Source organism: Capra hircus, chromosome 7 (assembly GCF_001704415.2).
Source record: "Capra hircus breed San Clemente chromosome 7, ASM170441v1, whole genome shotgun sequence".
NCBI classification, from domain to species: Eukaryota; Metazoa; Chordata; class Mammalia; order Artiodactyla; family Bovidae; genus Capra; species Capra hircus.
Genome location: NC_030814.1, coordinates 48667122 through 48736399, shown reverse-complemented (window position 1 = coordinate 48736399; position 69278 = coordinate 48667122). Strand labels below are relative to the sequence as shown.

Below are 69278 nucleotides of genomic sequence, written 5' to 3'. Positions count from 1 at the left end.
GCTGAGTCCCTGCCCTTATGGAGCTTACAGTCTAGGGAAGAAAGCCACCCAAATGGCCAGGCGTTTCAGTACAAGGCAGTGGGCCCCATCATCGGGGACACATAGAATTGGTGAGTGACCAAAGCAGACCTTTAGTGGGGACTTCAAGGAGCAGGAAGGTGAGGCAGGGAAGGATGAAGGCAAAGAAACCTCCACGATGGGGAACAGCATAGGTAAGAGCTGGTCCATGTGCCTCCCATGAGGAGGGTGAGGAAGGGGGTGTGCTAAGGAATGGGGCCACGCACAGGCTGTGAAAGTTTGACCACTCTAAGGAGCCTGTCACTCTCCTGGGGGCAACAGGGAGTCAGCGGATGGTTCTGCAGTATGATCCAGCAGTACAGCTACCAGCCCCCTTTACAAATGGGGAAACCTAGCCCGTGAAGGTTGGTAGGTCACTGGCCGGAGGTCACACTACTAGAAAGTGAGGGGCCAGGGTGCAACCCCAGCAGTCCAAGGCCTGAGCCTACACTTTCAAGCTCATTGCTAAGCACGTCCGCAGATAGAAATGCACATATGTTAAAATTAACTAAAAAAAATTTTTTTTAAACAACTGCACCCAGAGGTAGGGCTCAGCCAGAGGCCGTACAGGCAAACCCTATTTAAACCCATTTAACAAGGAGCCTCTTAATGATCTCATTAGCCCAGACAAGACCCTTAGGAAACTTGAGGCGAGGCCCTGCTTTTAAATGGGGCTTCTTTGAAGTGGCCACCACCTGAAGCAGCCACCTGAGAGAGTGGGAACAAAGCCAGCCTGTGAGGCCTGCGCCCGCTCGGGCTGGCGCCATGGGGCTGCTCGCACGGCAGGACTTGGCCTCTGTGTGGCCCAGGATGCCCTTCGGGTTTCCATTAGCTCGCTCCCAGCCGCCCTCTCCATAGGCTCATTCAGAGGGGCGACCTGGCTGGCCGCACATGAGGTCATGCATCACGATGGTGACAGCCGGAAGGGACCTGTGGCCTTCTCTGGGCCTCACCTTCTGAGGTCTGGACTTCCAGACTCCTCTGAACCCTGGCCCAGATCATGACAAGAGATGCCCTGAGTGTGGGCTCACTCTGACCCCTGGCTCAACCTCCACCTCCTGTATCCTCCAGTTCCTTTCATCAGTTCTCTCTTTCTCTCTCTCTCTTTTAATTCTTTTTCTTAAATTAAAAAAAAAAAAATGTATTTATTTGGCTGCACCGGTCCTAGCTGTGGCACGCCGGATCGTCGATCTTTGTTGCAGCCTGAGGAATCTTTGGTTGTGGCATGTGAATTGTACTTTGGGCATGTGGGATCTGGGTCCCTGACCAGGAATCAAATCTGGGCCCCCTATGTTGGGAGCATGGAGTCTTAGCCACTGGACCACCAGGGAAATCCCCTCATCAGTTCTCTTGTTTCTAGGCTGACACCCCCCTTCCCTTCCAGCTGCCCCAACTCTGATTTCTCCACAACCCCCTCCAGGACGGGTGCCTGATCTGCCACAAGAGCATCTGTGGAGACCCCAACCGGACATTCCCCCTTCCACATGGATGTCTGTTTCTGGGGTCAGCTCCAGGTTCTCGGGGCTCCCTCTCCCTCTAGTTGCATCCAACATGAAGCGAGGGGAGGGTCAGCATCCAAGCAGGGCCTGGCCACATGTGTTGGAGCTGCCCCAGCCAAATCTGAGGGTGACTGACCTTCCGAGAAGCGAGCACCCAGCCTATTGTTCCACCATGGGGTGCAAACTCCAGACAGGCAGAAAGAAGAGATTCACCTTTCCAGAACTGCACGCCAAGCCCTCCCAGCAGGCTGTGGCTGAGGCCCTGCCTATTAATAGTCAAGCAGCTGTTTGCCTCCCTGAATGAGACTCTTTATTGCAAGCTGCGTTGACAAAACAGATCCCGCTCCTTCCTGCCCAGAATATTTGGGGGTGGAGGGGCCACAGGGAGATGTTCCTTCCTTCCAGGGAAGTTGAGAAGGTCAGCAGTGGAAAAGACCTTAACGGTGACCCCCTCTCAGCACTCGGGAGGCCAAAACCAAGCTCATTACCACCATTTCCTTTGCCCTCAACCATGTTCCCAGCTCCAGCCAGCAGACCACTGTTCCCCCAGTATTTCCTCAAATTCTATCCCCTCCCTTGTCCCAGTCCCAATCTAGAAGCCTCAGAGTCAAGACCTCGAGTGACTGCCTCTGCTGACATCCAGGCTCTCACCTCCCAGGCCTAGGCCCCTTCAGTCCACTGTGTCTGTGGATCTCCATGCTCTACCTCCGCTCCTGGCCTTTGCACATGCCGTTTCTCCTGCCCTCTTCCCAGCTTAAGGGTCCCTTAAGTCTTGGCTTAAAAAGAGACCACTTCAGGAAGACTTGTTTCCCCATACCCAACTCAGTATGCTTCGTGCTCTGCTAAATCTTTCTCCTTGTCTGAAGTTCTAAGGGGTAGAGTGGGTGGTTTGTTGTTGTTGTTTTTCATTGTATTTCTCCACCACCCACCAGGACACTATATGACACTGAGCTGAATTTAAAAAAAGGGGCGGGGATGTGAATTGTTCCTTCCCCTTTCTCCCCCGACAATGTTACCCATCACCACACCCTGTTAATTCAACCTGATTGAAAACAAGAGATCTGGACATGGGCCGCCTGGGTTTGAATCATGACTCTGCCGCTTACCAGTTGAGAGACTTTGGGTAAATCTAACCTTGCCAAGCCTTCGTTTCCTCATCGGTAAAATGCAGCCAGCCATAGGGCCTCAGAGTAATTGTAACAGGTCAATGAGAAAATGCTTATAAAGTACTGAACCTAGTGCCTGGTACGTTCAGCAAATGTTGTTGGCTACAAAAATAACTGAACTCAATGCTCCATTCACCACAGAACCTTTCCTCCCCTCATTAACCACTGTCTATGATGGCGGGCTACAGCCCATGGGGTTGCAAACAGTCAGACATGACCGAGCGAGTAATTGCCTATGATGGCTGGTGTTGCATAGCACACACTTTGAGACCTGCCTGCCTTGGCTGACCCTCCTCCTGTTGAACAGGTGAGGGAGGCGAGGCCAGAAGGAGCAGAAGAAAGAGCTGTGACCCTCAGAGTGAGACGCAGGGGTGTGTCTGCGTCTGAGTCTCAGCCTGCGCAGCCAAGTCCGTGGCCACCTGATGGCCCACCAGCCTGTTCAGCAACCCTCCCAGGTTAGCCCCAGGCCCCAGAGGGCCCACAGTCTTCACATTGGAGCAGCCTGAGCATGAGTTTGGATTCCCAAAGCCCCTTGGGGTACCTAAGGCATGTTTGTGCCGGGAGTTGAAGGGATTTGTTTCTTCTCTGCTTGATGGGGGTAGAGAGGTGCCTGGGGTGGGGTAGAGGCAAGAAGAAGGAAGGAGGCATTCATTCAAGCCTTGGAGCTAGCACTCTCTGCTTCCAGGAGGCTGGCTGGTTGCTCCTGCTCTGCTGGGCCTCACAGCCTTCTTAAACCATCTTCAAAGAGGGAATGCATACATATCCCTGCCTGGTGCAGGATTTTTCAGTCCCCAAAGCACATTTACTTAGATGATCTCACTTGATCTCTTAGTTGCCCAAACTGTGAGCAGAATAAGGGTCTCCCCAACATGGCTGCAGAGAAGGCAATGGCACCCCACTCCGGTACTCTTGCCTGGAAAATCCCATGGATGGAGGAGCCTGGTAGGCTGCAGTCCATGGGGGTCGCTAAGAGTCAAACATGACTGAGCGACTTCACTGTCACTTTTCACTTTCATGCATTGGAGAAGGAAACGGCAACCCACTCCAGTGATTTTGCCTGGAGAATCTCATGGACGGAGGAGCCTGGTAGGCTACAGTCCACGGGGTCGCACAGAGTCGGACACAACTGAAGCGACTTAGCAGCAGCAGCAACATGGCTGATGGTAAAATTGAGGCTCAGAAAAGGCAACTACTTTGCCTAAGGTCACAGAGTGGGTGTGTGGCCATACTGAGGCTGGAGCCTAGGTCTCCTGGCTTGCCACCCAATACTCTTACTATTCCACCTGGCTGTTGATCAAGGCAGGAAGCAGAATGTTCTCTGTGGTGTCACAGACCCAGGTCCTTTAAGCAAATAACTCTAGGCCCATAAACATATGAAAAGATATTTATCCTTATTAGGATTCAGAAAAATACAAATTGAGACCTTTATGAGATATAATTTTACATCCATTAGATTGGCAAAAAGAAAAAAGGAACCCGACAATGCCAAATGTTGGCAAGAATGGGGATCAACCTGATGCTTTCTGCTAGAAGAAATGTCTGTGGGGATAAGTGATTTGGAAAATGATCTGTTATTATATTTCATAAAGTTGAACAGTCACTTTCTCTACAACCTAGCAAGTCTACTCTTAGAGATATATACTCCCAGGTATTTATTCACCAATGCTTACCATTCTGACCCCACTGATCATTAAAATTTTGAAATAATTCCATGTTGGTATTAATAACCAACCAATATTGACTGATAAACAGCTACTACTCTGAGTCTCTCCCCAATCCTTTGACCACATGATGCTCTGTGCACTGGCTACCCCAGCTCCTACCCTGGGGACCCCCCCGGCCCCCGCCAACCTCTCCAGGATCCAGCAACTACCAGGGTAACACCTGGCCTCTCAGAACACCTCCAAGACCAGGTTCCAGGTCCATGGCATTCATCCTGATTACTCAATGCCCTTATTTTTCCAGTTGTTTATTATTATTATTATGTACACCCTAGAGAAACTCTTTTCCGCATTCATCAAGAGAAACGCACAGTTTATTCATAGCTCGGTGTTCTTAGTAGAAATAACAACCACAACAACCACAATAACAGATCAACTATAAATAACCTGATGCACATGGACAGGAGATGCCCATCAGAGCTTCTTCCTCCAGCTGGGTCAGAGAAGCTGCTGGGGGCTCAGGCAGAAAGAGGAGCTGGGCCCACGCTTAGTCGGGTCCAGGCCCCATCAGATGGTCATGCTGGATAGCAGGTGCGAAGGCAATCTCTCTGGGCCAGGTGCTCTGTGCCTTTGGATTGTATCTTATTTACCAGTGGAGGAGGCAGTTACTAGTCTGCATCCCATTTTACAAGGAGGGAAACCAACATATAGAGAAGAGGTAAGGTGCTTGTCCAAGGTCACACAGTGTGGAGCTGTGGTTTGTGCTCTTGTCTGTTTGATTCCAAAGCCCAAACTCTTCTTAAAAACAAAAACAAAAACAAAACCCTTTTATTTATATTGGAGTATAGCCAATTAACAATGTTTTGATAGGGACTCAAAGAAGCTCAGCCATACATATACGGGTATCCATTCTCCCCCAAACTCCCCTCCCATCCAGGCTGCCATGAAACACTGACCAGAGTCCGCTGTGCTGGACAGTAGGACCTTGAGCCCAAACTCTTCTTCACTATTGCGTGCTCATCACCGCAGACTGGAGGTTCCTGGGATGTAAGATATTCTCCACTGGGGATCCCTCGCATCCAGCCCAGAGCCTGACATATGGAATATACTCAGCACAGAGACTCAATATAATCAATCAATTGATCAATCAATCATCCTGTTGTGTCTGACCTCAGCCTCTGGGCTGGGCTTCACTCTTTGCTTACCACTTGCCGGGTCCCTCAAATTCAAGCCATTTCTTCCCTGACTCCTTTGCTTCCTGACCTCCTAGTTTTGAACAGGGAGTTGTGAGACATGTCTTCACTGAGATGCCTCTCTGAATCTTTTTTTAAAAAATATATTTATTTATTTGGCTATGTTGAGTTTTAGTTGGGATGCGAGGGCTTAGTTGCTCCACAGCACGTGGGATCTTAGTTCCCTGTGAAGAAAAAAGTGAAAGTGTTAGTTGCTCAAGAATACTGACTGGAGTGGGTAGCCATTCCCTTCTCCAGGGAATCTTCCTGATCCAGAGATCGAACCCAGGTCTCCTGCATTGTAAACAGATTCTTCACCATCTGAGCCACCAGGGAAGCCCCTCAAACAGGTGTCCCCCTACATCGGAAGGTGAATTCTTAACCACTGGACCACCAGGGAAGTCCCATACTTCCAAATCTTTAAAAACAAAGAATGTGATGCTAGCCACACATGCCTTCATTCTCAAAACATTGATTGAGCACCTACTGCATGCAAAGCCCTGAGCTGAGCTTGGAGGAAACAATATTGACTAGACATGGTCCCTGATTTCTGAAGCTCAAAGCCTGCCCTGGATGACCCTGACCCTGAAACCACATCTCCCAGAGTAGCAGGTGCTGAAAATGAAACACACACCCAGCTCCGTGGCCCTTCACCGCAGCCAACTGGTAAATCAAAGTGTCAGGTACTACAGGGCTGGTTTGGGTGTTCTGTCTCCCGTCTGACCTTTTGCCTAAGGAAGAATTTGCTTTTGCTCCAGGAAGAGTAGTGTGGTTGTGGGGAGTTCAGTGTGCTCATTTATTTGTTTTGGTTTCCTTAATTCAATCTCTTTAACAAATAAAAATAAAGATAGTGTGTTTGCCCAAACAGTGACAGGCCCCCTCTGAGATGTTATTATTACACTTTCCAGAATTAGAATCACACCATCACTGCTAATGGCCTAGGTGCCTGGAGCAATGGAGGAGAACTAGGTGAAGTTACGAGCCTGGGTTCCTGGCCTAGCTCTGCCAATAATTGATGTTGAAAAAGTCATTTCACCTCCTCCCGCCTCATCTCCCTCCTTCATGAAATGAGAGGGCTGAACACGCTCATAAAGACTGAACTTTCACATTTACTCTCTCATTTTGCCTTTGTAATATCCTGTGAGGAAGGCATTTTGATCCCTGTTTTATTGATGGAGAAATTAAAACAGAAGAGACAGGAGAGTCCAGGTGACCCAATCAATCAGAGGCAGAGACAGGACTCACATCCAGGCTCCCAACCCTTGCCTGGCATCCTCTTTTCTTCACCAAGTTTCTGGTACTAGAGTAACGTCCAGATGCCTTTAAAGATCCTAAGAATATGTCAAGGGATCTTGACCGTGGGGCTCTGCAGACACAGAATATAAGAACCTGCTCAGTTTGATCTATATGAAATCTTTGTTTTATTCAGTGGGCTGTGGAATCCTTGATTCTCCCAGTGCCCATATGATCGTAAACACAAACACCAGCACGGGTATAGTCACATGGCCACGCAACATTACTGGACAGACAATCAGATGGTCCAAAAACATAATTTTTAGTTGTTTTAGATTATCACTGGGATGAACATTCAAAAAGTCGTACAGAACTGGTGGAATGACCCACCCCAATTCGGAGATTTTGTCAGGCTGCCTCCACGTCTCTGAAACACCCCTCCCGGTTCTAACATTCTTTGAGTCTCCCTGGTAACCATCTGCTGGTGGAAATGACAATTAAGCTGTTCAGCAGCCTTGTTCACTTAGTTCCCCCATTATGGCTCTGTGCCAGGGTCAAGAAGGCCTGGATTTATGCACCTGCAGCAACATGCCAAGGGAAGAGGAAACCTTCCAAGGTTAGGGATATATGTCTCAAAATACCGAGTACAAGAGGCCTAAACCTGGGTGGATATCATTCACTCATCCACCACCCCCGATTCACTAATCCATCATTCTTAGAACATTCACTCCCACCTGTTACATTCCAGGTCCTGAATTTTGAAGAGACAAGATAAGGTAGGAAAACAAAAAGAAGGTTTACCACTGTGTGTATAATGCGCCACTATCAATGTCATGTAAACACACATATGTATATACTCAGCAGTAATGTTGCTTCCTCCTAGGAATCTAAGGGAGGGGTGGGAAGCTGGGAGATTTACTTTTCCCTGCATCCTTTCTGCACCTTTACAGTTTTGCATCATGAGTATGTACTGCCTACTCCAGAAATCAGTTTCAAGGTAAAAAGTGTTCCTGACTGCCGTCCCAGTGCTCTGGTCATCTCAGGCTGAAACCTCCATCCGTGGTGGTAACGGTGTCAGAGGTAGTGCTTCGGGGTCAGTAAGTAGGATGAATAAATAGGCATCTTCTGGCCTTGTTGACTACAGCTCTGTGGCCTCATTCAAGAGGCTGCTGACCTGAGAGGGCTCTGCCCACCCACTCCCAGCTTGATCCCACCCCCGCAGGGTGCTGTACCCAGGATGGAGGTAACAGAGGTAACCCCTCTGCTGTGGCCTCAAGAGACCCATTTGTGTGGGCGTCATGTGGTCACGTGTGAGTGAAAGTCACCCAGCCCGTGTGCCCCTTTCTTTCCCCAACAAATATTTCCCTTGGAACCATCAGATGCCCTCCCAAGTCTGCTGGCACGCTGAGTGGGCTGCTTTCGGCCGCTGTGGTGTGCGTGCTCCCTCCTCTCCTGCCAGAACCAGGAATGCCACTCACTCGCGTCCCTGCCTCCAGAGCTGCTGAGCATGGCCCAGGGCCCAGGGGTGGTAGATCTGGATTCCCCATGGTCCAGTTCCTCCAAAGGTGCAGCCCCACTCTGAGATGTACCAGTACTTAGACTGGAGGAGACTGTGTTGATCCCTTTGGGCCAGACAAGGCAGGGGAAGACACACTGGACGGGTCTCAGGGGTCAACTTCTCCAGAGACTTTCCTCAGTGAGTCCTCCGTGGGGACCTCAGTACTGCGTGCCACTGCCCTCCCCCCCACCACCTCCAAAGAACTGGAGACTGTCCTCATCCCTAGTTTGTTATTTATTTATTTATTTTTTATCTTCGGCTGCCCTGTGAGTCTTGCAGGATCTCAGTTCCCCAACCAGGGATTGAACCCTGCCTACGGCAGTGAAAGTACCGAGTCCTAACCACTAGTTGTTGTTGTTCAGTCACTAAATTGTCCAACTCTTTGCAAGCCCGTGGACTGCAGCACGCCAGGCTTCCCTGTCCTTCGCTATCTCCCAGAGTTTGCTCAAACTCATGCCCATTGAGTCGGTGATGCCATCCAACCATGTCATCCTCTGTCACTCCCTTCTCCTCTTGCCTTCAATCTTTCCCAGCATCAGGATCTTTTCCAATGAGTAGGTTCTTCACTTCAGGTGGCCAGAGTATTGGAGCTTCAGCTTCAGCATCAGTCCTATGAATACTCAGGGTTGATTTTCTTTAGGATTGAATTCCCCTTCATCCCAGTTTTAAAAGTGAGGAAGCTGGAACCCAGAGGTAAAGTAACTTGCGCCCAAGTTCCCCTAGCCCATAAACCTCTCAGGCTGAATTCAGCCCAGGTCGGCCCAGCTGGAAAAGCCACCCACCTCTCACTCCACCACAAGGCCTCCCGAGGGAACACTACACTGGAGAAACAGGCTTGGCTTCTACAACCAACAGAAGCCCAGACCACAGAGGAAGAGATTGATGCTGCTGGTTATATTAAAATGTAAAACCCTCGTGCATCAGGACTCCATAAATAAAGCAAAAAACAAGCCACTGACTGGCATAAGATAGTAACAGCAGACCCAGGATTAGAGCCGTCACAGATCAATAAGAACGACACAAACAACCCAAGGAAACACAGCCCGGGGTACAAAGGCAATTCACAGGAGAGGAAATCCAGAAGACCCATAAAATGATGAAAATCTTTCAGTTCCAATGATCAGAGACATACAAATTAAAAAATATAAAGGAGAGGCATTTGGCCCCTCTCAGACTGACATAAATTCCAAAGTTGCAGCTTCAGCCTAGATGGGACATGGGAGAAACTAGCCAGACTCTCAGATTCTAGGATGTCCACAGCCGTGTGGTTTGTACGGCCCAAAACTGGAAACAAATGCCCATCAGCCAAAAAAAAGATTAATAAATTGTGGTACCTAGAGTGAAAAGGATTAGAACAGTGATAATGTACTCTGCAGAGCTCTGCACATTAACATGGATAAATTTCAAACAAAATGTTGAACAAAAACACATTGCAGAAGGCAAGTACAGTATTATATCATTTACAAAAACTTGAAAAATCTGCAAAGCAAAACTTTATGTGTTTTATGAATACATACATACATAGCATAAATATGAAAATGTGTACAGGAATGATTCACAGCAACCTCAGGGAATGCAGTGGCGACCCTCCGGGCTGAGGCGGTGGGCAGGGGTGGGGAAATGGGCTGGGAAGCCCCGGTTTATTTGTGATGTCATGCTTCACGATCTAGGTCCCTGGGAACATGGTATGTATTTGGCCCTGTATTTCTTCATGTTAAATGTTTTATAATAAAGAAAAACAGGGAGCTGGAAGTTGCTCCAGGGCCAACTGTCTCCCAGGTCACTAATTTCTGTTAGAAAATCCCATCTGAAATGTATCCTAGTCACTGCTCCTAATTCTGCTCCTTCAGGATCCCATGCAAAAACCCAACTATTGATGGCATCATCCAAATTGGCTCCTGCCCTCAGCAGGCTAATTGTGCAGGCTGGCAACTGCAGAGAGAAACCCGCATCTCCCAGCCACCCTTCCATTGCCACCCTCCTCCAGCCCTCATCAACCCTTCCAGCCCTCTCAGCAGATGGCTGCTCACACAGCATGTTCTTTTCTGTGGAAAATCCTTAAGAAGCCCAGAGGCAAAGGAGGCTCAAAAAAATTATGTTTGCCAGTGGCATTCTCTCTGCAGACTCTGGACCAGGCTCAGTAAGGGATACTCAGTGGGAGCAATGAGCTAGGAGTCATCAGGACATCTGTGGCTGAGTTGCTGTGTGACTCTGGGTAAGTGACACAACTTCTCTGAGCCTTGGTGTCTCCCCAGGTACACTGAGGGAGAAGCAAACCTAGGAGCTTCAGCAGGGACTGGGGAGCTTTGTAACACACGGACGCTGGGGCCCCAGAATCAGAAATGCCTAAGGTGGGGCCCTAGAATCGTCTTTCTGAAGAATTTTCCGGTGATGCTGATGCCTGGGCAAGTCTGGGAATCCTTAGATGGTCATTCCAGGTTGGACATCCACGTCTGTGAGCAAACGCTAACCACCTTGCTTTTTCTCCCATCCCCAGTGCCTTCCCGCATCCTTGTTAATCATCACCCTGAATAGTTTATGCCAAAACAGGGTGCTGGGTGAGAATGAGGGAGCAGATGAGCTCTCAGAACACAGCCCCTCGCAGCCTCCCACTCCTTAGTAACTGCAGGGAAGCTGAGAAAGCAGGCGGGGAGGAGGGCAAGAACCCTACCCTCCACGGGGAAAGGAAGGGCTGGTGGTGGGGCCCCGGCCCATCTGCCGAATTCCTGCCCCGCCACTCCAAGACCCCGCACCCCAGCTCCTAGAGCAGCTCCTTCTTCCCCGCCTCCACCCCCAGCAAGGACAGGAGTCACTGCAAATCACAGAATTCTAGAACATCAGAGGCAGACCAGTGTTTTCCCAATTGTAGCCATTCACCGTCATCTTACTACCTGTACTATTATTTAATTGATACCTTCTTTTGCATTGACTCACTGTTTTTTTTTTTTTACTTGAATGCCTACTTTAGCCCCACTTTAAGCAATAATATCTGTGAAATAACAGGTTTGATGTGCTAGTTATTTTTTTGGTCTAATACACTTTAAAATAAATACATAATGATTTCCATTTTTAAATGTCCATTTATTTCTCTCCACTTTTCAGAAACATCAAACCAGTCCATCCCTGTTGTTTTACAGAGATGCAGGGAGACGCAGGGAGAGGTGGCGTTTGCCACTGTTCGCACCACCGGATGGAACCTCATATTCCTACAGGCATACACACTGGAGAGACTAAGAGGTACACACCACAGTGGGGGGTGGCACGGGCTCCAGGCACCCTGGTGACCTTGACCTTTAGAGAGACCTTCCTTTGGTTGTGCACTGCCCCCTCCTGGCCGGTCCTTCTGTAATGTGGCTCCACCTGGACGGAGGCACCTGGAGGGCGGGCCTAGCTGCATTTAACGATGCTGAATGAGAAGCTGGGATAGTCAGGGAAGGCATCACGGAGGAGGTGGAATTTGCCTTTGGCTTTGAAGGATGAACGGACTGGGATGAGCTTGAATGTCTGTTAGGAAGCTGTGATAGGTCCCATGGTCAGTGGTTCATCTGGGGGAGGTTTGGTAAGCAGAGGAGTAGTGTCATGCCAAATGTGGTGTGAAGAACAGACAAGGAAGGGGAACTTCCCTGGTGGTCTGGTGGCTAAGACTCTGTGCTCCCAGTGCAAGGAGCCTGGGTTCAATCCCAGGTCAGGGAACTAGGTCCCCCATGCCATGTCTGAGATCCCTGCTGCAGCCAAATAAATAAATATTGTTTTAAAAGATAAATAAAAGGAAAGGCAAGAAGAGAGTTACAGGGGAGAAGAGCATGAGGGCAGAGACTGCCTGGAGGGAAGAACAGTGTAGCAGTGGTCCAAGCCAAGAGGGATGGGGCCTACCTCTGCCCCTATCCCACTGGGGACCCTTCCAAGTTGGTCTGGGCTTGTACTTTAATGGGCAAGAAGAGACAACTGGATTCCTTGCTCTCCAAGGACACTTTCAGCTCTGAGAAAGAAAATCACATAAAGAAGAAATTATGCCGATGAGACTGTGGTTTGTTACAAGCCTTTGGGCAGTTAATCTGGCTTTAGCTATTAAAATAAACCCATGCATCTCCTCTGGCCCACTTTTTATTCCATCCTACAAAAACTGAAGCTCCAGTCTGTACAAACGTATTTACTAGGCTGTTTTGAGTGGCACCGTTGTCTCAGCCAAACAACTAGAAGGCACTAAACTGTATCATGCTGTCTCCTGCCTCTGTCAATTGCCCCTCCGGGGGCTGGCTAGGGCACTCTGGCAGCCAGAACCTGTCCAAGGTGTGCCACTCCCTGGCTGTGTGGCTGAGGCCTTGACCTCACTGAACCTCAGTTTTCTTACCTGAGGGCTGTTAGGGACTTTATTGGTGGTCTAGTGGTTAGGGCTCCATATTTCCACTGCAGGGGGTATGGGTTCGTTCCTTGGTCAGGGAACTAAGATCCTTCATGCTGTGCAGTGAACAAAACGAGAACAAAAACGGGGCTGATAGCTAGCTCTATGCTTCCTACGGTGCATCCCATAGGCTTATGGTACCCACTCTACAAATGTGAGCTGCTACTATTACTCAAAAGCCCGTGGCCGAGCCAAACATCTGGAGAAACAGCTCCGATTTGTTATTAACTGAAAAAGCAAGTTGTGGACTTTTGTGTTTAGCATGACCCCTTGTGTAAAACAAAAAAGAGAGAGTGGACTAGGGAACTGAAGCCAAAGATGCCTGTGTCTGTCTGCAAGGAAGTACATGAGGCCAGGCCCCTGAACTGGTTGAAGTGGGCTGAGTATAGCGAAAATTACTGAAAGCTCAGCCTCTCTGTACACTGGTGCCGAATCAAATCTCAGAGACAGCTTTGGGTGAAGCAGAAAAGGACAGCTTTATTGCTTTGCCAAGCAAAAGGAGACACACAGGTTTCTGCTTTGAAAGACTATGTGTTCCAACCCTGGAGGAAATTTTTTTTTTTGGCCATGCAATCCAGCACGTGTGGTTCCGAGACCAGGGATCAAATTTACACCCCCTGCACTTGAAGCACAGAGTTTTAACCACTAGATGGCCAGGGAAGTCCCCAGCCTGGGAGGAAGTGATGAAGGTGATATACCAATGGTTCAAAGGTGAAGTCTCTGACATGTGAGCAGGGCCTAATCTGATCTCAGTTGGCCTCCAATCTTGATGAGATTCTCTGGTCCCTTTAACTTTGCTGCTCCTCTCTTAATTGGCAGCCATTCAAATCCGCCCTTTGGAACTCAGGGAAAGTCATGGAAGCTGGAGTCTGGTCTATAAGAAACAGGAGACAAAAGGGACTTTGTACCTGGGAGCCCCACAGGGCCTCACTTGGGTGTCAGGAAATGGGATGGGTCTATGGCCATACCATCCAAAAGGTGCCTGATTGTGTCTGATCTCAGAAGTTAAGCAGGGTCAGGCCTGGTTAGTACTTAGATGGGGGGAAGTGCGCTGGGAATGAATGAAAGAGAGAAGATTAACTCAGTCTTTATATATCTATGAACTGTTTGACTTGTTACTTCAGTAATAACTTTTCAATCTTTTGTAAGCTTTAAAAACTCCAATGAGACTGAAGGAAAAAAGAAACAGAGAAGCTGTCATCCTAGAAGAGAGAAGAAAGCTGTGGGAAACCAGCTGGCCCAAGTGACTTGGCCCAGGGAGAGCCCATGGTCACAGTGGATAAGGGGGCCAACTTTGGGTGCTGGAGGCAAAGGGAGCCTCTCTGGAGAGTGTTTGTGCTGGTTTTAGTCCAGTTTCTCCAAAGAAGAAAAGAAAATTTGAAGATCAGAGAGGGCAAGAGATTAGCCCAAGGTCACACAGCAGTGCCAGGTCAAAAAAAGCAGTTTCCTGACTCCTGGCCCAGGATCCTCTTCCTTATATTGAGCTACCTCCCACCTCTGTGCAGGAGCCACTTTTGCTGGGAAAATAAGGGAGTAGAGTCCTACCTGTTTAGCTTCCTTCCCTTCTATTAACATTCCTTCCTTCACTCATTTCCTGAGTGCCCTGCTCAAGAAGTCAAGATAACCCAGGCATACTGCCTACCCTACCCAAGAGTCACTCACAGTTGAGTGGCCTGGAAGCTTCTGGCTTCTAACACTAAGAAAGACATCTTTTCCTAAGTGGAAGAAAAATGCTCTGAGGCCAGTTTTGTGTGTGTGTGTGTGTGTGTTTCTTTTTAATGCACTGTTTTGTTTGTTGCTGCCTTAATTATTGCCATGTTATATTTTATCAGTTTAATGTTTTGATTTTATGCTTGGGCCCCCAAGGCAACTCAGTGAAGGGTATGATTTGGAAAATCAAGGAAATAAAGAAGTTGTCCACAGATGAGGCAGCCTCCCAGGAGCCAAGGACAAAGCATAAGTGCCTAAAATGAATTTTATTAGGAACAAAACAAAAACAAACAACCTGTTGCCAGACAAAAGGTATTAGACTGTCTTGGTTTGGTTTTTATTTAATTTAATAACAATTCTCCATTTCTCCCAAGGTCATACAAGGACAGAAGACTCAGTTTCTTCTCCACTGACTTGTAGAAGCCTCCCACATTTCCGCTTCTCGGTCTATACTCACATGTGCCCCGTCTGCTCTGCCCTCCTCTCTTCCTCAGGAGGCAGGCTGTAACCACCCTCTCACTGGCCAGTATTTATAGATTAAGGTTGGGAATAATGCAGCCAACAAGAGAACCACCAGTTTGCCTTCAAGGAGTTTACATTCTAGTAAGGCAGGCATTCTTAACTGGGGCCATAATGCCCCACGGGGCTGAAACTGGTTCTTGGAAGGGTTAAAAAAAAAAAAAAAACGTTGATCTTCCTAATGATTTTCATGTTTATCACCCTGTTTGCCCTCTCAGTGAGAAGCCCCACAGCCACCCAGTCAGTGGCCAGGGCATAGTCATCAATTTGAGCTGCCAATCCTCTCTGAGCTCAGGCTCCTGGTAATTGACCTTGTGGCTTCCCAGTCCATGAAGGCTTCCACTCTTTCCCTGAAAATGGACTGCATCTGTCTTCACTTTCCACATTGCCCAGCCTAGACACCAGGGCCCAAAGGTTAGGCATCTATTTTGCCAACATTTTAGACCCCTATGCCCTTTTCTCCACCCATCCGGCACAGCCCTGGGCCTGGATAAACCTCACCCAGGACTTTCCCCTGCTTGTACGTGGGTTGGTGAGCCACAGTGGGGAAATCCCCCAGCCAACAGGACAGGACACACTGGGGTTGTCAACACTGTCAGGCATTTGAAATTTTGTGGGCAAGTTTGCTCTTCTGAATGCACACTCTCCTCCTTCCTTCAAACGTCTCACCACTTCTCTCCCTCACTCTCAGCAGACCTTGCCTCCCACTTTGCAGAAAAAATAGAAGCTGAAGATGAAATCTCCCTTAACATCCCACTACAAACCTACATCTACATCTGCACCCATCCTCTCTTTGTTCCCTCTTTTGGTTTTAGAGAAGTCATCCCTCCTTCTTTCCAAGACCAGCCCTTCCACCTACGCGCCTGATCCCATCCCCTCGCGCACGCTTGTGAACATCGCTTACTGCTTGCCTCCCCTCTTTCCCACACCCTTAATTAATCTCTCCCCTCAATCTGCCATCAGCCTGAAAACAAACTCAGGTCTCTTCCACCTTCTAACATACCTCCCCTCACCCAACACATGAGACTTCCCTGGTGGCTCAGATGGTAAAGCGTCTGTCTACAACGAGGGAGACCCGGGTTCGATCCCTGGGTTGGGAAGATCCCCTGGAGAAGGAAATGGCAATCCACTCCAGGACTATTGCCTGGAAAATCCCATGGACAGAGGAGCCTGGTAGGCTACAGTCGATGGGGTCGCAAAGAGTCAGACACGACTTCACTTCACTTCCCCCAACACACACTCACACACACACACACACGTAGACACACAGGGAGCCGTCACAACATCTCTCTCCTCCCCTTCACACAAATACTTCTCAAAAGACCCACTGCCTCCCTCACCCCTCCTTCACTCATCAGATCGCTGCCATCTGACCCTCTCCATCACTTTCCACAAACAGTATTCCCTAAACCCACCACCAACAGTCCCCATGACTGTCAGTAACTGAAGCCACTGGTCCCATCCTCATCCTTCTGACCTCTCAGAGCATTGCCCCTTGACTCTCCCCACTTTCCCCAAACTCTCAGCTTCCTTCCCTTGGCTTCCTTCCCTAGGCCCACTCTCCTGGGTTTTCTCCCACCTCTTGGGCCCTCCTTCGCAGCCTCTGCAGGTACACCCTCATTTTCACAGCCACAACCTGTGGGTGTGCCTCACAGCTCCATCCTGGGGCACCTTCTCTTCTCTCTGGCCAGTCTGGGCCTCCCCCACAGCCACCTGATCATCTGTCTCCTGACAACTTCCCATCCTCGTGTGCTTCCAAACCCAGGCCCATTCAACATCTACCTCCAGGGTCCCAAAGGTCTTCCAAGCTCAACACGTCTAAAGTGGAACTTGCATTTTTCATGACCCCCTCCACAGCCTCCCATCATCACTCACCCAAGCAACTCCTCCCAGTTCACCTTCAGGTTTCCCCATCTCAGTGAAAAACCACTGCCTGTTTTCATGGAAACCTCAGAGGTCATCCTGACACTCACTCTCCATCCCCTCCTTTCCCACACATCTCTGTGATGATTTTACTTCCTGATACCTGGAACCTTCCACAGCCCTCCACCTGTACTGCCATCAGCACCACCCCTGTGATAGTCTCCCCGGATGCCTGCCTGCCCTCCTAACCCTAACCTGTCATCTTGCAGCTACTCACACACACACACACACCCCATTCCACTCTCTGCCTACAGGGGTCACATTAAAATGCAAATGTCATCCTATCCTTCTTAGACCTACACTGTCAGTGGCTTCCTAAACCTCTGAGGATGAAGAGAAAGATCCTCAATACAGAACCTGCCTCTGCCCTCCTTCTAAACTCCCCAATCCCCCTGCGCTCCCTCTGGGCCCTGTCATGAAGGCATTTTCTCACCTCTTCTCTCAGTGGTACCTTCCACCTCAGGCCCTTTGCACAGGTCCGTTATTCTGCCTAGGATTCTTCCCCCTACCCCACTCTCCCCTCACATAGTTCAGAGGTCCTCACAAAGATCACTTCCTCAGGGAATCCTTCCCTGACCCCCAAGCAGAGATAGATCCTGTCATCCTGTCAGATGATTTCATGGTGACGGCTAATGGACACACAAGTGCAGTACTATTCTTGGAAATTTTCCATGCGTTTCTGCTTAGAACTCATTTACTCCTCATGGCAACCCTATCAGGTAGAAACTATAATTACCTCTATCTTATGAGTGAAGAAACTGAGGCACCAAGAAGTTATGTAACTTAGCGAAGGTCACCTAGTTAATAAGAGACAAAGCAGGAGTTTGAACCTGGGCAGAATGACTCCAGCATAGCTGTTAAATACTCCTCTTCCATAAGAAAAAAACTCTATCCTTTTCTTTTCTACACTTACTCACCGCTTGTAACAATGTATTTGTATGTGTTTGTTTTTGTTAAATAACAAAAACATATAAATAACAAAATACATGACAAATTATATCTATTTGTTAGGTTATGTCTCCCTGTTAAACTATAAGCTCTGTTGGCGTGGAGACAGTTTTATTTCCAACAGTAGTTGTTCAATAAATATTTGCTAAATAGCTGAATGTAGATTAGTCTCCCCTCTCTTCCTCACTTACCATATTCCATCAGTTACCTGGTCCTGTCCCTATTTTTTCCTGGAGCAATCGTTCCTAAGCCTAGGGTGGTCAGGTATGTGCTTACCCCGTATCCTAAAATTGGACGGAAAACGTTATGTGTCTGTACACCTTTAGAATTTTCTACAGCAAACGTTAGGTGCTTCTTGCTCTCTTCATTTTCTCGATGGACACATGAAGTTAAGAACGGCTGGTTCAGGACTTCCTTGTTGGTCCAGCGGTTAAGAATCTGACTGCCAATGCAGGAGGCATGAATTCGATCCCTGTTTTGGGGGAGCAACTAAGCCCGTGTACCAACAGCTACGGAGCCCATGCTCTAGATCCCACATACCGTAGCCTCTGACGCCCTAGAGTGCCCTAGAGCCCCTGATCCGCAGGAAGAGAAGCCATCGCCACAGTGAGAGGCCCAAGCATTACAACTAAAGAAAGGCTGCGGGTAGCAATGATGGCCTAGCGCAGAAGACCAAATAAATAAGGAGACCCAAATAGAAAAATAAATGAACAGCCAAATAAAAATTTTAAATATATGTTAAAAGAAAAAAAAGAATAGCTGATTCAAATATTCCCCAGCCTAACTCACCCTCTCCCTGCCAATCTCCTCTCCACAACTACAGCACCCTCTCATCCAGTTTTGTTCTCCACAAATCCATCCTCTATGCGTTGGTCATAGCAATCTTTGTTTTTTCTTTTTTTGGCTGTGCTGGGTCTTTGTAGCATGAAGGATCGTCAATCTTCGTTGAGGCATGTGGACTATTTAGTTATGGCATGAGAAGTCTTAGTTGTGGCATGCAGTTTTTACTTCTCTGACCAGGAATCAAACCCAGGCCCCCTGCGTTGGGAGTACAGTCTTAGCCGCTGGACCACCAGGGAAGTCCCCATTGCAATCTTTAAAAAACACAAACCCAAGTCACCCTCCTGCATAGAATCAGACAGAGACTGGCTATTGCCCTTGGAGCAAAGTGCAAACTCTGACCAGGTGGAGCGGGTGTTGAAGGCCCTGTTAACTTGTCCATCCTTCTGCGTCCACACTGGTTCCCTCAACCCTCCAACTCAACAGTCCAGCAGCACAGACGGCGTTTTACGTTTGGGTTTCCTGGCCTGTACTGGAGTGGTTTCTCCTGTCTATATTCATGCAGTGCCCTCTGCCTGGGATGCCAGCCCTCTCCTCTGCACCTAGAAACTCCTATTCTGTCTTTAAGCCTCAGCTTAGATACCCTCTTGGGGTTAGGGGCCCCTCCTTTCTCCCATAGGCTGTGCTTGTCCCAGACAACGTGCAGAAGACATTGAACCATAGTTGCTCGATTACCAGCCTCTCTCTTCCCTGTGAGCTTTGAGGGCAGCTGCCACATCTTATATATCCCGCAGGCCTAGCCTAAGCGCTTGCCGAAGGTATGGCGCTCAATAACTATTCAATGAATGAATGAACGATGACAAATAGCACCGGTTCATGCGCTCTAAAAAGATTTGTGAAATGATTAAATGAGTGGGTAAGTGGAAGTTCGAGTCTAGAGAGAGCTGGAGAATAGGATATTCAGAGATGAGTAAAATCCGATCACAGCTGTCACACAGCTAAGAGGAAGACAAATGCCTTCAAGGAGCGAGGCTGAAGGATTTAAGAGGGAGGCATTCTAATCTTAGGCGGCCCAGGGGGCGAGTCCGGATCCGACACCCGCCCTCCCCGCCAATAGGCGGTCTCAATGCCTCCCATGCCTCCTCCCTTTTCATCCGCGGAGGCGGGGCCGGCCACCTTTGGAGATAAGACTACGCTTCCCGGCGTGCCGCGCGGCGGGCGGAGGAGGAGCCGGAAGTGGGGGTCGCGAGGTCTAAGGGCACAAGGGAAGTGGCGGGCGGGGACTGAGGGGGGCGTGCAGCTGAACGGACAGGCCGGGGGTCGCGGGCATGGCTGAGGCCAGGAAGCGGCGGGAGCTCCTTCCCCTGATCTACCAGCATCTGCTGCAGGCGGGCTATGTGCGTGCGGCGCGGGAAGTGAAGGAGCAGAGCGGCCAGGTAAGCATGCGCGGGCCGTGTCCAAGGGCCGCGTGCAAGATCTATGGAGAGGCGGCCCGCGCCTCTTGCTCTGGCGGCCTGCGGGCGCCGAGATCCCGCATCCCACTGTGCTTTGGGACGCGGCCCGGGGTGCTGAAGGGGCCGCAACCTCTGCCCCGCACCTCTGTGGCTCCCAGTTCCTCTGGGCCTCAGTTTCCTTATCTGTGGAGTGGGCGGGCCGGGAAATGAGACCGAACGCTCTGGGCTTTATAATTCCCGCGCCCCTTACCTCCACCCCCTTCCGGGAGCGACGATTTAAAATTTCGAAGTATCAGGCCACGTGGCTCGGCGCGGCCCCCTAGGGCGAAAAGGTTGCTGCGAGTCTGAGGAGAGAATCGCTACCAGCCCTGAAAGGAGCGAAAGAGCGCCCGAGAAGGGGCCTGAAGCTACTTGACTGAGCTGGAGCTCAAGCCCCTAGCAGCTTTTCTGTACTGATTGGGAGTTGAACTCGTGGTGTAGTCGCTCTTACTTCGTCCATCCCTCAAGCAGCTGTTAATCTGGCAGTGAGGGTGCTGGCGATAGAACTGCGAGGAGGGTCCCTTGGCTTACTAATTAGAGTTTACAGGCTAAATCTGCTAGGGGAGATTGACATAAATCAGAGGACCACAAAAGTAACTGTGCACTCAGCACTGCATTAACTGCCAAGAATGAGAAGCATAGGGTGCTAAGACAGGAATGGCAGATCGCCTTAGTCAGGGATATCCAGAACTGCTCTCCAGAGGAAGTGAATGCTACTTTGAGATCTGAGAGAAGGAAGTGGATGTTCCAAGTAGGAATGCAAAGTGTTGCATATGTACTGGCCGCCAGAAAGTTTATTATGACTGAAGTATGGAGTGCAAGGGTGATAGAGATCTCTGGGGAGACAGAGGCAGGAAGTGGGCTTCCTTTGGTTTTGGTAAAGTAGTGGTAAGCCACTGGAAGGTGTTAAGTTGGTGTGGTGTCTGTTGACTTGATTAGTCGGTGTCCCTCTGGCTATGGTGTAGGCTCTGGTCATGATACTTGCTCTCAGGACCTCTGGGAGAGACTAAAGGATGACAAACAAGACATCATCTGTGCTTTTCCCAATCTTTGGACCTCGGTAGCTTTTCTTACTTCAGTTATATCACTTACCAGCTACAGGGAACAAAAGGGAGTACCTATCTTCTTTGGGGCATTTGCCTAGATGAAAGAATCCTGCCCTCATGAAGCATATATTCCAGCAGGAACAGACAAATGACTGAATTTTTTTTTTTAAGTTAATGATACAGTGTATGGGGTGATGGTAGGTGCTAGGTGTAAAAATAAGGCAGGTAGAAGGGATAAGGAATATCAGAGTTAAATTATCTATAGGGTGGTCATGAAACCCGAATGAGAAGGTGACTTTGGGGCGAGGACCTGAAGAAAGTGAAGGAGTGAGCCATATAGTTGGCAGGAGAGAGCATTCAAGACAGAAAGAACAGCCAGCCCCGATGGGGGCGGAGTCCCCTGACAGATTTGAGGGACAGTGAGGAGGCCAGTGTGCCTGGGGCCAAGGAAAGTGAAACTGACACTTTTAGTCACTGTCAGTTACAGTCTGAATGTTACTGGCTGCTGTGCTGTGCAGTTACTATTGTAGACTGTCTCCTTAAGGCCTGAGAGCAGCATCTTAGATGGGTACTGCTGTTATCCCCATATAAAGAAAGAACCTGCAGCTTTAAAGAGCTGAAGACAGTAGACTATCCAGTTAACAAATTCTCTTTGCCTGTCCCTAGATGCACCCTCCTGGCCACTCTGCTTAAATCCCTGGCCCTGCATTACTCACTCAGCCTCCTTGGGGCACTTGACACTCCAGGTTCTTGACATTTGCAGAGAGTAGACTTCTGATCTTGGCTCCAGAGGGCTTTGCTTCTACCAAAGGATTGGCGCCATTTGGTTCCAGTCTCTGCCCAGTGGGTGAGCAGACAGCGTGGTTGTCTAGTCTGTGGTTCGTACTGCCTGGGGAAATTGACCAGCTTGACTTTTGAAAGGTCAGGGGTGGAAAAAGCCCTGTCTCGTGGCACCTAAGCCTGGAGAGTGCCAGGGAGGCTGGGGGCTGAATAAATGCTAGCTTGGAATATTCCCACTCTACTCTGTCAAAGGTACTTCTCACCAGAATATTGTCTTAAAAGGTTTTAGTTGGAAGTACTTGCCCTGCGTGTCTCTGAAAGGTTCAGGTGGTCCTGGCAGGGCTGAGCACACGTATTGCCCAGAGCAGAAAGACCCCCTTCTCAACCATCTCTCTGTGGCTCATGATGTCATGAGCGTGGGGCCCAAGGAGGAACCTTGCTGTGCTCAGGAGGGTTAATTGCTGCTTTCTCTTTGCTTCTCTGCAGAAAATTTTCCTGAGTCAGCCTGTAACCCTTCTGGACATCTATACACACTGGCAACAGTAAGTCTAATGGGGCTGAGGGAGTGCAAGAAGGACACCCCAAGCTCTCAGCATGAAATCAGCTAGGATACTAATCTGGTCTAAAATCTGTCCCCGTAACCCACTGTAGATACTTTTATCACCTCTAGGAAGCTACACCACAGATATGGGTGTCTGTCTGCTAGTAGAGAGGACACTGAGAACTGTGAGCAGTGTCTCTGAAGGACAAGAGCTTCTTGGCAGCTTGTTATTCATTCAGTCAATGAGCATTTATTGAGTAACTACTGAATGCCAGGCTCTCAGTACAGAGATATTGTCATGAATGAGACATGCAGGGTGGCTCCTTTCCTGGAGCTGACACTGGAGTCAGGGAGGTAAGCATGCCACAGAGAATGAGACAAATGAGTATAAAATTACAGTGGTGGTAAGGATTATGAAAGAGGTGCCTGGGGCCAAAACTGCCTGAATAGGTTAGCATCACCTCATTTGGGTGTGTAGGAGTGGCTTCCTTGAGGCGACCTTTGAGTTGAGAACTGCAGGAGTGGGGAGGTGAACTCGGCAATAGGTGTGGAAAGGCTGATGGAGTGTAGCTGGCAGAGGGAGCTGCTGGTCTGAGGCTGTAACTGCTGTGCAGTGCAGACGAGACTAGACAATCGTCAGGGACCACCCCATGACAGGCCTGATCACCCACGAGGAGAAGTTGTGTCTTTGCCCTGAGAACCATGGACGGGTGAAGTGAAGAGTGGTGAGGTCACTGGCTCGGCTGGGTAGGCTGTGGATATCAGCCTCCAGACCAGAGCTGCTGGGGCTTGAGGCAGGAATAACATACGAGGGAGACAGTTTGCAGGAATACCAGAGGATGAGATGAGGGTCTGCAGATGGTTTGGAGAAGCAGTGTAGTCAGCTCCCAGGTGTCTGACTTGTACGCTTGAATGGAAGGAACCCAACATGGAGGGAAAGATTTCAAAGACATGTTGAATGTGAAATGCCTGTGAAACACGCAAAACAAGGAGAGGGGATAATCCAAGGACTTATCAACAGAGGAATGGATTGAAAATGAAGGAGCGGGTAATCGCTCCCTCAATGAACTCGCCTGACCACAGCCAGCTACGGGAGTGAAGGACCTGCAGTTGTGACCCATGAGGAATGATAGTGAACGCGCAACTGTCTGGGTGGAAAAAAGATGGCAGAGGGGCAGTGGAGGGACCACTATCTGCACATGTGTGGAGATGAAGGGAGTGGGGTGTTCCCTAGGGCTTGAGAGAGAAGTGGGACCCATGTGAACCTGCTTTAGGAAGCCAAGTGTCAGCTTCTGCGTGAAAGCAGTTGGTCATCAGAGCTGTCCAAAACTGAGGTGGGCTACAGTAGAGTGGTGAGATCCCTGTCATCAGAGGTGTGTAAGCAAAGGCGGGCATGGTAGAGAAGGGATCCCAGCTTCCAGCAGAGAGCTAAGGTCTTTGCAAGCCCTGTCAGCCCTCAGTTCTTGGCTCTCCTCTGCTGCTAAGGCGAGCACAGGGTACACCCTCCACTTCCTCTTCCACGTGCCCAGGTGTCTGGCTATTTGTGCGGCACTTCCTTCCCCAGAGAAATGCTTCACTGAGCCGTGCCTCACACCTCCCCTACCACCAGCCTCTTCTCTGGATGAGGGGTGCTGACTTGGACAAGGACCTCACACCCACCAGAGCCAGCCTAACCTGGTGGTTCAAACCCAGCTGTATGACCTTGGACAAACTTGATCTCCCCAAGTCAGTCTCCTTCAGTAAAATGAAGATAATAATAGTAAATAAAGTGCTAAACCTGGCCAGTGGAGGCATTACTCCTCTACTCGCTTCTGTTTACTGAGCACCTACTTTGGGACAGAACTGTTCTTGATGTCGTTGGAAACAAACTGGAAGAGAAAAATCTCTGCACGTGTGAAAGTTACGTTCTACGGGGAGAAGAGAGGCAGAGTGAACCTATACGTGTGATAAATGAAACATGTTTTTGTAGGAGATTTCCCAACAGGTGGCCTTCCTGGGAACAAGGGAGCCAGGCAGCATGTCCCAAACTGTGGCAGAGCGACATCTGTCCCACATGGAGAGTGTGGCACACAGACAGTGACCCCCTCGGGCAGGAGGCTGGGCTCAGAGGATGTGATGCTTGAAAATTCTGGCACCTCAGCCATCTGAGTGCTTGTCCTCCCCAGAGCCTCAGACTGTGACTCTGGGCAGGTCAGTTAGCCGTGAGACTTAGGCTAGGTACCCTAGGTACTGTAGTGAGCTGGAAAAGGTTCTGCCAGCCCTCCCCTCCCCGGGCATGCAGTAGGGGCATCAAGTAGGAAGTAAGTAAAATGATGGGAGAGAGAAAAGTGCTCTGAAGAAAATGAAACAGGGTGGAGAATATCTTAGAGGACAGTGGTGACTGGGGAAGGCCTTTCCGAGAAGGCTGTACTGGAGTTGAGGCCTGAGGGACAACAGGGACCTGGGAAGTCTTCCAAGAGGAGGTGACTGTGGGTGCCACAAGTCCTGAAGGAAGGAGGAGCCTGGATGATTCTGTGAAGTGTATACAGTGCTGGCGCTTAGAGCTCTGTGACTCTTAGCGGCTGTTAGAAAATATGGCCCACCCTTCCTGAGTGTTTGAAGATAAACTGTAAAAATACAATGAAATGAGTGAAGATGCACAACACAAAATTGTTTCTCCACTCTGTTTCATCACTGTTTAAAGTCTCTTTATACACTTTCCCTTTGGGGTCAGGGAGGATGTGGGAGGTCTTCCTTTTCAACTCTCCTAGGGTTGTCCTTGCCCCCTGGTTGAGCTTGCCAGTCACCCTTGTCCTGCAGAACTTCGGAGATTGGCCGGAAACGGAAAGCAGAGGAAGATGCGGCCTTGCAGGCCAAGAGGACCCGCGTGTCAGACCCCATCAGCAGCTCAGAGAGCTCGGAAGAGGAGGAGGAGGAGGAGGAGGCAGAAGCCAAAACCACCAAACCCAGTAAGAGCCCTGGGTGCTGAGAGGGCCCCCGTCTCTGAGCCAGGGGCTCGGTGCAGTACCCTGCACCTCTCGGGGACCGGTTGTTGTATATTGGATTGTTCCAAGGGAGAGTCCACCTCCAGCTTCACCTTCTGTGAGCCCTTGGAGGACCAGGTCCTTTTAGAGGGAAGGTTGTAAGAGCCCCACATACCTATTTTAGTCTTGATTTGAGCCCTTCCTCTGGGCCAGACATTGTGTCCCAGGTGCTAGGAATCCAGTGGTGAACAAAAACAGGAATGGGCTCTTAGAGTCTAGAGGCATATAGAGAGTCAGCCTCTCCAGTCCAGGAACTGCGTTTTTTTAAGCCTTCTAGATAAGCCTGGTAAACACAGAAGAGCAGCTTTCATTTTCAGAAGAACTGCGAGAGAGAGTTCAGAGACGGCAGCTGGCGGGCCCCTCTTCTGTGTGCTCAGGGGCTATTTCAGCAGTTGCCTCTCTGAAGGGAGCAGGTTTAGCACCTGTACGCTGTCCCAGGCACCCTGGTTCCAGTGCGTTGGCAGGGGCCACCCTGTGAGGCCTTCACAGCCCCCTCCTATCCCCGTTCTCCAGCTAGTTTGTGCTTTAACCAACAGTGGTCACAGCTCCACAGAAGAATTACCATTCTTTGCATTATTGGTTTTTACTTACATAGAAGGTAACTTCTTAATTTTTAAATATATTTTCTCATTGTAAAAGAAATACAGGCTTCTTTATATTCATTATAGAATATGTGAAAATGACTTTTTAGAGAGGTAGTGGAAAATTACCCATATTCTTGGCCACGTATAATTTGGCAAATTATTCTTCCATTTATTTTTCCTGAGCATGTTTTTTTCAAATATTGGCGATCATACTGAATATGTATGTTATACTTTGCTTAATCTTTGAAAATTATAATGCAAAACAAGTTCTCTGTGAACTCTACAAAACATACAGAAGAGAAGTGGGAGGTTTTCTATTCCCCTTGCCTGCTCCCTTTCCTTTCCCTAAATGCATCTCCTGGAAGGTAGCCTGACGATGCTGATGACGCTCCCCTTTGCATCTGCACTCAAACAGATAGACATCCGTACAGGCCTATATCCATACTTACAAATTATTTGAAACAAAAGCTGTATAACTGCCTACTGACTGCTTACTCAATATTAATGAATTTTTTAAGCTGTAATAATGGAATTATAATTATACTTTTTAAGAGCCCTCATTGAGAGAAACCTGCTGAAATATTGTTGGGCAACGTAATATGATGTCTGGTGTATTCTTCAGGATAATACTCACTGGGATGGATGAATGCGGGGTGCAGTTGAAATAAGATTGGCCACAAGTTGATAATGGTTGGGGTTGGGTGGCTTCGTCCTCTTCCTCAGTACTTATGAACAGGCCTAAAATGTTCCAGAATTAAAAATCAAGAAAGGGCTTCCCTGGTGGCTCAGTGGTAGAGACTGCCTGCCAGGGCAAAAAACGTGGGTTCAGTCCCTGGTCCGGGAAGATCCCGCGTGCCACGGAGCAGCTAAGCTCGTGCACCACGACTATTGGTGCTCTAGAGCGTGTGCTTTGCAACAAGAGAAGCCCCCACGCTGGGAAGCCCACGCACCACAACTGGAGAGTAACCCTGCTCTCTGCAGCTAGAGAAAAGCAACAGAGACCCAGCTCAGCCAGTAAATTGGAACAAAAAAACAAAAATAAAGAGAGATGGAATTAAATGTCAGGAGAAGAATTAGATCATGTCATTCCTCTCAACAGCATCATATTTTTTAACCTAATCAACACTTGTTTTCTCTTGGCTTTATTTATTCATTTGTCTTTGGCTGTGGTGGGTCTTCCTTGCTGTGCTCGAGGTTTTCTCTAGTTGCAGTGAGGGGGTGGCTACTCTTGTTTGGTTGCACAGGCTCCTCACGGCAGAGCATAGGCTCAGCAGTTGTGGTGCATAAGCCTAGGTGCTCCACGGCATGTGGGATCATCTCGGACCAGGGACTGAACCTGTGTCCCCAGCATCGGCAAGCGAATTCTTAATCACTGGACCACCAGGGAAGCCCACAACAGCATCTTCTTTATTTCACAGCATACGTTAGAAACCTTTCCCTAACCTGAGCTCAAAGGAGACAGTATCCTGGTATCAAGGCAAAAAGGGTCCGGAAACTGACATCTAACAAGATTCCAGTCTTTTAGTTCTGCTCCCCACCCACTGGGACATGGTTTAAATTCGAGCAGCTTTCTCTGTGGACCTGGGGCTGCATGACCTGCCCCTGTCTTGCTAAGTGGCGTTCGGGGCTGCAGTGTGGCAGGTGGCCTGTGGGAATGGCATCCCTGGAGTTGTTCGGGCCTCCAGGGTAGTATGCAGTAGGTCTGGGAGCCAATCCCGTTTCCTCTGGGGCCCTCGGTATCTCCAGCCTCCAGGGAGCTGGAACCCCATTGGGGATGTAGTCAGCCCACTTCCGTGTCGCCACTCTCTCTTGCTCCTGGGGGATGTGGTTGAGCACCACCGAGCCCTTCCTCAGTCCAGGCTCAGCCTCAAATCTCATGCCAACACCAGGCAGCCATACAAATTGAATTGTTATGTGAGCTGAAACCTTTCTTCTTCCCTGAGAAAAGGCTGGTCTGGCTCACCCAATGGGTATTTGTGTCTTGCAGCTCCGAGATTAGCAGCTACCAACTCCTCAGTCACAGGGACAGTTTCGTCTTCAAATGTGAAAGAAAAAGCCAAGGTAAGTGGGACCATCTTCCAGGCTGTCACCCATGGGAGGTGAGGTGCCCTGTAGGACATGTTCCCTGGCATCAGAGAAGAACTGGGTTGTGGGTAATTGCCCAGCTTGGATTCAGATCTCAGTCACCAGCTGTGTGATCATGGTGTGTCCCATGCACCTCTCCGGGCCTCGGGTTTTTGTCTGTAAGATGGGGATGATGCCTACTGCTGTGAGCCATTGGGCACCTTACATACCTGGGGTAGACGGCTCCTGTCCTCTTCCGGCCCTGCATTCAGCTCTTCACTCAGAAAGACATTACCAATACAGTTATGTTCCAGGGGCTACATGAGGCAGTGGAGACACCATAGCAAACAAGACACCTGTGGCTTTGAAAGCTCGAGTAGCATTTTCTAGGCTGGAAACTACTTGGAAGGCAGAATATCGTTTTCCGGTCATCCACAAAGTGGTGTCCCAGATACTGACTCAAGCATTAGCAAAAAATATGTAGAAATAATCACGAGGCCATGATAACATCCACAATAAATTGCTACTTACCGCTTAGCGAAACTGCTGTGTCCTAAGAACTGTAATTCAGTTCACACCTCTGCGAGGGGAGGTACCGTTTTCAGCTCCCCCTTGACTGGCCGCAGGTTGGTGATGAATCCGTAACTTCAGAGATGAAGAAACAGAGGCTCAGGGAGGTCATGTGCCCAAGCTCACGGGTCTGGGAAGTGGCAGAGGTGGGAGCTGATGTGGTCTGTGCTCTTATCCACCTGACCATACCCAGTGGCTGTCACTCCTGTTCTCTGTAGGCAAAGACCACGAAAGCCAGCAAGACGGTGAACTCCACGACAAACCCTGCCCCGGGAAAGGCAGTGGCCCACCTCCTCACTGGGAAGTCACCCCAGAAGACGACGGGGCCCTCAGCAAATGCTGTCTTGGTGTCAGAAACCGAGGAGGAGGGCAGCGTGTCAGCTCTCAGAACCGCCGCCACACCTGGTAAGGAGCCCCAACCTCTAGGGCCAGGCCCCCGGGACATTCTGGAACTTAGGTGGTTGTCTCCATGACGGCGAGGACCACCGCCTCAGGCCACTTTCTCCTCCCCTGGGTGAGAGAGAATCTGCTACAGGGACACCTCAGGCTTTGCTGAGGGAGTGTGAGCAGCCGGGGTGGGGTTGGAGCATTTTCTGGTTTATTGCTCTCAGGTGGGTACCAGTGCTTCCACAGAGGCTTAGACGCTAAGCCGAGAGGCCTGGGTTTGCCTCTGTATCGCATGTAAAATAGGTATTTTCCCTGTGATAGGGGAAGGAGGTTTTCTAAGACCCCAGGTGCTGGCGCTTGTGTGTCAGGACCTATTGTTACACCTCTTACCAGCCCTTCGGCTGTGCAGGAGTGGTGGGGGCGGGGGGCAGTGTGGTATGCCCCTCAGCTGTTCGTCTTCCATGGGTGCAGGAGCTTGCACTCATACCTGGCCCTGAGTAATTGGCGTGGAGGGTGCCAGCGAGAGGCAGGCGTGTCTATAAAGGGTTGGCCCTCAGTCCCCTCCTTGTTTATCCCTCAGGAATGGCATCCGCCGACCAGGCTGATAGCTCCAGTGAGGATACCACCAGCTCGAGCGATGAGACGGACTTGGAGGTAATTGCCACCCATCCTCAGAGCGGCCCTCTGCAAACCTCTAACCCTCCTGGGGCCTGGCCAGAGGCCTCACCTCCCAGTGGTACCGGTGTCACCTCTCCCCATTCAGTGGGTGTTTTGGGGTGACCGGGAGCTGGAAGGCTGAGCCTGGGCAGGTTGGGAGCCAGATTTTCACTGTGCTCTGGGCAGGAAGAGGGCCTGGAGTTGGTGGGGAGAGACACCATCCTCCCTGTGAGGCGGGGGCAGACTTTCTCAGAGAGACGGCACGGGACCAGGGCCTGACGCACAGGGGGCTCCACCGGGTGGGCATGTCGGGGTGTGAGTATTCGAGCAGGAAAAGCTGCATGAGCAAAGGCCATGGGGTCAGGGGTGTGGCTGTCTGGGGTCAGACTGCTGACGAGGTTCTGGGTCTGCTGATGAGTGCTGGGTCTCAGCACTGCCTGAGGAAGTCCGTGGCCTCGTCTCTTCCATGAACCGTGGCCTGGAGTCTCTGCAGGTTATTCCTTAGTGTGCACCTTCCAAGTGGCAGGCAGGTTCCTGCTGCTGTGGGGGAGTGCAAGGGACCCTCAGAAATTTAACTGCAGTGGTGATGGTTGGTATGAACAGAAAACGCAGAAAGCCGTGAGGGGCAGTAACAGGGATGCAATGCGGGCAGAGGGGCAGCGCGGCAGGGACGGACACAGCAGATTTGGTGCTTTGCAGGAACAGGGGTCCACAGGTTCATGAAGGCGAGAGTGACGTAAGATGAAGTCGAGGGAGGCAGGGCCAGATTGGCGCCTGACCGTGAGGCCCACTAAGAGAAGTTCGGGTTTTATCCTGGGGGCTGTGGGAAACCTTGCAGGCTTTCAGGCACACAGGTGAGATGGCCTGATTTATGGTTCTAAAACATCACTGGTTGTGGCCTGGGTTGGAGGACGGTGCTTCATAAGTACAGTGAGATGGCTGAGAGGGCTGTTGGAGTCATGCTGGCAGGAGATGCTGAAGGCTGGCACCAGGGCACCCAGCGGAGAGATGGGGATAGAGAACAATAGGATTCAGGGATCAAATTGACCTGGCACCCATGGGGCTTCCAACCTTACCTTCCCACCTCAACCAGTAACCCCTGAAGATGCAGACCTAACTGTGGGCTGCTTCTCACATTCCATCCCACCTTTGGGCCCTAGTTACAGCCAGCTATAAAGGCACCCTGGGCTTCCATGTCCAGGCTCTGTCGAGGGAAGGGACACACACCTGGCCCTGGAAGCCAGCAGCCAAACACATAGCTTCAGTGGGCCAGAGCCCAGAGAGGGGAGGGGGTGTGCCCCAGGAATCTCAGCAGGCTGGTGCCAAGACTAGAGTTCAGGCCCTGGCCTCTTGGCCCTTGTGGTAGTCACCATGATCAGATACTGTGTTAATATTTGGAGGGGTAGACAAGTATGAGCTGTCCTGCTTGTGAGAGACTACCCCTCCACTGAGCCCTGTGTGCCAAGAGGTAGAGGAGGTTTGTGGTTGAGCATTCTGCCCCTTATTATCAGCGTTAGTGGTTTAACCTCTCTGAGCCTTTTGTCTTTTTCCAGAAAATGGGTGTAAAGATGGCATCTTAGGGAGTTGAGAATGAGATGGCATTAAGACAGAGCGTTACAGACTATGAAGCATCTGGCACTCCTCAATGGCAGACAGGGTTATTCTCTGATCCCATGCTCTTGTTCCAGGTGAAAGCCGCAGTAAAACCACTGCAGGTCAGAGCCTCAGCCGCTGCAGTCAAGGAGTCTCCGAGAAAAAGTGCAGCCCCAACTCCAGGGAAGGCAGGGGTTGTGACACCCCAAGTCAAAGGCGGTGCTGTAACCCCAGCCAGCAGGGCCAAGAAGCCAGAAGAGGTCTCAGAGAGCAGCGAGGAGTCCGATGAGAGTGAGGAGGAGGCCCCGGTGAGGCCCAAGGGAGGCCCGCTCCTCCGGTTCCGGGGCAGCTGTGTAAAGAGCATCTCCGCTGCCAGAGGACACTGGCCCTGGAGTTTGGGGAGAGGGAGGCAGGGCTCTGGGAGGTGAAGGGCAAGGTCACCTGACTCTGCCTCAGCTGCTTCTGGAAATTGCCCTTCCTGCCCAAAGGGAAGAACCCCGCCCAACACCCCCTTCCCCTCAGTTCCCCTGTCTAGAAAACAGGCTGCTGTCTTTGTCCCGGCTGGTCCTACTGTGAAGGAACTTGAGAAGTTTTAGTTACCTGGCCCTCTGGCTTCTCAGGCCAAATCATGGCTTGTTAGCAAACAGAAATCCAGCTCTATTCCATCTGCTCGGACCCCCTTCTTGCATGGGTGGCCAGAGCTGCAGCCGGGCATGTCCTGAGAGAAAACCAGAGGCACTGGGAAACTGTTGGAATCAGAGAGCAGCAAGGATGAGGGGCAGACTGGTGGTAAAAGGCCCTTAGAGCCCTGAGCCTGCCCAGGTGAGGAGCCTATCCACCCTGGCCATCACGGAAAACCAGTATAAGGAACTGCTCTCTTATCTGGTATCCAGGTGATATGGACGGGGGGTGTGAGGGCCCCAGGAATGAGGAGATACGGCCATCTGGCTGGCCAGTCATACTGGCTGGAGTGTCAGTCAAAGCGGGGAGTGGGGAGAGAAGGAAGGGGTCTCGTGAGCCTCACTAAAGGCTCAGGCTTTATTAAGACATCACAAGAGAGTTTTCAGAAAGAAATGAACAAACCATGCTTTCTCTTTTACCAGGTGAAGGCCTTGGAGAAAACCACCCCAATCAGAGTTGCTCCTAGTCCTGCCAAGGGGACCCCTGGGAAAGGGGCCACCCCAGCAGCCCCTGGGAAGGCAGGGCCCTTAGGGAAGCCAGAGGAGGACTCGGAGAGCAGCAGCGAGGAGTCAGACAGCGAGGAGGAGACACAAGCTGTCAAGACCCCAGTGCAGGTGGGACCTGGAGAGAGGGCCCTGGAGCTGGCACCCACCCCAGGAGGCCTCCTGAGGGCTGATTCTCCCACTCCAGCACCCTGGCCACGCACAGGGCCACGTGGAGTCTGTGGTGTCTTTGACCCCATCTGCTCTCCTGTTTCCTCGAGTCCACTGTCTGGGCTCTCTCCACTGATTCTGTTTCTCTCTCTTCAGGCAAAGCCCTCTGGGAAGATCCCCCAGGTTAAAGCTGCCTCCGCAGCACCCACCCAGGTGCTTTCCCCTAAGAAAGGGGCCCCTCCAGCACCCGCTGGCAAGGCAGGGCCTGCAGCCACCCAAGCCCAGCCCAGGAAGCAGGAGAAGGAGGAGAGCAGCAGCAGCAGCGAGGAATCAGACAGTGAGGGCGAGGCGCCCACGGCCACGCGGCAGACTACAAGCCTGGCTCAGGTGAGGCTAGAGGACGCCCAGCCCCGCCCTGGGAGTTACCTGCAGAGACCCTGTGGGCCTCTCGTTCTCTGTTCCAGAACCTCCATTCGCCCTCCTCCCCTCCTGTCTCACCTCACACGTTTCCCGCTAAGCCTCCTGTCCTGTCCTCTGTCACTCCCAGGCAAAGCCCTTGGAGAAAAACTCTCAGGTCAGAGCTGCCTCAGCCACGGGTGCGGGACCCTCGGTGAAGGGCACAGTCCCAGCGCCCCCTCAGAAGGCAAGGTCTGTGGCCGCCCAGGACGGGAAGCAGGAGGACTCGGAGAGCAGCAGTGAGGAGGAGTCGGACAGCGAGGAGGAGATGCAGAGGGCAGGGACCTCAGCCCAGGTGAGTCCTCTGCCTGTGAGGTTCATCTCTCCTGCTCAGCGCCGGAAGCCCCTCCCCTTCCCCCACCTCCACTCCCTGGACCGGGTGACCCTCTCCATCTCTGTGTCTCACTGTAGGCACAGTCCTCTGGGAAAGCCCTCCAGGTCAGACCTTCCTCAGGTCCCACCAAGGGGCCCCCTCAGAAGGCCGGGCCTGCAACCACCCAGGTCAAAGTCGAAAGGGCCGAAGAAGACTCGGAGAGCAGTGAGGAGGAATCAGACAGTGAGGACGAAGCGCCTGTAGCCAAGACTCCAGCCCAGGTAGGGTCTCGGGAGGGGCGGCTTCATGGCCTGACCCGTAACTGCCCCCACCGACCAGTCAGCTCTGCGGGGGCGGCTGTGGGGAAGAATGGCAGTGAGCTCCAGTCCTGAGGACATGGGTCCTCTGAGTCCAAGATGCTTCACGAGCTTCTGAATTGTGTGTCCCCTCAGGCAAAATCAGCTGTGAAAACTTCTCAGATCAAGGCCTCCCCAAGGAAGGGCACCCCCATTACACCCACATCTGCCAGGGTCCCCCCAGTGCAAGTCGGCACACCATCCCCCCGGACAGCAGCAACAGTGAGTACGCCCACCTGTGCGTCATCCCCAGCCATAGTCAGGCACACCCAGAAGCCAGGGGAGGACTCTTCAAGCAGCGAGGAGTCCGAGAGCGAGGAGGAGACAGCTCCTGCTGCAGCAGGGGGACAGGTGAGGCCAAGTTCATTTGGCTGGGTTGGGGCCAGCCCTCATGGGTCCTTTGGCCCCTGTGATAGGCCTCTCTCCTGTGTCATTCCAGATGAAGTCTGTAGGGAAGAGCCTCCCAGTGAAAGCTGCCTCAGCATCCACCAAGGGGCCCTCAGGAAAAGGGACCACCCCAGGGCCCCCTGGGAAGGCAGGACCCCCTGTGGCACAGGTCAAGGCTGAGGTGCAGGAAGACTCAGAGAGCAGTGAGGAGTCGGACAGTGAGGAAGCGGCTGCAGCTTCCGCACAGGTGAGGCCTGGGACGGGGCTGAGGATGGGCTAACCCGGCTGCCTTTGCCCCAGGTGTGCAGAAGCCTGAGCGGCACCCTCAGCTCACCTTATTCCGCACTTTCCGCTCATCTCCTCTGCCCATAAGAGCTGCAGGGTCGAGCTCCAGGGCCTCCTTCGTCGCCTTTTGAGCTCCCACTGAGATTTCTTTTTACGCCAGCTCTGTTGAGTACCCTGTCTGCCAGGCTCCATCCTGTCTGGGGCTCCTTTGGCCCTGGCTCTCACAGTTCCCAGCCTAGATGGGGCACATGGATGTGTACACAGATTGTATCAGCATGTATGACAGGGTTGGGATGGAGGGTGTGTGCCTAGGCCAGCAGAGCATGGCAGAGGATGGTATCTAGGGCCTTTTCAGGAGAGAAGATCTCTTGGATGAAGTGACACATAAACTGTGGGCGAAAGAGTTGGCCAGGTGATGTGGAGTTTTCCAGGCAGAGAAACCAGCCTGTGTGAAAGCCGGGAGAGTGCCTGGCTTTTTGAGTTCCCCAAGCAGAGCATTCTGGTGGGATCACTAGGGAAGACCATGTGAATGGCAAGTGGTGGGAAGTTTGGAGCTGGGCTGCCTGGGTTTAAGTCCTAGCTCCACGTCCTAGCAAGTGCTATAATCCATCAGGGCCTATGTTTATTCTTCTGTAGATTGGAAATCAACCTGCACAGAGTTGAATTTGATGAGCTCTTACCTGCCACATCCAGCCAAGGGGCTTGCACACAGCACGTTCTCATCCATCTCCCTTGAGGGAGCAGACTCAAGAGTTGTCTTCCAGACTAGGAAAGCGGGGAGAAGTGAAGATAGCTCACTCTCTGCTCACTCACCCACCCACCGTTTATTATTTTTAATTGTCTCTCTTTTTTTCACTAACCACTCAAATTAGTCATTTCTTGTTTCCCTGTACCAGAGTACACATTTCTGTGAATTTTTTTTGTCTTTCTCTCACTGTTGTCTTGTGGAACCCAAGGTCCTGTAATTCCTTTACTGAAATTTTAAGCTATTCTTGGCCTTCCCAGTCTCACCTCAATAGGCTCCTATCCTGTTTTTCCAAGCTACAGACACATTTGACCAGTGCCTTAAAAGTTTCAATGTGCTGATCACTTAAGCACATCACTTAGGTCTTCGCATTTGAGCCTTCCACCTGTCCCATGAGACAGTGTTCATTTGCTTTGGTTTCTGGATAAGGAAATTAGAGCATAGAGGAGTTGTTTGGTAATTTGATCCAGCCCCACCAGCCCCTGACTCCAAAGCCTTTCCCACTTCCTTCTACTGAGGTTTTGTTTGTTTTGTTTTGTTGGCCAAGATGCATTGTGGGGTTTTAGTTCCCCAACCAGGGATCAAACTCATGCTGTTGGAGTGGAAGTGCAGCGTCCTAACCACTGGATCGCTAGGGAAGTCCCCTTCTGCTACATCTTTACCGCGACTTTTCCAGCCACAGAAATAGTCATATTTTGGGGCATCGTATTCTCTTGGGTTGAAAAAAAGAGCAGCCAGTCCCTCTCCAGGGGCCTAGCCTTATAGCCTGGTGCTCTGTCAGACGAAACTGTCTTTCCTAACTTCAAGAGGTCTGACGAACCTCTACTAAAACAAGCAGGACTGATAAAAGGAGTCTTAATTGGCCAACTTCTTTTCCTCACCTTCATCCAAGGGATGAGGATAATAACTGCCTCTGTTGCGAGGTTATTATGAGGATTAAATGGGATAATACTTGTTCGGCCTTACCCTCAGTGCTATACATATTAACTGGTTTCTAATCAGTAGTTCTAATCAGTGTTCTCAGCATTGCTGAGGTCAGAAATTGATCTGCTCAGAGATACCCAGCCAGCTGAAAGTAAACCGTCCACTGAGGAAACTGAAGTTCAAACAAACAAATTAACAGTCAGAGGGTGGGTTCTGGAAAACCAAATGTGCCAAAGACACAGGAAGGAGATGATTCATGATTTAAATGCCGTGAATAGAAAGGTAGCCCTGGTGTGAGAAAGATAGGGGAGAGATGTTCAGTGTTTGATGAATGGCCAAAATAAGTGGTGTGGTGCCTTCTGGGCCTGAATTTGTGATGTAGACGATCTTATGTCCTGTGACATTGTTATACTTGATTATCGGTTCTAGTGACTTCTGTAGATACCTTAGGATTTTCTATATATAGACCATGCCTTCAAATTAAGGACAGTTTTACTTTTTCTTGTCTAATCTAGGTAGCTTTTATTTCTTTTTCTTGCCTTATTGGACTGGCTAGAACTTCCAGTAAAATGTTGAATAGTAGTGGTGAGAGCAGACATCTTGTCTTATTTTTAATCTTAAAGCATTCTGTTGTGTGATGTTAGCTGTAAGTTTTTCATAGACGCTTCTGATCAGATTGAGGAAGTTTCCTTCTATTTCTAATTTTTTGAGAGTTCTTATCATGAATCGGTGTTAGATTTTTGTCAAGTGCTTTTTCTTTATGAAAGTGATTTTTTTTTTCTTTTGTTAATATGTATGACATTAGTTGTTTTGGGGGTATTAAATCAACTGCAGATGGTGACTGCAGCCATGAAATTAAAAGACGCTTACTCCTTGGAAGAAAAGTTATGACCAACCTAGATAGTATATTCAAAAGCACAGACATTACTTTGCCAACTAAGGTCCATCTAGTCAAGGCCATGGTTTTTCCTATGGTCATGTATGGATGTGAGAGTTGGACTGTGAAGAAGGCTGAGTGCTGAAGAATTAATGCGTTTGAACTGTGGTGTTGGAGAAGACTCTTGAGAGTCCCTTGGACTGCAAGGAGATCAACCCTGGGATTTCTTTGGAAGGAATGATGCTAAAGCTGAAACTCCAGTACTTTGGCTACCTCATGTGAAGAGTTGACTCATTGGGAAAGACTCTGATGCTGGGAGGGATTGGGGGCAGGAGGAGAAGGGGACGACCCAGGATGAAATGGCTGGATGGCATCACAGACTTGATGGCCGTGAGTCTGAGTGAACTCCGGGAGTTGGTGATGGACAGGGAGGCCTGGCGTGCTGCGATTCATGGGGTCGCAAAGAGTCGGACATGACTGAGTGATTGAACTGAACTGAAATCAATCTTTCGTTCTTGGAATAAATCCATCTTGGGCAGAGTGCATTCTCCTTTGTATTTGTTGCTGAGTTTGGTTTGCGAATCATTTGTGAGGATTTTTGTGTCTTGTGTTCACAAAGAATATCGGTCTATAGTTTCCTTGTGATATCTTTGCCTGGCTTTGGTATTGTGTGATCCTGCCTTGTAAAACCTCTCTTCTCAGAGTTTGTGTTGCACTGGTACTGTTTCTTTTCTCAATGCAATTCAGATCCATAAGTAAAGCCGTCTGGCCCTGGCCTCTTTGTGTGTGTGGGTGAGGATTTCTGATGGCTCAGTCAGTTTCTCTAATTGATGTTGGTGTATTCATTTTTTCTTCTTGAATTAGTTTATATTTTGTACCTTTTAATACTCTGTGCACAGTTAATAATTGGTGCCATTCTAGAAACTTGTCCATTTTCATCTCAGTTGTGTAGTTGATTAGCTTAAATTTGTTCATAATATTCCTCTGTATCCTCTTAATATCCATAGGATCTGTAGTGATGTCCTATTTTCTTTCATAATTTTTGGTAATTTGTGTCTTTTGTCCTATTACTTGATCACTTTAACTAAAGAATTACATTTCATTCTTTTCAAAGGAATAACTTTTGGCTTCATTGATTTTTTTTTTTCCTCTTATTTTCCTGTTTTCTATTTCATTAATTTCCGATGATCTTTATTATTTCTTCCCTTACTTTGAATTTGATTTGCTCTTCCTTTGCTAGCCTTTTAAGATGGAATCTTATATTTTTTTCTTTTAATTTTAGATTTTTCTTTCTAATTGAAACATTTAACACAATAAATTTCCCTCTGAGGACTGTATTAGCTTTGTCCCATGAATTTTAAAGTACTGTATTTTTTATTCTTTGAGCCATGGATTATTAAGAAGTGGGTTGGGACTTCCCTGGTGGTCCAATGGCTGGACTCTACACTCCCAATGCAGGGGGCTTGGGTTCAGTCCTTGGTCAAGGAACTAGATCCTCCATGCAGCAACTGAGATGCAGTGCAGCCAAGTAAATGTCTTCAAAAAGAGGTGGGTTGAGGGACTTCCCTGGCAGTCCAGTGGTTAAAACTGTGTGCTTCCACTGCAGGGAGGCTGGTTCAATCCCAGGTTAAGGAACTAAGATCTCACATGTTATGCAGCGTGGCCACATACCAGGAAAAAAAGGGGTGGGCTAATTTCTAAATGTATGGAATTAATACAGATTTGTTTTTGTTGATGATTTTTAGTTTAATTCTGTTGTGGCTATAGAATATATTTTGTGTGATTTCAATGCTTTTAAACCAGCTGACTTGTTAGGATAACTTAGACATGGTCTTTTGTTTTTGTAAGTCTATGTCAAAGACATTACTTCCCTCTGTTAATTTGAGTTCTGTGCTGATTAGCCCCCTTTCTTCATCACACATAGACTATGCTTTAGACTGGTTTCTTTGTTCAATTCAATCATGTTAATTTCACTTGGTCTTATGTAAATGAGGGAAGCTAAGTTATGGGGCATATCTCTGCTCAGATGACATCTCTGAATGAGGTGGTCCTTGAGATGCTGCTAAATCCTTCATCCTATTTCACATTAGCAAAGTTTCCTTTCACACTCTTATTAAGGATTTTGCTCTTTGTTGCTCTTGAGTTTCTAGGTCTGTATTTGCTGGAGACACTGATAAACTTTTAGGGGATTCCTTGGACATCAGTTAAGGTTAGGTTAAGCTGAAGAAAACCTCAGACAACAATGGTCTTCCATTTTGTTCTGCCATCTGAGTACCTGGCTTCTACCTGATAGACTAAGATGGCTACTTGAGCTCCAGCTATTGCCTCAGTATTTCAGGCAGCAGGAAGGAAGAAGACACATCTACGTGTATAAGAAAGTCAAACGTACGCTTGACTTACATTCATTAGCTAATCGCATGGCCATCTAGCTGAAAGGGAGCCTGGAAACCGTTTGTTCAGGGTAGTCTTATGCTTAGCTAACAAGAAGAAAAAGTGCTCACAACAGTAATGAGTTTGAGCGCTTATTGTGTGCCAGCACTATGTTAAACACTATGATATCTCCCATTTCATCCTCACCCTTCCTCATTCCCATTTTACAGAGGAAGAAAGTGAGGCCCAGTGACGTCACATGATTTGCCCAGGTTCATACAGGTGTTATTGGAGGAGTCAGAATCCAGACTCCAGCATCTGACTCCAGAATCGGCATTCTTGGCTAACTGCTTGCATCCTTTACGTAATTAATTCCCTTTTCTCCTTCCAGGTGAAGACTTCAGTGAAAACCCCTCAGACCAAAGCCAACCCTTCTGCCACCAGAGTGGCTTCAGCCAAAGCGGCAGCACCAGCTCCTGGAAAGGGGGGCCTTGCTGTTGCTCAAGCCAAAGTGGGGTCCCCAGCCAAGGCAAGTAGGACCAGAGCCGAAAGAGGTGCCGGGGTGGAGTGGAGGGGAGGACCAAGCAATGGCCCTAGCCTCGACAAGGGTCCTGCACAGGTGGGCTTGACCTCCCCAGAACCATGCCCTGGGTGGGGTTTCACCTAAAGGGAGCCGTGCTTTCCTCTTCCTTCCTCAATACCATTCCCTCCTCCCGATTCAGGTAACCCCAGCAGCGAGAGACCCCCAGAACAGCGCTGTCTCTGGGAGCGGCCAGGTGTCCATGCCGGCTGTGGGGAAGGCAGCGGCTGCAGCAGCCCAGGCCCAGCCGGGGCCTGTCGGGGGCTCACAGGAGGACTCGGAGAGCAGTGAGGAGGAGTCGGACAGTGAGGGAGAGGCACCTCCTCAGGTGAGGCCCCGGGGGCCGGAGAGCAGCCCCGTGCTTGTCCTCTGGACCAGGAGCCGCCCACAGTGCAGCTGCATGTGCCCCAGCCGTCTCCCATCCCCCCTTTCCTGATCCTGTTTCTCTCACTCCAGGCGAAGCCCTCAGGAAAGACCCCCCAGGTCAAAACTGCCTCAGCCCCCACCAAGGCGTCTCCCAAGAAAGGGGCTGCCCCAGTACCCCCTGGGAAGGCAGGACCCCCAGCCGCCCAGGCCAGGAGGCAGGAGGAGGACTCGGAGAGCAGCAGCGAGGAGGAGTCAGACAGTGACGGGGACGCGCCAGCAGCTGCACCTCCAGCCCAGGTGAGACCTCACGAGGAAGCAGCTGCAGTGCCAGGCCTCCAAGCTTCCGCCACCTACTCCCACATCAAAACTTGGGTTCAGGGCTAGGTGAAGAAGCAAGACCAGATTTAAGCTCTGCCTCCAGGGACCTTTCCCCCAGAGGCTGTCCCCCATGTTTCCTTAGGTAAAACCTCCAGTAAACAACCCCTGCCTCGCGCCAAACCAGGGCCTCCCCAGTAAAAGGTGGGTTTGGTACTCCCATATCTGCCAAGGCCTCCACGATGCACATGGGCCCCACCCGCCCCATGGGAGGCCAGGCCAGGCCCTCAAGGATGTCCCAGAGAACCAGGAGGGGGCTTTGATGTGGTGTAGGTACCATCAGGCCCTGGGGAGTGGGAGGAAGCCAAATCTCTCACCCTGTTGTCCTGTAGGCAATGGGGCCTGGGGCCTCCTGTTGGTATGTGTCTCTCTCAGGGAGAGTTGTTCTTCTAGCTGAGTGGGGAGAGAGAAGGAATGATGACCCAACTTTTATCTGGATGATTTTTCCTCTGTCTGCTTGTAGGAGTGGCTACAACCTATAGTTCAGGGTGACAGACTCCAGGACTCACAGGGCTCAGACATGTGGTGGAAATGGCTTGAGTGGTGCAGGCCTAGTGGAGGTGATAGATGGCAGCTGACATGAAGCCTTGGTGGCAGGAGAGACTGAGGGAGTGGTGGCAACAAGGGGAAACTAGAAAGATGGTCCCTCTCGGCTCCAGCCAGTTGTGACCTGATGGACATGTGTGGCTAGATCTTTCATTCCTTAAGGGAAGCTGGGAATCCCTGCTCCAGGCTGAGCTCTAATCCCTCCTAGATTTGTGTTTTCTTCGCAAGTAAACAAGCACCAAGAGGTGTAAGTGCTCACAGCACTAACCTCTCTGCCTTCGGTGTAGCAGATCAACTCCTGAGCATGCTGTCTTGTTGACAGAGATGAAGGCATGAAAGACGTTGGCCCTGCCCTCAGGGAACTTGTAGACTGTAGGGTGAGACAAGGTGATGGGGTTGCTGGAGCTTGTTCTGGTAGTGCTCCTTCTGATGGAGCTGGGAAAATGAGTGTCTGAGAGGGTGGAGGAGGTGATTGAGCTGAGCTTGGAGGAAGACCTGGGGTTCGCTAGACACTAAAGTGGAGACAGGCTCCCCAGGGAGGAGATGGGAGAGTGTGGAAAGGAGGGGGGTTGTGAAGTCAGGTGGGCTCGGCAAAGGCCAGCTGTCCTGCAGGCAGCAGTCACTTCCAGTTGCTTGTTACCAATAGTATCTATAGGAGCCTAAATGCCAGAGTGAGACACAAGGGTCCTAGCCATGTTTTGGACTGTGATGCTTTTTGTAAAGTTTTAATCAGGTTATTGTATCAGTCAGGGCATCTTAATCTGCAAGAGAAAATAAGAACTACTTCACAAGAGCTCAGATGGTTCTTAAGAGGGTTGGTTATCTCAGGGCATGAAGTTTCATGGTAGGGCTCCTGCAAAGGTGGTCCCTTCAGCTTAGCATCGTTGGTGACAGATTTCTTCTCTCTCCATGCCTCGTCTGCCTCGTTGGAACAGCAGGGCTGCAGCATCTCCTAAAGAGAAAATCCCCCAGTTTACTTCCCCTCCACTTAGCTCCTTGACCAGATCTCAGGCATGTGTTCTACCTGTCCTCCGCCATCCCCTCCCCCCGCAAAAAAAAAAGCCACTCACTGATGCGGGGCCTGCAGTTCCCGAGATTGGCTGGGACAAAAGGGCCACCCTCTCCAAAGCCTGTGGTGGGGGCCGCCAGAACAGAGACAGGGTTGTATTAACAAGGAAGACACGGGGACTTGGCTGTTGCAGTGTGCACTGTAGTTGACCCAGTGGAAAATTGGGAAGTACACACCCAAATCAGGATCTTCTAGCTTTTCTTGAGAAATTGGAGGCTCCAGGGACTTCACTGGTGGTCTAGTGGCTAAGACTCTGCGCTCCCAGTGCTGGGGCCTGGGTTCAACCTGTGGTCAGGGAACTAGATCCCACATGCAGCAACTAAGACCTAGTATAGCCAAATAAATAATGGATTAATTCTGTGCGTGCTAAGTCGCTTAGTCGTGTCCGACTCTTTGCAACGCTATGGACTGTAGCCCCCAGGCTTTTCTGTCCATGGGATTTTCCAGGCAAGGATACCAGAGTGGGCTCCATGCCCTCCTCCAGCGGACCTTCCCGACCCAAGGATCAAACCCACGTCTCTTAAGTCTCCTGCATTGGCAGGTGGGTTCAAGAAGCTGGAGGCCCCAGCAGTGTGGGTCCTGCTTTTCTGAGTAATAAAAATTGGACCTTCACACCAATAGGGAGGTGCAGAGCTGCCCTCTGCCCTGGCCGGGCTCCTCTCTGCCACCAGCACCTTTCAGTTTAGTCCCTGCTCTAGGTCCTCCTCTGGCCTGACTGCCATCACCAGCCAGCCCCCCTTGTTTAGTCTTGGGCTGTTTGGTCAACAGCTGGTTGAACTGCTCTCAGCCGGCTCCTGCTTTTAGCTGGGGATGTAACAGCCAGATGTGAGCTGTGCTGGGGCCTCTGGCTCACCCCTGCCACCTTGTCCTGGGCGGCTGTCACCTCTCATTCAGACGCCTCGCCAGCAGCACGCTAGCCCTCGGGTTTTAGTAGTGCCTGACTCACACATCCCTTTCACGGTTAGAGTCAGCCCTGGAGGAAGGATATTCAGCGTGGAGGCCTGTGTTCCCGGTGTCTGTGGGGCATGCTGGCCACCCCGCCACACTCACTGTGTGTCAGGGGGTCATGCTGTCTTCCTGGGAGAGTGAGATCGTTATTGGTGTCTCAGTTGTGCTTCCTCTCAGCTAACGAACACCCCCTTGCCCACCATGTTCTTGTCCCCTCAGAAGGAGGGTAGCTCCAAAACTGCCACAAGCAAGACCCTGGCTCCAGCATCCCTGGAGAAGAAAGCAGAGGAGTCCTCAACCAGCAGTGATGAGGACCTGCCGTCGAACCAGGTAGGCCGGCCCTGTCCCTAAGGGCACTTAGGCTAAGAGCTGGGCAGATGCGCCTGGGAGATGGCAGGAGGAAGCGGCGGTGGGGGCATGGGGAGGGCAGGTCTGTCCCACTTACAGCGCTTCCCCATTTTCTGAGCTCTTTCTTTTTTTTTTTTAACACTTTGATCTCCACAATAACCCTGGGAGGCAGGTAGCAGAGCCTGCCAGTGGAGGGTCAGAGTTGGCTCCAGAGCCCCAAGGCGCAGGTACACAGCATGCCACCTGACAGGGAGGGCCTGTTACTACGGGAGGCACATGCTGTGTCAGGAATCAAGGCCCAACAAGCTGGAGTGATCTCCCCAAACTCTTATGACCCATAAGAAGCACAGGAAGAGGCAGGCACTGGCCCCTGGTTCCTTGTGTACCCCACTTCCTGTTGGGACTCTGTCAGAGCCCCGCGGGCCTGGTCCCAGACCTCGCTCGGGGAGCTACGGCCCGTCTCCACACGCTGCCAGCCATCCTCCCCTGGCTCCACCCCTGAGGGTGGAACCAAGCCCCCCATCTCCCCTGCTCCAGAGGCTTGCTGGCGTTCACCTGGCAGGAGTCTGAGTTTCTGTGTCAGCCCCAGGACTTTCCCACAGCCGGCATTGCCCTCTGTCCTCCCCTAGCCCCAAGGTACTAGAAGCTTCTGCCAGGCCCTTCAGAGATGCTGGAGTTCCAACCGTCAGATGAGTGGGGTCTCCCTATCCAGCTCCCCTTAAATATCATATCATACACTGATTAGTCCATCAGTAGGGCCAGGTGTCATGCACACCCATGGTATTGGGGTGCTCACTGTCTTTCTCTCCTTTAATAGCCTAGATTAGAAGAGTAACTGTGAACAACTCCATCTACCGTTGGCCACTTCCTGAGTGCCAAGGACTATGCTAGTCCCCATGTTTTCATTTGTCTGTTTAATCCCCAGACCAGCCCTATGAGGAAAGGTGCTTCTTTTATTACCATTTTGAGGAGGAAGGAATAAGTCCAGAGAAGTTGGACAAGCTGCCTGGCGTCACATGGCTGTCATAAGGGGACAGACCTGCTGTCAGAACCCAGGCTGTCCGTACTCTGCTCGCTCCCTGGCCCTGCCCTGACACTCCCCTCCCTGTGGCAGGAAGACAGCGGGGCTCGGGCCCTGCCCTTCTGGGCTCTCCGTGGAGCCTTTTGGAGCCTGCCTCCTCTGTGCAGGATCTAAACAGCTGGGAAGGAGGGGGCCGCTTCTCCCTTCTCTGCGGGGGCGGACTAACACAATTAAAATGAACATCATGCTTAAACTGAACCATTTAATTGGTACGTTGGTCCTCAAGGTTTTGGAGTCCCTGTTAGAAAAGAAAAAGGAAAAAAAAATCAGCACTTTGAGCATTCCCCAAAAGGATTCAGGGAAGCCGGCACAGCCCAGGGGAGCTGCAGCCTCCTCCCAGCTTTGGGGTATTTTAGCTCCTTAATCCCCAGCTCTCTAATTATGATTATTATCGTTATTATGCATTTATCAAGCACTTCTCTACTGATGAGTTTCACTGTTTTTATTATTAGCCCATCACTGAGAGTAAGGGATTGATACCAGGGTGGTGGGCAGAGCCCCAGGCTGGGAGGCAGAGAGGGGCTGTGGGTCCATTCCCAGGTCCCCTCACTGTGCCTCAGTCTCCCCTGCTGCAGGAGTTGGGCTTACCTCTCAAAGACAGATCAGGGGATGGTCCCTGCGTGGCTTAGCCCTGTTGTGTAGGCATTAATCCCAGACCAGAGTCTGTGCCAGGGCCTAGGGTAGGTACCAAATTTTAACAGACAAGGCCTTGCCTTTAGAGTTCCAGGTTAAGTTGGAAAGAAAGAAGAGGCCTCTAAGAAGCTGAAATTAAGGTGTTAAAGATCTAAAGTCTAGCATGGCTGGTCCTCGGAGTCCCTGTCTGGTGCTTGGAGGACCAGCTTCCAGCCCTGGCTCTGATACCAGTTTGCTGGTTACCCTGGTTGAGACCACTGGCACTCTCAACCCCTGGGGTGAGACTCCCTGAAGGCTGGTGAACCATGGAGGCTCTGGGCCACATGCCCAGGAGTGGGATTTTTCAGCTCCCTCAGGTGTGGGCCTAGGATATGCTACCAGCTCCAGACAGTTCTGGGAGAGGCCTCAGAGAAGTGCTGCCATCCAGAGCTCGGGTCCCCTCGTGTTTGTGTCCCTTGTCCCTGGGGTCAGCAGTCTAGGCCAATCCACTCCCCCACCCCCCGCCCGACTGCCATGACCCGAATGAGGGCACTCTTGTGATGCACTCAGCTGTGACTTCCAGAAGGCCACTGGGTTTGGTCCTACAGGCACTGACCCCTGCAATAGAAAGAGATCCTGTGTCTTCCCTCTGGGCCCTCACTGCCCAGCACCTACAGGGGCAGAGTGGAGGTCCAGCCAGGTGTTGAGGCTGCTTCCACTTCCAGTGAGTCTTTCCTGACCCACCCCAGAAAGAAGGTCCTTGTCACCCCATGTGTATCGTGCTTTGTGGTTTCCAAAGCAGACCAGAAGCTCTTTGGTGAGAGAGCCCAGACTAGGTTACTAAGAGCCCTTCCAGAAGGTGGGAGAGTGAGGCTCACGAATCTCAGGGGCTGGGCCACACGACGAGGTCGTGGCAGAGGTGGGGTCAGAAGTGTGTCCCATGTACCCCACCTTTGAACCTTCCTCTCCCATCCAGGGCTCCGTGGGCCCCGGCCCCCCCGCCCTGCCCCACCCCAGCTCAGAGGCAGGGCGGGCAGCGTGGGCAGGTAGAGCAGGGCGGAGGCTTCTGCTGCGGAGCTGCTTTTAATATCCCAGACGCTATTGTTTGCCTCAGTGGGTTCGCTGCCTCTCTTCGTCCCCGACAATCTGTTCCTCTGTCTTCTCACATATATATAGATCCCCCCTCCCTCAACTGAAAGCCTTCTCCCACTTCCATCCTTCTCTCTTTCATCATGTGGGAAGGAAGTCTCTGGAAGTGGCAGATCAGAGCGGCTGTGGGGGAGGCTGTTTGGCAGGGGTAGGCAGGGCCCGGGCCCGGCAGAGCTTCCCCCTCGGGCGGGCCCCTTTCTGCTTTCCATTTCATGTTGCCTTTCCTGCAGCACCCTGGAGGACACAGAGACCTGGGTTCCAGACCATGGCCATGGGCAGCTCCCTTCTGCTCTCCTGCTGCCCTCCGTCTTCCTGTGGGGTCAGGGGGTGGGGGCAGAACTCAGACCAAGTCAGCTCTCTGGGGACTGGAACGTAGGCTCCCCGAGTGTCCTTCTAGGTGGTGGGCATGTTCACTGGAGCTGTGGTTCCCAGACATCTGCCAAGAGTCCACAAGGAGTGTTACTTTTTTCTCTTTTTTTTTTTGGTGTCTTACTGGAAAATGCAGAGCATGCCCCAAGCTAGAACAGTGTAGAGTCGCCAGTCACCATCCCAGCTTTGGTAGTTCTGGACTTGTGACCAGTCTTGGTACATCTACATCTTCACTCTCTTCCCCAACACCACTGTTTTTGTTTTGTTTTTTTTTTTAAAGCACAATCACTAAAAAATTGGCCCACCTAGTCAGCGTCCCCATTTCCCCAGTTGCCTTATGACGTTTTCTGTATCTGGTCAAACAGGAATCTAGGTAAGGGCCACCAGCTACATTGGGTCCCTTTGGTCTTAGTTGGTTTTCCCTGAGCAGTTTACTTGTTGAAGGTCCTGGGCCCATGTAGTTTGGGCCACGTTCCTATGTCCTGGCAGGAGGCAGCATCAGAGTCCTGGGCATGGGGGCAACTAGACTGTGAGCAGCCCCCTAGCGACCCGTCAGGCAGCTGGCGGGGCGTTGCTCAGAGCGCCCCACACAGCGGGTGTGTGTCTCTGAAGTTAGCGAGGGGAAGGAGGCTGACCTCCACATTCTGGGCCTAACTTGGCTTCAGTTAGGCTGTGTGACCTTGGGCAACTCTCCCTCCCCTCAGGACTTGTGGTTTTCCCATCTGTATGATGGAGCTGATACTGTTGATCTCAGGGGTTCCTCTGAGGGTCGGGTGGGCTCCTGTGAGCTCTGAGGAGCTGTGCAGTGTCTTGGCGGGTGCCTGGGCTGGGAGTGAGCTGGCAGAGCCTTGGGAGCTCTCTGGAACCCTTGCCTTGTAACACCCTCCCCTACCCACCTTCCCTTTCCCCTGGCCAAGCTGTTAATCACTGGGGGGGTGTGTTTTGTTTTTGTTTTTCAAGGTGATTAAAACCCCTCTGATTTTTGTCGACCCTAATCGTAGTCCAGCTAGCCCAGCTGCTACCCCCACCCAAGCGCAGGCTACAGGCACCCCAAGGAAGGCTCAGGCCTTGGAGAGCACAGCCAGGAGCTCCTCTGAGAGCGAGGACGAGGACGTGATCCCCGCTACACAGTGCCCGACTCCTGGTGAGCACGGGCCACCCTGCAGGGCTGACTCCCTGGCTGCAGCTGCCAGACGTGTGCACACACACATCCATTGAGGTGCCAGAGGGAGAAGACACTGGCTGAGTCTCAGCAAGTAGTTGGTCTGGAGGGGCTTAGGGCAAGGTTTTGACTCTATGTTGGCTCATCCCCATGAGGATCTGGCTTGAGCAATAACTGTGCCAGGGCCTCTCTGTGCGGGTTCCAAAAGGTAGAACCCAGACTAGAGACTCGAAGCTGCATTGACCAGGTTTGTAGTTCAGGAGGAGCCTTGTAACAGCTGGCTGACTAAACTTGGAGAGGGCTGCAGGGTAGTGAGCCTCTCATTCCTGGTGGCATGTGAAGGAGATCAAGTAATCCCTAAACAGAGAGGTGTAGGGAGGAATTCCTGGAGACAGGACCAGATCTGGATTTTCTTTTGACTTTTGACAATCTGTGATTCTGACAGTGATAGCAAGAAAATAGGTAATTATTATCATTGTTGTTACCAGAACACTTTTTGATGATATTAATACCTGATCTTGGCGGGTTTATTAAGAAATGCAGATTAGCACAAAAGAAAAAGCATCACTTGTAATCCCACTGTCCAGAATAATCACTGTTAACATTTTACAGCCATTAACTTTACAAAAACCAAAGGTACAGTGTGTATTTTTAGTGAGACCATACTGTACATATGCTCAGTAATCTTGACGTGTTGTGACGTTCCATAGTCACAGCGTGATCCCCACTGGCTACAGAGTGGTCACCTGGGAATCCTGCAGTTTTTTCAGCCAGTGTCGAGTTGGAGGAAGCTAAGGGTTTTATTTGGGGTGCTGGGCTGTTACAAACAGTGCTGCAGTGAACACATGTGATTGAGCCTCTGCACATGACCACGGCTTTTCTAAGAGAGAGGGTTTTAAATCGCAGAGTCGTGTTTGGCTCCAGTGCTCTGCCTGTCATTCAGGAGGAGCAGCTTAGCCAGCGAGGGGGGCTGCAGGTGGGGAGGGGCTGAGGAAGAGGCCTGGGGTGTTGCCTACAGCTGCTGTCTCATCTCCTTATAAAACATGGAGACAGAGGCCGCTCCTGCCTGGAAGGCTTGGGAGGGGATTTAAGGGGCTTCTACCTCATGGGCCCTGGGCACTGCACAAGGTTTCCAGGATGGGCTGATAGAGCGGGTTTTGCTGCTTGGGGGAGGCCACAGGGCTTCTGTGCCCTGACATACCCCTCCCCCTCCATCTCAGCCACTAGGACCAGCGTGGTGACTGTGCCCACAGCACCTCCAAAGGCGGCCCTCAGAGCCAGTGTGGTGGGGGCTCCCAGCAGTGAGGACACAAGTCAGGGGTCTGAAGGCAAGAAGCAGGAGGCCTCAGCCACTCAGGTACCTGGTGGGCAAGGGGGCGCTGCCGGGCCAGTGGGCTGAGGGGCCCCTCCTCAACACCACTTCCCCTCAGGGTTGCTGGGTGGCACTGTAGTTGCTCTTACCCACCCTGTGGAAGCCAGGGCCTTTCCTGGCCTGGCCATAGCCCTGATCCTTGCCCCCGAAGGTCAGGAAGCATCCTCTGGCACGTGGCCCGCTGGGCAGAACCAGCACGACTCCAGCAGCTTCTCCAATACCAGGCTTTTGATTTGATTTTTCTCTCACGTTTGCCGTGAACAAAAGTTGCCCTTTGTTAATGTTCATCATAGTGACCAGTAACGTTCTTCCTAGCTTTCACTATTTTCAGTGCATTTTTATTTCTTTGGTCCTTGCTGGAACCTAAAAGCCAAGCAGGGAAGAGTTAATGGCTCATTGTTCAAAGGATGGAGCTGAGCACCACGCCCTCAGCAAGAGGGTCAAGACGCGTCCAGGATCAGGCAGGGTCGGAACCCAGGGCTCCTAGATCCTAGTTCATTGTTTCTGGGGCCCATTGCTCGTGGGGCCATAGCCGTTTGTTTTTCCAAGCCCTTGCACCCGCCCCCTCTTTTCCTGAGATGGCAGGAGCGAGAGCTGGATAGGCCAAAGCAGGACTTGGGCACCTCCACTCATTGGGGCTCATCACGACCTCTAACCCAAAAAGAACTTCCTGGGAGCTTGGTTGCTGAGTGGGTGGCTGGGTTGTGTTCACTGCGCCCACCAACCTGCATCCATTTGGCCTTTCAGCCAGCAGATGGTGCTGAGCATCTGTCCATGCTGGGAACTGGGGGTACAGCAGGAAGAAGACAGGGAGGGGCCCTGCCCTCATGGAATTCCCAAGGCGGGGGACAGCCATTAAGCAAGGAGACCAAGAGTTAAAGTACTCACCAACTGGTGGGTGCTTTGAAGGGAGCAGTATCGATGTAAGCGAGAAACAGTGGGATGACTTGCCTTAGAAAGGATAGGCCGGGGTGGCCTCTCAGAGGAGGCGATGCTGGGGCTGGAGAAGCAGCCAGGCCTGGGCAAGCTGAGGAGCCCTCCAGGCAGGGAGACCCAGGCACAGAAGCCTCTGGGGGAGCACTTGGGGGTATGAGAGCTGGGAGAAGGTGGGGGAGCAGGGGCAGAGGGGCCAGGCTTCACGGCCCATGGTGAGGGCTGAAGGGGGCCTGGGGGTTTTGGCGAGGGATCACACCCAGTCCTCGTCCCGTTCTCTCCTTGGCTGCTGGCGGATGTGGGAAACAGAAGCAGCCCCAGGGAGCCTGTTGAGGAGTCTGCTGCAGCCGCTGGTCTAGAGGCTCAGACTCAGTGGTGGGGCGTCAGGGGGCCTGAGCCCCGCCCCTTCCCTGGGCTGGGAGCTGTCTGTGGATCCTCTGAGAAGGATACTACTAGCTTATTTTCTGTCCAGTCAGTGGCAGTACCCCTTCGACCACCCCTCAGCCCTCCACTCCACCTCTAGGTTCCTCTGGCAGCTACAGGTCCCCTCCTACTCCAGCCAGGCAGGATGTGACCAGGGTGTGGCCTAGATGGCATGCCAAGAACCTGGGAGCCCCAGGCCAGGCTCTCACCCACCCATGCAGTCTTAGGCTGAGGCCAGCCCCTGGGTCTTGAGTCTGGGCCCATCCTCTTTCTGGGGGCCCTGGGCAGGGTCCTGTCTGCATGGAGCCAGGCTGGCTCCTCACCTTTGCGTTTCACAGGTGACCAAGAGGAACCTCCCGCTGACGCAGGCTGCCCTGAAGGTTCTTGCCCAGAAAGCCAGTGAGGCCCAGCCTCCTGCTGCCAAGACCCCGTCTTCAAGTGGGGTGAGCTGGGGAGTTGGGGGCCAGGCCTCACCCCGGAGGGGATAGTGTTCAGAGGCACAGGAGGTAGAAGGCAGGGTGCAGGCAGGGGCCCAAGTCCCAGCGCTGGCATTTAGCTACCCCGTGACCTCGGCATGCTCATTTACCTTCCCAGGCTTCTACTGTGCATGCCCCCCCACCAAAACTTTCTTTTTGAGGAATCTTAGTTCCTCAACCAGGGATTAAACCCAGGCCCTCAGCAGTGAAATCCTGGAGTCCTAATCACTGCCAGGGAGTCTCCAACTGCCCATCCTAGAGAGTGGTGGGAGAATTAAATGGGGCCTGTTTGCGAAGCCTCTAGTGGTGCCTGGCCCTTCCCTGAGGTATTCAGTAAGCACCAGATCTTATTTTCCCTTTCCATTCTCTCTCCTTTCCCCAAATCAGACTGACAGTGCTGTGGGAACTCTCTCCACGGCAAGTCCCCAGAGCACCCCTACCCAGGTCAGAATGGCCAACAAGCTCAGAAAGCCTGAGGTTCCTGCAGCTCAGCGGGCCACAGCTACTCCCTCGGGGCACCCCACACCCAAGGCCCCTGCAACCTCAGATGACAGCAACAGCAGCTCTTCGGGAAGCGAGGACGAAGCCAAGGGGTCCCAGGCGGCCCCGTCAGCCCACAGGCCAGGTGAGGCTCCTGGGAGGGAAATGCTGGAGGGCCTGGTGGAGCCCTGGGCTCAGATCTCTGCTCTGTAGCTGCCCATGTGCTATGACTTTGACCTAGGCATCTCATACAGGACCTCAGTTTACCCAGCTATACAATCCCATGACCAAATTGGTCCACATGACATGAACAACCTTTTTACTTGATTGTTTAGCCATGCCCAACCTTTTGGGATCAGGCTTCCCTAACTGATCCCCAGATTCCCAGGACCATACTTCTCTTGGGGATTAGAAGGTTTGGGCATGCAGGTGTCTCATTGGAAATGCTGCGAATAGCAATAGATCATGGAAGGGATCAATGAGGGGCAATGATGCCTTAGATCAGAGGGTGAGGCACGTAAACAGGGACAGCCCACCTCGGGGCCCTCCTGCTCCCAGAGCGCTCTGGCCTGTCCAGCGGGCAGAAGAAACCTGGGGTTCCCAACAGTTACCTGTGCTTCTCCCATAGGCTTAGCCCCCTCCAGGAGGGAGACCTTGGTGGAAGAGACCACAACAGAGTCCAGTGACGACGAGGTGGTGGCACCTTCCCAGGTAACTGCAAGGGAAGGGGCTGGCGGTCTCAGGAGCCTTGAGGTGGGAGCCCCAGGCCAGGCTCTCACCCACCATGCAGTTGTAGGCTGAGGCCATGCCCTGGGTCATGGGTCTGGGACCAGGCCCGTCCTCTTTCCAGGGGCCCTGGGCAGGGTCCTGTCTGCACAGCTCCTCTCCTGAGGTCCCACTTAAGCATAAAGCTGTGAGAAGCAGACTCTTGGAGTCTATAGAAAGGGTTTACCTTGATTTTAGGTGATTTCCGGATAAAAACATTCTCTAACAGATAACAGATGGGATTTCTTTTAAGGTTATCATCTTTATGTGGCAAGTGCTAGTGCTTTTCCGTTTGCGTTAGTAATAAGTTTCCTTTTTAAATGAGGCTGTTTAAAATACGTATTCATTATAGTAGTGCAGGAGGTGCGCACACAGGGCCGATGTGCCCGCCGCCCAGCTGGCCTGAGGGTCCCGGGGCTGATCCCCTCCAGTGGGCCACTGGCCTGAGGGTCCCGGGGCTGATCCCCTCCAGTGGGCCATGCACTGTTGGCCTGAGGGTCCCGGGGCTGATCCCCTCCAGTGGGCCATGCACTGCTGGGCTTCTTCACACTGGGCTTCTTCAGTCTCTCCTCTCAGGTTTTGTGACTCCTGGGCTGACTCCAGCTGGTTCCAAGACTTCAAAGGCCACTCCCAAACCAGACACCAGCCCCTCTGTTTCCTCTACTCCGGCCACCAGAGATGCCCCAGAAGGCAATCAGGAAGTGGAGCCCCAGCAAGCAGCAGGCACCATGTCCCCTAAAACAGGTGAGTCAAGAGCCGCAGGAAGGACACAGCAGGATGTGGAAGAACAAGGCAAGGAGCCCCTTTGCCTCCCTCAGGAGCAGTCCCACCAACATGGTCCTGTCTGCCAGCAGGGCCTCCCCAAGTGAGGTCTGGTACCGCTACATCAGGCCTGGAGGTTCTCGTCGAAAGTGCAGGGGCCTGTGCCCTAGAGTCTGGCTCCTGTAGTCTAGAGCCGCCCGGAGGTCGGGTTATCCAGCCCTGAGGGATGCTGGTACACCCTGTAGGCTGCTCCCTACCTTAGAGGAAGTGCATCTGGACTTTCAGGGTAGGCCTTGGCGCTCTCTAGCTGTTCCTGTTGACTTTTCTTCCTAACAAGTGGGCTCCTGGTACAGGGTGTAGGTACCTGGGATAGCTCAGACAGAAGATGGGGTCACGTTTGAAGAAGTCTTCTGCACATGGTGAAGACCCCGGGCAAAGGACTGACATGCTCTGAAGCCTCAGACAAGCCCATGGCGGCTCTGGACCTCGGTGCCTTAACCATACAGGGCAGGGGTTTGTGGGTCCATTGGTGGCACGTACAGAACATGGCACATGTGGAGAAAGCCACGTGGTATTTGGAGGGCAGACTCGAGTGCTCAGGTCACCTGGCCTAGGGTGTCAGCCACTGCTGACTGTGCCAACACTCTGGGACTGGTGTCTCAGAGGGTGTGCCTGGGCCAGCTCTCAAGGTTCCCTGGCCTTGGTATTCTAAGGTGTGTGGTAGACAGGAGGCAGAGAAGTGGGTTGCTGAGGCACCCTGTGCTCTCCTTGGTTCCCTTCTCTAGCTGACTCCTGTTCTTGCCACGAAGCACCAGAGGACTGAAGGGGGCCTCCCTCTGCCCTGGGAGCCCCCTCTGCCTACTTCCTCAGCCCCCGGGGCTCTGGAGCCAGAGCTGCTGCAGGTCCCACTGCACTCTGAAGGGAACAGCTTTATTCTCCCCGCATGGAGCCAGGGCCAAGCTCCCAGCACCTCCCAGAGCCCAGGGTGTCGCCACTCTTGTACTGTGAGACCCCAAAGGGACCTGCGAAGCTGGGGCAGTGCCGGGACATATGCTCAGCTCCCAGTCCTGGGGCCTCTAGCTGCAGCTTGCCCAGTGCTGGGTCAGCAAGAGGAGTCATTGCTCATTTTCTTCCCCAGTGTTCTTCTCTTTGTGAGAGGCGGGTGTGACAAGGAGACATTTTAGAGGGGGCTGTGGAAGGTTTTTTCACACGTGTAGTCAGCACACAATTATCAAAGGAGAGCAGAGGCGTGGAAAATTCTAAACAAAGGCTGCAGCAGAAGTCGCTCTGGCAGGCAGTAAACCTGCTTAGTCAGCCGCCGTGTGCGTATTCCCTGCACCCCCCACCCCCAGGCCAAGCCACCTGGACTCCTGACCACAGAGGGCTGCAGGTCCCCAGCGTACAAGTGGGCATAGGTTGGATGGCCACATGACCTTGGCTTTTGTTTAAATGCATCTGTGGTTTAGAACAGTGAGGGGATTTGTTGTTCATCCAATGCCTCATTTTATAAACAGTTTGGTTTTCAGACCCAGGGCCCAGGCATCCTGTCTTCCTGCCCTGGGCTCCTGACTGGAAGGTGCCGTCTATCCTGTCCCAATTCTTTGATTTTATGGTGGATTACAAGCCCTTTTGGAGAAGGAAATAGCAACCCACTCCAGTATTCTTGCCTGGAGAACTCCATGGACAGAGAAGCCTGGTGGGCTACAGTCCGTGGGGTCTCAGAGTTGGACACAGCTTAGCAACTAATACTACGAGCCCTTTGATTAACATGCTAGAGTTAATTTCCATCCCCAGCCTGAACTTGAGTTTTCAGTGTGAGGAGACATGAAAAGAGCTCTAAGTTAGAAGCAGGAGGAGAGGTGTGGGCAGGAGACCCAGCGGGTTCCCATGGTCCCATCTGTACTGCATCAGAGAAGGTCAGGTCTATGCTGGACCCCTTTGGCTTTCATGCCACCAGAGGTCTAGTCCCCAATTCTCTCAGGTCCATAACCCCAGGTCCTCTCTCCATAGGCAGAAAAGAGGCTGGTGCCACACCTCAGAAGCCCGGGAAGGGGCCTGGGAGTACCCCGGCCTCCATGCTGGCGCTGCAGAGCAACATCACCCAGCGCCTCCTGAGCGAGCCCTGGCCCCTGAGTGAGGCGCAGGTGCAGGCCTCGGTGGCAAAAGTGCTCACGGAGCTGCTGGAGCAGGAGAGAAAGAAGGCTGTGGAGACCGCCAAGGAAGGCAACCGGAAGGGCCGCCTGGGCCAAAAGCGGAAGCTGTCCGAAGACCAGACAGCCCCCAAGGCCCCCAAGAGCAAGAAAAAGAAGCAGCTGGCAGCTGCAGATGGTGGGGAGCATGTGGTCTCCTCAGAAAAGGCGCCCAGAACTGTCAAAGGGAAATCCAAGAAGGACAGAGCAAGTGGTGACGTCAAGGAGAAGAAAGAGAAGGAGTCTCCCGGCTCTCAGGGGGCCAAGGAGAAGCCAGTAGGGGAGCTGGGGACTCCGAAGGGTGACGGGGGAGACCACGGCAACCTTAAGACCAAGAAAGAGAAGAAGAAATCTGACAAGAGTAAGTGCCTGCTGCAGCCCAGAGCGCACTTCCCCAGTCCTGCTGAGGGCTGCAGCCACCACTCGGGCGGTGGCCCTCAGCCAGCACAGAGAGGGCTGAGAATGTCTTGTCCGTCTTGGGAGCAGGATGGGCAAAGCCGGAACCAGGTCCTGGAGCAGCGGAGCCACCACCACCAGGATGGCGCTCACAGCTCCAGGGCGTGTTCCGATCGCAGAGCCCTGCCCTCCCCCACGGCGGCCACAGCCACGTGCACTGGCAGCCGAGGCTCCTGGGGTCCAGGCTCCTGGATAGCAGCCGCCCCTTGCTGCATTCTGTGCTAGAGTCCTCGTGCAGCCGGGCCACGTTTAACCCCCACCCCAGCCCTGTCTGATGGGTGGTCACTCATTCCCATTTTACAGGTTGAACGTGTCTTTTTAAAATCAGTGTGTAGAAATTTTACAAAGTGAGTTAAAATGGTAACAGTCCAGGGCTTCCATGGGGACGGAAATCATAAGACTTGTGCTTCGATAGCTCCCCAGGGTGTGGGGCATGGAGAGGAGAGAGCTGTTCTAGGGCCCCCGGAGACCTGCCCTGTCTGCCCACTTTGACCCCAACCCTCAAGATTAACATCTGTTGTTTAGCAATTTTACTTTCTTCCCTTAGAAAAAAAAGACAAGGAGAAAAAGGAAAAGAAGAAGAAAACAAAAAAGGCCTCAACCAAAGACCCTGGCTCACCATCACAGAAGAAAAAGAAGAGAAAGGTAGAGTGAGTCCCAAGGAGTCCTGGGCTAGAAAAGGGGACCCAGACCCAGCCCCCAGGTGGACGTGATCCGCCCCAGCTCCGGGTGTCAGGGTAGGGGGTAGGGTAAGCCAGAGCCAGTCCCTGTGCCCCTACCATTCTCAGGGGCCCGAGCAGGAGCTTGTGTATCGTGAGACACTAGAGAAGAGCTAGGAGGTGGGCGCCACCCTGAGGGGCCCAAGGTCTGTGCACGTGGGAGCCGTGGAGCGGCCCTGTCTTGCCTGTGAGGTAGGAGGCTGTTATGACAAGTGAAAAAAGGAGAAGCCCCCCTGGGGCCGGGAGACCAGCTAAGCTGTTGCAGGTTTCTGGGTGAGAGAATAGGTTCCCTTGGATGTGTGTGCCCCAGCTGGCGGGGTATCCCCATGGCAGAAACACGGCCTGCCTCGTACATGTCAAGGGCTGACCGCCTGACCCGGGGCCCTCAGCTCCTCAAACCCAGATGCGGTTCTCAGCAGGGCCACAGCCGCGGTCAGAAAATCAGAGCGTCTGCGGCTGCAGAGTCCTGGGCTCCATCCTCCAGGGCTCGGGGGGCACCCTCCACACCCTCAGGATCTGTGTGTCCCCAGTATCTGTTCTGGGGGAGCCACAGAGCCTCGGGAAGGAACTGTCATAGCCCCTCCTGGTGGGGGTGGCGTGGGTGGGGAGACACTTCAGGTCCAACAGCATCTCCTGCTTTTCTCTTCACAGAAGAAGACGGCAGAGCAGACTGTCTGAGGGACGCCAGGTGGCAGGTACACTCCTGGCCTGGGGACCCTTGCTGACCCTTTGCTCGCTGGGGAGGGCAGGTGGTCAGCTCCAGCAACCACTGTGGTCCTCAGGAGCGAGACTGGGCCTCAGGGTTGGGCCTGAGGGGAAGGGGTTTTAGAGAAAGAGGGTTCAGTTCCTCAAGGGCAGTGGGTGATGCCAGGAATCAGAGCTGCAGAGTCAGAAAGATCCAGGAGAGTCCAGACAGTGACTGCCACTGAGTCGCTCAGGTCGGGGGAGGTGGGGGTTGCTGGGATGTGGTAGCGGAGGGGCACACTGGCACGCGTCCTCCTTGTACATGAGGGTAAGGCTTGAGGTTGGGGACAGCTCAGTCTCTCCTTTGCCACTGTCACTCCTTTTCTTTCTATTTTTGTAATTTGAGGGCCTTTCCTCATGGGAAGGAACATGTTTTACTCAAAACAAGCCATTCTGATGGCCCTGTGCTTCCCAGGTGGTGGTGAAGGGGTGGAGTGCTCCGCTTAGCTGAGCGAGCCCCAGCCTGCTGTAAACAGGGTGATACAGGCCTGGGCAGGTGGTGAGGCTTCAATGAAGCTAAGCTCTGAAGCCCTCGTCCCAGTTCCTGGGACACAGCACCACCAGCTATCCACCGTGGTTAGTTAATGCTCCTCTCCTGCACGGGGAGAGCTTTTGATTTGATTTTGTTCTCCTCGGTGGAGAAAAGGTTGGGGAAGCCTTATATCTCCTTCTCCCAGGGATTTCTTAGCCAAGTGGTGGCCAGCCCCACGCTTCTTCCCTCTGCCCAGCGATGGTGGGAATTGAATTTTTAACTTCCCCTCCCTCCCCAGATGATGGCCAGCTGCGATGTCCATGCCGGCCAAACCAGCGAGCCCTGAAGAGAGGCTGGTCTGAGGAGGAAGAAGCCTGCCTGGCTCCATGACGTCTGCTCACTGAATTCTCTCCAATGCAGGATGCCTCGGACGGATGGACATGTACAGTATATATATATATTTTTTAAGTGACCTGCCCCTCCCTTCTCAGCTCCAACATGCCTAGAGGCCTCAAGACGTTCTGCCTCTGCTCTGTAGACCCAGTGAGGCTCAGTCTGCGGCTCTTTCGGGCCCTGGTCTCTGACTGATGCTGAGGCTTTGTCCTCCTTTTGTCAGTTTTTCCCTGTTTTGTTTGTATGGGGTTTTTTTGTGTTTTTTTTGTAAGAACTCAGAAAATAAAAGACTTGAAGGAAAGGTGCAAGTTCCCAGTGCCTCTGGGCAAACGCTCTACAATTGACTGATTCTTGGAAGGGAGAGTCTGACTGACACTGGGAGATGAACAGACCTCATCTGCTCAGGATTTATTCTTGACGGTGTATCAAGACTCTGGGATACTGTACTGAGTGACACCCTGTCTGCCAAAGGAGGAGACTCAGTGAAGGGCCCTGATGGGGTATGGAAGGCTATCTAAGCTAAGGGGGAGCTTGGGCACGGTCAGGCTAGGTTACAAAGGTTCTGCTATGATGAAGGCAAGAAGTGGAGGCACTCAAAAGATGTGTCAGGGTGACATCCACAGGAGTTCGTGATGGCGGTGATGGTGGGGAGCCCACTTCCCTGGTCCCAGAGCAGTGTGAAGCACCTCTGGTCATGAAGGTCCAAGGCTTTTAGCCTTCTGCTGGAGACAGCGAGAGTCCATGCAGAAACAGCACTAAGCCTGGGGGTTCTGGGAGAGTCAGGGTGACAGCCAACTGTACCCTTAACTGGGGGCCCCTGGGCAAGGACCCCCTCCCAGGTCGCCTCTCTTCCTCTAAGTGTGTTGGCTAGAACAGAGGCTGCAGAGCATTTTCCTGTTGGGTTCCTTTGACCCCTAGCAAGTCTTCAGACTTAGAAATGGAGAGATTTCCATAAACTTTTTCATTTAGGGCTCCTATTGGAAAGTCCAGAAATGTGACCACAGGGGCTCCTCCTGGCAACAAGCGGCTGGGGCTGCACAGCGGCCACCCCTTAAGTAGGACATTGGCCCCCAGTTCCACAGCCCCCACTCCCTGGTGGTCCCAACACAAGGGCCTGCGTTGTTGCCATCTGTCATTACACTTGTACTGTTCTTAGTATAGAAATGAAAATGGGGACAGGAGAAGCTGGACCCAGAAGAGCTGGTGCTTAAAGAATTATGGGCAAGAGCCTGTTTCTTCTTCTTGGAAGTAAAGTATTCCTGTGTGTGAAACATGGAGAAGTGGTCTGTGTCCAAACACTGCAGCCCCCAGCCCGGCATCTGTGTGTGGACTCCCCAGGCTGTGACCTCCCTCCTCGACCACAGGATTCAAGGTCTTCAGTTCACCCCCTTGGGGTAGACAGACCATGCCCAACAGAACAGCTGAAAGCCGGGAGTGTTCTACTCACTACCTTTTATTCTCACAGGAGCCGTGGCCGTAGGGCTGATGACAAGCTTGGCTGTGCAGAGGGAACTGAGGGGTGGCAGGAAGTGAGGGGAGGGGCTGCAGTTTGGGGAGGCTGGTTCTTCCTGGGTGTATGATGCTGGGGACAGGGAAGGGGTGGCTCATGCCCCCAGTTAAAGGGCTGGAAAGCTGAAGCCTGGACGGGAGGGGACAGCAGAGGTGTCTGTCGTGGGACTTGGGACAGTGCCGTCCCTTCTCCCTGCACCTGCCCACCACTTCATGGGCCTCGATCTTGGAGTTCCATGTCAGCCTGCTGTGGTGTCAGCAGTGGGGGTCAGCCACACTCATGGTCCATGTCCGTGGACCTTGCATTCCTGCTAGTGAATGGGAGTTTGGGCAGCAAGTGTACTGCTAACCTATGCCGTTCTGATATGATTGTTGTGTCCAAGGATGATGGAGAGGCAGTCTCATAGAATGAGGTGCAGGGTGGGAGACAGCAAGGGGAGGGGTGTGTAAGGGAAGGAGGGGGCTGGGGCAGGGAGGGAAGCTGTGGCCTTGCAGGGCTGTCTGGGTGCTGGCATCTGCGTCTGCTGAGCTCACAGGGCGACTGCAGGGAGGGAAGCAGCAGGTTAGGGCTGGAGTCATTTGTCCCTGCCCCCTCCCAGCATCCTGTGGCCTCAGAGCAGTCGAGAGCCCTTCACTCTCCACTGCCTCCTGCTTGGATACAAGAATTGACCACCATGGCCCCAGAACCCCCAGCCCTGGTCCTCATCTGTGAGAAGGAAGTTGGAGACTGGCCTGGGGTCATCATCCACAGGCGAGTTGGCCCCTCTGGGGATAAGCTGCTGGGGACCAGATGCCCTGCAAGGGTGCTTACCTGACTGAAATCCTGCTTACACCTCTAGCCCAGATGACGGATACTCCATCTCCATTGGGTCTGCAAAGGAACAGAGAATCCACTCGTTAGCTGCAGTCTGGCCTACTGTGCCCACTGGCAAGGGGCCTGGGTGGGCTAGTTCTTCCCAACCTTGCCACAAGCCTGGTGCTTGGTAGAACAGATGTGAATGGAAGGACGCTTGTTGGATGGCTGCAAGCAGCAATGAGATGTGGCTGGGGAACTGAATGAGCGAGGCCAAAGAGGGGGTGATGAAATCAGGTGGGTGGACCTGGAGGGCCCTGGATGCACGCGTGGATGGGTAGAGTGGAAGGGTTGGAGGACAAATGAATCAAGTAGATGAGTGTGGACATAAGGAGAAAAATAACAGTACACAAATAAATAAGGAATGCACAGTGGGTGGATGCATGGCTGAGTGGCTGCTCCCCGGAGAGGGCACCTTGCGTGTCCTAGTGTGTGCTGGGGGGGCAACCTGCCCCTCCGCCTTTCTGATCCTTCCTGCTCCTGGCATAGCGGCCACTGCTTACCACTGCAGTTATGGCGCCCGCGGCTCCTGGTGTGGGGGACCTCGGTGCCGTTGGGGAAGACACACCAGCAGTAGCCGATGCTCCCATAGCACTGGAGCGGCATATAGTTGCCGTTCTCGTCGCAGTTGGGCTTGAACACGCCCGGGTGGATGGCAGGGATGCGGCTGACCTCTTCCTGGCACTGGGTCAGTACTGAAGCGACAGGCACGGTGAACACAGTGAGTGAGCGGGCTCTGTGCTGGGGTCTCAGCAGAACCAGAGGTCCACATACCACTGTGGTGTGCCTAATGCCTTCTGTCCAAGTGGCTGCACTTGCTCTACCAATTGCACAGATGGAGAAACTGAGGCCTGGACCAACCAGGTCCAGGAGCAGAGAGGAAGTGAATGGCTGTGTTGCTAATTCATCCCAGATCATGATGATTTCTTCTGACAGTCAGTACCTACTAGAGTTTAGAATTACACCTATGATTCTGATTTCTAGAGAAAAGCAGTAGACTCTTGCCAAGTCTGAGCTCCTATTACTGGCGGTATCCAAGTAGAAATGGGGGTTACCATGTGGTGAGGCTGTTATAGAGGGGATTTGAACATTAGCTGGAAGTTGGTCAAGATAACATGCAAGGTGCCCTCTCTGAATCCATGATGGAGAATCCTGGGGTTCAGGAAGGGTGGGCCCTTGATCTTCCACTTCTGAAACTGAAGCCCAGAGGGAAGAGACTTGCTCAAAGTCACATATCCAATTAGCACCAGGATGAGAACAGAGCACCCATAACGGCTTTCAGGCTGAAAACCCTGTTACACATTGCCCATGAGATGGAAGAACCCCAAGGCCCTCTTATCTAGCAGCCATGGCTGTGTGACCTGGGAGAGGTCCCTTGAAAGGGTGGGAATCATGAGCCCAGCCCTCTTCTGGGAGCCTGCAGGATGCAGTGCTGGGTGAGGAAGATCATTGCTACGACTCCTGCGATGTTTTGGGTGGTTTTTGCTCCAGGCCTCCTTGTGCAGTTCCATCCTCCACAAGGGAGGTCACCTCCTGAAGGGACAGGATGGGGGCTGGGGGCAGACGAGCCCAGAAGAACAGGCAGGAGAAACAGGAGTGAGAGCTGAGAGGCTGGGAGAGCTCTGTGCTTGGATCAGGGAGCACCCAAGGCCCTATCCCTGAGGGAGCTCCCAGAAACCCCGCCTCCCCAAGATTCACGTTCCCTTTACCTTTTGGTGGAACCTCAAAGGGCTTCTCCTCCAGTGAGTTCTTGCTCATCTCAAACAAGAGCCACTGATGCAGCCAGTTCTCAAAGAGCTAATGGAGATAAAGGCAAAGGGTCAGGGTTAGTAGCCCACTCCCACCCTATTGACTATGCCCCTGGGAACAGAGACGTGGAGGGCCAGCGGGGACCTGGTTCCCCCTTAGACACCCCACAGGGTTTCGTCAAGGTGGTTCCTCGAGTTCAAGCATTCTCCCATGGTGGGAGCTTCTTAAGTGCTGGGAAGCCGCCTCCAGCTTCCTGAGAACGGCTTCGCTGCTCACGCCCCTCGTCCCAGGGCTGCTTTAGACAGGGAGGCAGGGTACCAGTGCTGACCTTCCAGTCCAAGCCGTCCATGGAGTCCTTAAGGTGTTTCAGGTTTTCTGGCAGGCTCCCCTTCAGCTGCGGGTACACCTTCAGGGGGTCCGCCTTCTGCAGGATAGCAAAGCAGGAAGGAAGGTTAAAAAGCTTCCAGGCAGGCTAGGTTTAATGTACAGCTCATGTTGCCCTGATCTTTGGTTCTGAGGTGTGGAGCCCAGACCTCAGCACACTGGAGCTAATGCGGAAGGGGATGTGTTAAAGTAATCCAGGGGCCCAGCTACAACACCCTGGGGCTGGGAGTCGGGAGACCCAGTTCCAGGCCCAGTTCTACCAACAGTCTTCAGTCTTCTGATCCTTGCAGACTCTTACTCATCTTCCAGGTCTCAACTCCTTCCGAGGGAACCCTAGACTTCATCCCAACACTCCCGCCCCAGTTAAGTCAGATTCTTGGCCTCTTTCTCTCAAAGCCCCCTGCACATCCCTCATCACCTGGTCACTTGTCTGTCTCCCATGCTAGCCTGAGATCTCCATGGACTAGGAACTGATCTGACTGCTCCCCACTGTGGCTCCAGAGCCTTGCACAGTGCCTGGTGCTGAGTAGACATGCAGTAAAAATTTGGGAAGGAATAAAACAGGCATCTTCAGCAAGTCACTTCCAGACTCTGGGCCCTAGTTTCTCCACCTCAAACACAAAAAAGTGGGGAGCAGTGGGGCTGAACTTCATAGAACATTAAGGGCCACATTTGTGTTGCTTCACTAATCTGCGGAGCCCACGTTGAACGTCTGCTGTGAGCCGGGCCAGGGGCCTGTGGGGATGGGGTGGGAGGTGGGGGCTGCCTGGCCGGGCTCCACTCACCAGGAGCAGGTGCATCACGTGGTCCTGTGTCATGTTGCCGTACTTGGTGGCGTTCTTCATGGGCTGTGGAAGGAAGGAAGGGAGGAGGAGTCCCCAGCACTGGCACCTGGGGGTGGGGCCCAGACAGAGCCAGCAGCTGGGGTCGGGGTGAGAGTCTGGATTCCCAGATGTTCAACAAGTCCATCTCTACCACCTCCCACTGTGAGAGGTTGAGCAGGTTGTTATCTTCCTGCCTCAATATCCTGTTCCTCTACTCTGCTTATGCTTTCCTGCCCAAGGCTTTGTGGACAGGAGATAGTTTTGTGAACAGAAACATCATCTATATATCAAGGGCTCTGAAAATAGGAGGGACTGTGAGATGCTCTGGGAAATGAGAAGCATTTTATAATTTGTGGAGGGCTAGGCCTTCCTCCAGAGAGGGCCCCAAGAGGCTCTTTCCTTCTTCACCCCTAGAATTCCTGTTCCTCCCCCAAACAGCAAGGACCGCCTCTCCAGCTGTGCTTTTCCTGAGCCAGGTGTCATCCTCTGTCCCTTGACACTTGCCCTCTATCCAGGCGGGGTAAGCTTCCCTCTCCTACTGCCCTGGGGTTGGCCTTACCTCCGGGCCTGCCATGGGCAGCGCCCGCATCAGCATGGGAGTGGCCATCCGCATCTGGCTCAAAGGCTTGGCAGCTGTGGGGGCAGAAGGCACAGCATGAGTGTGGCCCCAGTGCCCAGGGACAAGGGTACTCAGACCCAGGGACTGAGAGCTCAGACCCGGATGAGGGGCTGGAATTCCAGACCAGAGGGCGAGGACAGTGGGCCCAGCTGGGGCAGGAATGAGGGTTCTTTGAGGTGAGGGGCAGGGGGGTTGTCGGGACAGAGGCAGGGCACGCACGCTTGGGAAGCTTCATGCGCAGGTTCTCCAGCTGCAGGTTCTGGGAGGTGACCGTCAGCTTGTCCAGCCGGCCCTGCTGCTGGTACAGGAAGTAGGCAGTGGTGGCCTGGCCAGCCAGGAGCAGAGCCACCAAGACAGAAAAGCCCGTGTACAGGGCTCCACGACTGCACTTGCTGTGGGGGGAGGAGGGGGACATAGGTTAGAGGAGAGTCCACAGAAGTGGCTGTCCTGGGGACTGGCTGGGAATGGGGGAATGTGCCCCCACAGTTCCAGCCCTTGCCCTCAGCTGCCCCTAACAAACACACGCTTTAAGCACAAATAAGTGCCTATGAACTTACAGCTTGACGATATTCCCCTGACCCCCTACCTCCAGCCACTGCTGCCCCTATAGCCCTCCCAGGCAGAAATCGTGGAGCTGCCCCTGTGTGGGGAAGAGCCAAGAACAAGGGTCTTGTCTTCTCGAAGGAACCAGCAAGGACAGCTGAGGAAACCCCAGGAAGACCCTGCTGCCTAGTAATTCATGAGATCACAAACATGGCTCAGTCTCATTGCCTCTCTGCTCGCCAATCCTCTGTGATTTCTGGACCCAAGGCCCAGTCCAGGGATTACTCTGAAAGGAGAATGTAAAAATCCTATGTGGAGAAAAGGAGAAAACCAGAAAGGAGGGGAAAACAAATCCTACTTTTTGGCCTTCCCAAGGAAAAGGGGCGGCCTGGCCTCTGATGTAGTGAAAAGTCCACCCACGCTTGGGTCTTCCTGAGTTCAAGCTCTATAACCTCACCTTTTCAGCAACCTCATACCCAAGTTGAGTCCCAGCTGTTCCTCCCACCTTCTCTTCTCTGAACCTCAGTTTCTCATAAGGTCTAAGATTCTAGAAAGTCATAATAAAGATGAGACCCTGTAACCTGGATTGCAATCCTGGTTCTGTCATTCCCTTAGCTCAGGGAACAGGGGCAAGTCACTCAACCTCTCTTAGTAACTTGAGGTAAGAATATCTACTCAAAGGGTTGTTATATAAAATGAGATCAGGATAAAGCTCTTGACTCCATACCTAGCACACAGTTAGCAGTCTGTAACACTGAGCACTAATCTCAAGGGAGTTAATGATTAACTTTAGCATCTGGTTTCCTTCCTCTTCATGCATCTTGACGGCCTGTCTCCTGGTTCTGGATGAGTGCCAGCTCTTGTCACTTCCTCCTTTCTACTGCCTCTTTCTTGAATAAATAACTGGCCAAAGTCAGGAGCCAACCAGAACCAGGGGGAATCATGGTACAAGTGTTGCCAGGCAGAAGTGTTCACAAAAGGGTCCAAAACAGGCCAGGACTGTTTTTAGAAGCAGTGATTGAACTGAGGGAAAACCAGACAAGGATTTGACAAGGGGGCACCCTTTCTGCTCACTGAGCCCACGATGGCTCTGCAACTCACTGGGTGGCCTGTGCTCAGAGGCGACCCATTTCCCCTCCCTGCAAATTGTGCCTCTAGAAGGGGTTCGGATGGTAGACAAACTCAAAATTTAATATCAGACTAGTCCTGGGTTCAAATTCTGGCTCCAGGATTCACTAGCTGCAATAACTTTGGTGACTCACTTGTTAATACGAGTCTCAATTTTTTCTTATGTAAAAATGGAAATAATAAAAGTACCCAACTTAAAGAGTTAGTAAAAGAATTATGATTGAGTTTAGCAGTTAGTTATATGCCCACCACAAAACTAATCATACTAATATCTAACAGGGACTGAGGATTGGTAACAAGTATACAGTGAATAGGAACTATTATCATAACCACTGTTATTATTATTGCTGCTGCTACCACTGAGACCCAGAGAGAAACTGTGATTCATACAAGTCATACACGACAGTTGCAGAACCTTGACCAGAATCCAGCCTTCACAAGAGTTGGCCCTCCTAGCCATGGGATTCCCCAAGGTTTTCACAGGCCAGGCACTAATGGTCTGTCTCTAGCTACATGTCCCACAGAATGAAGTTCCTCATGACATCTCTGAGAGTCTCTCCCAAACCCCTTTCTGCCTGGCAACTGCTGACATCACAACAAGTCCCTGTAATATGCAAATTACCTGGGAGGGGGGGAGGGGGGGGGGGGGGAGGGGGGCAGGGACATTGGGGTAGCTGTATTCTAATCATTCCCCATTTTTTTTCAGGGAAACAGATGGATAAGGATCTGGGAAAGGGTCCTCTGGATGGCTGTGCTGGCCCCTTACTGCAAGGGAGAGGGGCATGGGCAGGGCACCACCCACATCAACCCACAGCCCCCTCTGGAAATTTAGCCAGAGCCCCACACCTCACCCTTTTTTGACCCTCCTCAAACATCTCTCATTCCCTCCTGTGATAGCAAACATCATCTACTCTACAGACACCTGCAACTATAATTCCCTCAATATAAACACATATACCAACTTATGATAACTAGGAGGAAACTCCTCAATGATGAGCTGCTTCTGCCATTCTCTCTTAGAAAATCTGCTTCTCCATCTAGGATCCATAATATTTTCAAAATTCTAACCTAGGGCTTGGCCCAGCTTCAAGGGACTCTGGGAAGCTCCTGATACTGTGGGAAACTGTAGGGAATGAGTACAGAGTCTGATTTTCAGAAGAGAGGTATGTGATGCAAAGAAAGTTAAAACCCCTGCCCTAGAGGAACTCGCTCATTTTACAGGCGGGAGAACTGAAGCCAGACGGCCAGAGACTTGCCCCAGACCACCCAGTTAGTGCTGGCGTCAGAGCCTAAGTTCACGCCTCGTCCGACTTGAGGTCTAGTGCTCCTTCTGTAGCCCTGCGCACATACGTCTGTGCAGCCCAAGATTTGGCTGCTCTCTCCTACTGCTCACACATACCTCTCCTGGGCCCTGGGGCGCTGGCCCAGCATGGGCAGCTGCTCATGGTTGGAGATGAGGTCACGCTGGTCTTCCATGCTTCTGACCTCTGGTCTTTCCCCTCCTGCTCCTGCTGCTGCTGCTGCTGCTGCCTGCGTATCTGGGATGCTGAGCCCCGTGCTCACCTCTTGAAGTTGGGGCTGAGGAGGAATCTGATTCGTCCACAGGAGGCCACTCCGCCCACCCGGTACAAGTGGAAGTGAAAGCCACAAAGCTGGAAATACCCTCACTTCAGCAAGTTGCCTTTAATGGGACAGGATGAGTAGGGGGAGCCCCCACCGAGGCAGGTGAAAAGGCCAGCATGTTTCCATTGGCTGCCCAGGGCCCTCGTCACTTGTTTCTGGGCAGACCTGTGGATTCGTCAGGCTCCTTGGAGGTTTCAAGAAACGGGCAAATGTTCACTCCCTAGATAGGAAATCACTTTGAAGCAAAAAAAAAAAAAAAAAGCCGAAAATTCTTTTTGTCTCCTCTCTCACCTGTAGATGAGTGGGTACATAAAGGGGCTGCCCGCCTTTTATGAACTTAGACAAATCCTTTCCTTCTCTCAGGGCCTCAGTTATGTCATCTCAAAGCCAGGGGGAGGAAAGCTGGATTCAGTGTTCTCTCTGCACTCTGCTAATACAAGCATTTTATGAATCTGAGTCCCTGGTTCTAAGGCTCTGGTACTAATATTTGCCAGCACTTACCCAGCCCTCCTTTGAGCTGGCACTGTGCTAATCATTTTGCATGCTTTGTTTCATTTAATCTTTACAGTGACCTTTTGAGGGCTGTTTTATTGTCTCCATTTATAGATAGAGACACTGAGATTTTGAGAGGCTACATGTTTGCCCAGAATCATGCATCATCTCTTGATTTTAACCATTCCACCCTTCTGCTTCGTAATGCTCAAATTATATCATTCAAATTCATGACAGTGGAGGCCTCTACAGGGAGGGAAGGAAGAGGGTCTGGGAAAGGCTACCCAGGGGAGGTTTAACTGTTGGCATGGTTTCATTTCTCACTATCTGTATCTTATAGACCATATTTGTTTTATTAATCTTTATGTCTTTGTGTGTATGTTTAAATTTTCAGCAAATTTAAGGTCAATGAGCACATGAAAAGATGCTCCACATCATTAGTCATCAGGGAAATGCAGATTGAGGCCACAATGAGGTACTACTTCACATCCACTATGATGGCTGTAATCAAGAAGACAGATAATCACAAGTGTTGACAAGGATGTGAAGGAACTGGAACTCAGATATTGCTGGCAGGAATGTACTATGGTGCAGCTACTTTGGAAAACTATTTGGCAATTTCTCAAGAAGTTAAATATGGAGTTACATATGATCCAGTAATTCCACTCCTGGATATCTACACAAGAGAGATTAAAGCATGTATCTATAGAAAAACTTTTACACAAATGGTCATAGCACCATTATTCATAATAGCCCCAAAGCAAAAACAACCCAAATATTCATCAACTGATGAGTAAACAAAATGTGGTATATCCATACAATGGAACATTATTTAGCCATAAAGAAGAATTAATGTCTCAATACAAGTCTTATTTTTAAAAAAAAAAGGAATGAAGTACTGATTCATGCCACATAATTAATTTTGAAAGCATCATGCTAGGTGAATTTGACCAAACATCTGAAGAGACAAAGTTTGACAAAAGTTATTTTAGTAAATTCTGTTCTAAATCATCAAAGAGTGAGAAGTAATGATATGTAAATAAAATTTGCTTATCTATTTCAAGTGAAACTGAGATTAGAGGCTAAGTGTTTAAATTTGGATTGTATATACTTTAATAATGCCATTAAATTATCACGATATATATTTTAAAAAATCATGATAAGTGAAATAAAGCCAGACACAAAAGGCCACGTATTGTACTATTCCATTTATATGAAGTGTCTAGACTAGGCAAGCCATAGAAACAGAAGGTAGATCAACAGTTGCCAGGGGAAAGGGGATGGGGAATGGT

General features: G+C 51.6%; 2 protein-coding genes across 5 annotated transcripts; one reads left to right on the top strand and one right to left on the bottom strand.

Moving 5' to 3' along the window:
- On the top strand, positions 19938-58574 carry TCOF1 (treacle ribosome biogenesis factor 1). 3 transcript variants are annotated; one of them, XM_013965696.2, is made up of 27 exons: positions 19938-20124; positions 22494-22549; positions 25348-25496; positions 28143-28216; positions 29008-29194; positions 29757-29830; positions 31522-31734; positions 32530-32721; positions 32917-33147; positions 33308-33511; positions 33628-33810; positions 33982-34236; positions 34325-34519; positions 39865-40002; positions 40196-40381; positions 40510-40716; positions 43577-43687; positions 47877-48060; positions 49299-49435; positions 51145-51249; positions 51670-51907; positions 52391-52473; positions 53091-53271; positions 55300-55839; positions 56482-56579; positions 57305-57348; positions 58168-58574. In XM_013965696.2, exons 1-26 carry the CDS (start codon positions 20017-20019, stop codon positions 57329-57331), a joined length of 4356 nt encoding a protein of 1451 aa, XP_013821150.2. In that variant the 5' UTR covers positions 19938-20016; the 3' UTR covers positions 57332-57348; positions 58168-58574. The 3 variants fall into 3 exon arrangements, with proteins under 3 accessions (XP_013821150.2, XP_017905645.1, XP_017905646.1); XM_018050156.1 differs by having other exon boundaries at positions 58165-58574; XM_018050157.1 differs by lacking the exons at positions 47877-48060; positions 49299-49435.
- CD74 (CD74 molecule) lies at positions 59698-67552 on the bottom strand. 2 transcript variants are annotated; one of them, XM_018050158.1, is made up of 9 exons: positions 67271-67552; positions 64420-64592; positions 64141-64214; positions 63543-63605; positions 62702-62797; positions 62334-62421; positions 61128-61319; positions 60583-60642; positions 59698-60312 (listed from the first exon to the last, which is right to left on the bottom strand). In XM_018050158.1, the coding sequence occupies exons 1-8, from the start codon at positions 67345-67347 to the stop codon at positions 60599-60601; spliced, it is 807 nt and encodes a 268-aa protein (XP_017905647.1). In that variant the 5' UTR covers positions 67348-67552; the 3' UTR covers positions 59698-60312; positions 60583-60598. The 2 variants fall into 2 exon arrangements, with proteins under 2 accessions (XP_017905647.1, XP_017905648.1); XM_018050159.1 differs by lacking the exon at positions 61128-61319.

Coding starts and splice junctions, on each gene's coding strand:
- TCOF1 (XM_013965696.2), top strand. CDS start 20,017: ATGGCTGAGGCCAGGAAGCGGCGGGAGCTCCTTCCCCTGATCTACCAG. Junction 20,125..22,493: donor TGAAGGAGCAGAGCGGCCAG/GTAAGCATGCGC, acceptor GCTTCTCTGCAG/AAAATTTTCCTGAGTCAGCC. Junction 40,717..43,576: donor CAGCTGCACCTCCAGCCCAG/GTGAGACCTCAC, acceptor TTGTCCCCTCAG/AAGGAGGGTAGCTCCAAAAC.
- CD74 (XM_018050158.1), bottom strand. CDS start 67,347: ATGGAAGACCAGCGTGACCTCATCTCCAACCATGAGCAGCTGCCCATG. Junction 64,215..64,419: donor GCGCATGAAGCTTCCCAAGC/GTGCGTGCCCTG, acceptor CTGCCCCCACAG/CTGCCAAGCCTTTGAGCCAG. Junction 61,320..62,333: donor CTTTGAGGTTCCACCAAAAG/GTAAAGGGAACG, acceptor CTGTCGCTTCAG/TACTGACCCAGTGCCAGGAA.